Source organism: Danio rerio, chromosome 12, assembly GCF_049306965.1.
Source record: "Danio rerio strain Tuebingen ecotype United States chromosome 12, GRCz12tu, whole genome shotgun sequence".
Lineage (NCBI taxonomy): Eukaryota > Metazoa > Chordata > Actinopteri > Cypriniformes > Danionidae > Danio > Danio rerio.
In genome coordinates this window covers 47,516,214-47,588,302 of record NC_133187.1, presented here as the reverse complement: position 1 = coordinate 47,588,302, position 72,089 = coordinate 47,516,214, and the positions used below count along the sequence as shown (strand labels likewise).

The 72,089-nt window shown below is 37.0% G+C and overlaps 1 protein-coding gene across 2 annotated transcripts; it reads left to right on the top strand.

Annotated features, from left to right (window-relative positions):
* The first annotated feature begins 28,312 nt into the window (after positions 1–28,312).
* fdxr (ferredoxin reductase) lies at positions 28,313–70,400 on the top strand. 2 transcript variants are annotated; one of them, XM_005169494.6, is made up of 13 exons: positions 28,313–28,391; positions 28,748–28,978; positions 30,946–31,034; positions 33,370–33,465; positions 40,686–40,808; positions 41,476–41,589; positions 41,673–41,774; positions 46,035–46,142; positions 46,336–46,420; positions 54,878–55,056; positions 61,268–61,439; positions 64,433–64,606; positions 68,809–70,400. In XM_005169494.6, exons 2-13 carry the CDS (start codon positions 28,891–28,893, stop codon positions 68,937–68,939), a joined length of 1,461 nt encoding a protein of 486 aa, XP_005169551.1. In that variant the 5' UTR covers positions 28,313–28,391; positions 28,748–28,890; the 3' UTR covers positions 68,940–70,400. The 2 variants fall into 2 exon arrangements, with proteins under 2 accessions (XP_005169551.1, XP_003199702.2); XM_003199654.7 differs by having other exon boundaries at positions 28,370–28,978.
* The last annotated feature ends 1,689 nt before the right edge of the window (positions 70,401–72,089 follow it).

Genomic DNA, 72,089 nt, shown 5'->3' with positions numbered 1-72,089 from the left:
CTAAATTGATAATACACACTATAATAGGCTAAACATGTATAATGAAGTGTCCAAAAGAACAGCCCTAATATCGATTAAATCAGAATACAGATCATCTATAAGGAAATCTGATATATGGCCGTATACAAAATATACATCTGTTAATAAACATTCAGTCATTCATTTTCTTGTCGGCTTAGTCCCTTTATTAACCCAGAGTCGCCACAGAAGAATGAACCGCCCACTTATCCAGCAAGTTTTTACGCAGCGGATGCCTTTCAAGCCGCAACTGTTAATAAATAGTATTTCAATTATTTATGGATGTGAATCGCATTATGGGATGTGGATCTCTGCTCTGTTGACTTTCGATGTTGAGAATTCAACTCTACAGTTTAACAAAGTGACTCTCATTGACCTTTTAGAAATCATATCTGGAGAAATAAGTCTGTAAAATAACTAAATATACGCTGGCAGTTTATTACAAGGTTTTTGTAGCATAATATACAACACCAACCCAGACAGTATAGCACTTTAAACTATTGAAAATGTTCATAAAAGTCACTTTTTGAACTTATCAATGTTAAAAGTTGTTGGAAGAAAGATCAAGATCACATAATGCAATTCAAAAGCAGAAAAAAATGAGGAGAAATAAAAACACGAATCACAAAATATGGAAAGCTGTGAATTTTACTGTGTATAACCAAGCATATAATAGTATAGCACCGAGGCCAGATGTTCATATGGAATCAGATTAGTATCAAAAGAAATTCACGCAAAAGACACAATGTACACATGCGTAGCCAAATTCACGTGCATAAAACCAATGTGTACATGGTGTCTTTTGCGTGAATTATTATTGAGTCTATTCTGACTCCATATGTTCAGCATTATAGTGTGTTGTATATTACCTGTTATGAGGTGAGGTGTCAGGAAAAAGAGGAGGGGGAGAGATAAGTTATACTTCTGCATCAAGTGACAGTGCTAATCACTGAGCTACCGTGTCGACCGATGTGTAAACATGAGCAATATTGTAGCGTCGTGCACTTCCCCGATTGAACAAACAGGAGTGATCCGGTTAAACTCAGCCAACAGCTTAATTTCTTTCTTTCTTTACAAAACTAGTACAGTGCCAACTTATCCAGCATATGTTTTACACAGTGAATGCCCTTCCAGCTGCAACCCAGTACTGAGAAACACACACACTTATACACTACTGCCAATTTAACTTATTCAATTCCCCTATAGTGTATGTGTTTGGACTGTGGGGGAAACAGGAGCACCCGGAGGAAACCTACACAAACACTGGGAGAACATGCAAACTCCACACAGAAACGCCAACTGACACAGCCGGGACTTGAACCAGCGAGTTTCTTACTGTGAAGCAACAGTGCTAACCACTGATCCATTGTGTCACATGTCTAAACATATGTTTGTAATTCTAATGGTTGAAAGTATGTGTAAATGGCCATTTCTGCAATCTTTAGAAAGGCAGCCCCCCTATTCAGGATATTGCACTAAAGCGATGCTTGTCCCAGGCCAGGAATATTCTCTTCTGCTTTTCACCCCCACTAGGGACTGTTCCTCCCACTAGCTTCTGGGAAGAGGTGCCGCAGCATTAAATGCCACTGACCAACAGATTGTTAAACTCTTAAAGGGTCACAATGTATTTATTAATGGGGTTTTTTGCACTATGCACTACTGTGATTTGCCCTGTATATCCGCCTGACGATGAGGACTGTCAGTCAGCTGCTATACAGAGCTCAACATATATAAGCACACCCCTGACAAATCTAACTTTTAAATTCTTTTTTCTTTTTTTAATATTTCCCAATTGATGTTTAACAGAGCAAGGACATTTTCACTGTATGTCAGCTAATATTTTTTCTTCTGAAGAAAGTCTTATTTGTTTTATTTCGGCTAGAATAAAAGCAGTTTTTAATTTTTTTAAACAACATTTAAGGTAAAAAATTTTAGCCCCTTTAAGCTATATTTTTTTTCGATAATCTACAGAACAAACCATCATTATACAATAACTTGCCTAATTACCCTAACCTGCCTAGTTAACCTTATTAACCTAGTTAAGCCTTTAAATGTCACTTTAAGCTGTATAGAAGTGTCTTAAAAAATATCAGGTCAAATATTATTTACTGTCATCATGGCAAAGATAAAATAAATCAGTTATTAACATTGAGTTATTAAAACTATTATGTTTAGAAATGCTGAAAGTGCAGATTTTTTTTTTGTTTTTTTCCATTAAAACAATATTATTATTATTATTATTATTATTATTATTATTAATATTATGTTATTTATTATTATTAATAATATTAGTAGTAGTAGTAGTATTAATAGTATTATTATTATTATTATTATTATGTTATTATTATTATTATTATTATATTATAATTTTTTTATAATTTTTTGTATTTATTTTATTATATATATGCAGAAATATATATATATATATATATATATATATATATATATATATATATATATATATATATATATATATATATATATATATATATATATATATATATATATATAAATTCTCCACTTAAGGTCTGGTTTAATTTTTATTTTTTATTCCTTCTGACATGCAAGTCAAGCAAGATGGTAATAAAATTCACATTAGAAATGCATGATTGAAAGCCCATGAACCGTACACTGTAAAATAAATCTCGCTGCCCTGTTGTTTTTAGTTGAATCCAATTACAATATTAAGTTGAACTATTTATATCCTGACAATTTTAGTTGAAACCTGATTAACTTCTTGAAGTATAAAGTAACTGAAAACATTTGTTGTCGTGACTTATGTAATGTTTTACAGTAAAGCTTTTCATGTGGGCACAACATAAAAACTGCTGGTTTAAAGTTATATATATATATTACTTTGAGGGTGAAAAACAAATTGTTTTTCAAAAGGTAAATTGAATAAAACAGGTTAAAATCAGAAATCTTTTTCTTTTCTAAACCCATTTTAAAACGAAAGACATTGTAGTTCCACTTTTTTTCAGTGCACCCTGTTATGTGGACTGTTTTTGTTTCACCCACTCTCTGAATCTCTGAATCTCCCGTTTAATAGCGGACATCAAAATAAGAAAACCTCCTACAATCTCATTAATTTCATGGTCCCCACTTGGCCCTAATTGAGCTTTTCAAAAAAAGGGATGATCTTTATGGGAGTTCAGCACAATAAACCTTGAAGATAAATAAGCAAAGCAGGAGCTGAAATCATGTGGGGATGTAAGAATCTTATGTGAACTTGGCAGAAAAATTATTGTTGACAAAGATCTAACAAATAAGTCAAGCATGGTCAAGTGCTGAAGTTATTTAAAGCAACAGCCTCTGCATTTCCCATTCATTTTGACTGATGCAACCTTCAGAAACTTTTAGTGTCTTTCTTCATGCTACAATCTTTGCTGTTTGTCACGTAACAGAATCAATAGAGAGGTTTGTGCAGTTCAACTCAGTCTTTTACTAGAGAATTCAACAAAGGCAGTCTGTCAGTAATTCAGAGGAAATACACAAATCTGGATCTTCAAAACAAAACACAAAAGGAGGCTACCCACGGCCGGGAGCGAGAGAGAGGGAGAGCCGATAGGCCCACACGGAATCTGCGGGCGCAGAATTCTGCAGATTTTTAGCCCATCATTAATTCTGTTTATTTGCCTGAGGAGATGTGTAAATCTGAATTTACTTTTTATTTGATATATTAAGGTCTTAGTTATGATACTCCACTGGATACTCCCAAAATAATTCCGCAGAAATCCGCAGATTTTTACCAAAATTCTCCACAGAAATAGCAAAAAAACATCCGCAGATTCCGTCTGGCCTTGCCGATCGGTCCGTGCCCACCACAGCGATGCGGGAACCACTGACCTCCGGGTGCTGATGGTCAGAGCAGTCAACAGGTAAACAACAAGCTGCGGCAATCTCAACATGAAACGATGAACACAGGAGGGTGATCGACAACCAGACGAGATGAGATGAGACGAGACGAGACAGATGATGATGATGATGATGATGTGATCTGATATTGGTAAAAACCAGATACGGAGAGCAAACGCACAGAGTAACAATAATTTGACAACAGAGGGAGAAAATAGGGAGGTAGATATAGGAGTGTCTATAATGACAAAGCGAGAACAGGTGACTGCTGATCAGCGCTTGCGCTGATTGCAAGCGCTGACAGCTGGTAGGAGAACACAGAGGGAAAAGACTGACAATCAACAAACCAGATTCATGACACTGTTATTAAGAATTTATCAAATGAAGGAGTTTTTGGTTGCAGTTCTAGGACTGGTCTAGGTAGCATGATGAAAAAATTATATAATCTAGTTCTAAATTATATATATCTGAACAGTTATCTTCTTTGGTTTTTTGGAGTTGTCATTTCAGTCAAAAACTGAAAGAAAACAAAAGAGACATTTATCTTATTGTCTTTATGCAGTTCCTGATCATCAGGCAAAGTCTCAAATGGCTGATTGAATTAACACCTGTGCATCTTGGGTGCTTTCACACCTGGCTTATTTAGTTCGATTTGAATTGCACTAAAGTTGGTTTACCTTCTTGGTGCGGTTCGTTTGAGCAGGTGAGAATCGGGATTTTGGCCAGATCGGGAGACGAGTGATGGACATTAAATATCTGTGAAATTGGAAGTATCTTACTGTCTTTTTTTCGGCTCTCCTCTTACTCCTGCCAGACGGCCTCGGCTGGAAGTAAACAACTCCCTGGGATAAGCAAGATAAGTGGACGCTCTGAAATTCCTGCCCCTGTCAAGGACACCTGCGGGACTCTGGACTATGCAGGCTCACACACACACAAACATATCTACAGATAAACATTCACCACCGATCCCCATCCAAACGCCTTCGTGTGCTTTTACCCACGTGGGGCGTGGGCGGGGCTGTGACTTGCGCCGGAAATGGCTGCTGGACCAGTTGGCTGCCCGCACTCAACGGACTGTTTTGCATTACCCCTGTTCCCATCCCCTCTGTCTATGTTGTGTCTTGCCGGTGTGCTTATGCTAAGATAGGGCTGTTTTTCTCCCTTTTCTCACTTTGTCCTAATCAAGGGCAAGCTGAGGGGGTGTTTTTTAGCCTAACTGTCCAAATGTATCTTTCTTCGTTTCTAAATGCTACCTCCTAAGATCTGTCTCCCCTGAAAAGTTGTTTGTGATGTTTTGTGTATGGTCTGGGGGGTCCAATTTCGCTATACGAAAGTGTAGTGACAAATAAAGGCTTGATTGATTGATTGAGCAATCGTACTCGAGTGCTCACCAAAAGCAGACCAAATAAGCGTACTGAGACCTGCTTGAAGAGGTGGTGTACAGCTAAAGGAACAAAACTGAAAACATTTTAACGAGGAGTCAAGAGCTTTGACCAAACTTGGCTGAAAATCTCTTGGCAAAAAGGTTTTGGCTAGTGAGCCCATCGTGGTCATAAATAAAAGCCTCTGCATTTCCTGTTTTCTTTGACTGATGCAAACTTCAGAAACTGTCTTTGGTTTCTTTCTTCATGCTACAGTCTTTTCTGTGTTTTAGAATTGTTAGCAGTGCTTTTTGTTAGTATGTAAAACACTGACTGTTCTAGGTGGAGATACAACTAAAAGTTATTCAGGCCCTGCTGAAAAATCCAGCTTAAACCAGCCTAAGCTGGTTGGCTGGTCTTAGCTGGTCGACCAGGCTGGTTTTAGTGGGGGTTTGGCGACTTCCAGACTGGTTTCCAGCCATTTCCAGCCTGGTCTTAGCTGGTCAGGCTGGGAGATGACTAGCTAAAACCAGCTTGACCAGCCTAGCCAAGCTGGGAGTCCAGCCAAAACCAGCTATATCCAGCTTAAACCAGTCTGGTCAAGCTGGTTTTAGCTGGATTTGGTTGGTCATTTTACAGCCTGGTCCTAGCTGGAAACCAGCCTGGAAATGGCCAAAACCCCTCTAAAACCAGGCTGGTCGACCAGCTAAAACCAGCCAACCAGCCTAGGCTGGTTTAAGATGGATATTTCAGCAGGGGTTTTTTACATTATCACTTAAAATAATAAAATCAGCTGTTTGAGTTGTTCCCTAATTTTGATTTCCACTTGTATCATTTACATTATGTCCAAAGTGACTCATACATGAGCAAGCTATTAAGTGAATTTTATTTCTAAAGTAATTTCGAGAGGATCACATGCTCATGATTGACCACAGCTGGTCCTGCATTAGCTAAGACAATTCACTATGAGACTATTCCTAACACACTATAAATAACCAGAGTGTCTCACTTCAGTTATCTTCCTCTTGAAGAGCACCCCTACTCATCCTCCCTATTCCTAGATAGAGTGGCACAGTGGCCCAGTGGTTAGCACTGTTGCCTCACAGCAAGAATGTCACTGGTTCAAGTCTGTACTAGGCCAGTCGCCATTTCTGCAAGGAGTTTACATGAGCTGTTTCTCAATTACAAGAACGCTAAGAATGGACATGCATTCTTGTGGAGACTAGGGTTGGGTATCGTTTGGGTTTTTTTCGATACCGGTGCTAAATTAATACTTTTAAAACGGTACCAGTGCCAAAACGGTGCCTGAACTGATACTTTTTAGCCACAAAATTAATCGACAAAAAAATTAATAAAAAAAAAAAAAAAAAAATATATATATATATATATATATATATATATATATATATATATATATATATATATATATATATAATTTTATATTTATATTTTTATATATATATATCACTATCATTATAATTGAACCATATGAATATATATATTTATAATAAGTTTAAAGTAAACATCAAAATTTGCATTATGCTATTAACATTACATTAGCTTACTACTAACCTGTGCAAAGGCTGTCATCAAAATCAGTTTGGGGCTTGTGACTACTTTTACATGGACATTAGTGATCTAATGATGCCTTAATCTGAATAAGACAATAATTTGATTCAGGTGTTTACATGAGCTGATTTTTGAATGTTACATTCATGATTCCCAGCTACATGTTATAACACATAGATCAGTAACATCATTGTGTCACCAGCCTGTAAATGTTTCCTCCGCAGTTTGTGTCTGTGGTCCTTTAAGATGTAAAAAAAATCACTGTTTACATGGTAGACTCTTGATCAGAGTAGTGTCTTAATCATATTAAAATCCGAGTTTTGGTGTCCATGTAAACGTACTCAGATAATGTGTCAGATGATGTCACAAGCTGTCAGATGGTCCATTCCTCACTTTTAAGGTGATTCCATGAGCCCTCACATTTTATAAGTTTGACGTGTTTCTCTCTTACACGCAACTTTTGTAAAACATCTGCTGCATGTTGGTGTGTCAGAATCCTTGCTTGTAAAATATAGCCATACTGTAGAATGCTTAGATTAAGTAAATCTAAAACCTTAGTGGAGACCGGTCTAGCCACCCACATAGCAAAATTTCTCTGGCCCAGCTCTGGCCCACACAATCAGGTTTTGCTTGGCCCACATGCCGTAGTGAATTACGGTACATGACTGGACCAAATCTGGCTACCAGACAAGGGCCAAACACGGACTATATCTGGGCCAAGTCTCAGCCAAGTTAATAACTCATAATTGGGCCTGAACTGGGCCAGATAGGTTGGTGTGTCATGATTGCAATGAAATTGATAAACCCATGGAGTGATGCGCTTTAGGCACACTATGGGCACGCTTTTTCTTAAAGTGACCTGATTGGTAGAATTTTTTTTCTTTACTCAAAAATGATTTTAGTGTATTTTAAATGTGGGTCAAGACTGGCCAAACTCACATGGCCCACTTTCAAATTTTTAAATCTGGGCCAAATACTGTTTTTCATCTGGCCCAAATCTTGTGTGCCGCCTTAAAGACGGTGACACCTCTGCCAAACCCGGGCCATGTTTGGCCCACATGCTGTATGCCAGTGCCGGATGAATGCCTGCTGTGCCAGCTTTATGCCAAATCTGGGCCAGAATTCTTTGCTACTAGGGCAGGTGTCCTTGGAAGAACGAACTCCGGAGACCACGAAAACAAAGAACGCTTCCTGTGAGAAATGAGATGCTGCGTTCTTCCTGATGGTCATGTGACCTTCACGTATTTTTTATTGAAAATTATTTAAACGTTACAGCATTCATACAGCGATTTACTGTTTTTCACCTTTTACAAATATATACTGTGCATAGTAAACATTATAAATATACGTTGCACAATACAAATAAACATATTTTAATATAAATATTAATGTGTTTTTTTTCTTTTATTAAGATATTCACTGTTTCATTTAGGGAAGCTCCTGAGGTGAATAAGTGAAATCTCTGAAATTTTATAATAAATTCCACCTCCAGTCACAATGACTTCTGGGACTTTTATAGCGAATTCAGTGCTCAAGTCTGCACCGGTGCATCCTCGATACCAAGAACACATCCGGGAAGTTTCACGCCTCCTCTGTTCTTGCAGTCTTGAGTATTGGAACTGACATTTGGCAGCTGATGATGACGTACACAAGAACACGAGGACACAAGACAGCTGAAGAATGCATATTGAGAAACAGCCATGTTCTCCCCGTGCCCCATGGTTTTCCCCCAGTTTTCCTCTCACAGTTCAAAGACATGCGACATTAAACCATATTGGCACAATAGTTGAGCTCTTAGTCAGGATCCTATCTACACTTTCAGTCAGCAGTTTATCTTTCCAGAGCAATCCCTTTAATCTGTGATAAGCCATAACTAAACCAGGGGAGTTTATAGAGATCTACCTGAGCTCAAACTCTCATCTATCACTCTGCTAACAGAAGGGCTTTCTCCCAGGACAGCATGCCAAACGCGCTTTACAATAAATCATCAGCTATGGGTGAACTCTTGAAAGAGGCAATACACGCAACAAGTGTCACTTATACACACTTACATTTTTCAGATGTAAAACAAAATACATGAGGTATATATGTTCTGAATTACAGTGCAAACATCTTTAAATTGATTAAATTGATCACAACGGGGTATTTGCACACGTCTCTTTAATTTTCAGTCCATGCTTCTGGTGAACTGTCACTCCATCACAAATCTACCATTTTTAAGATCTTTTCTGTTTTCACTTCAACGTCATTGATCGTCCCTGCCTGATTGATATACAATATGAAGTGGGTCTCAGATGGGACAAGAAGCACTGCATTCTTACATTTATCCTTGCCGTGTCTTTAAAATATGAAAATCTATTTTACTCTAGTTTCTGTTTCTGTTGCTACTGATGCTGCTAGCGATTTAAGCCTGATTTATATTTCTGCGTAGAGTGATTGGTGTGACCCTCCTAGCATGCCTTATGGTAGACATGCATTTATACTTCTGCTTTCTGTATTTGGTTGCTCTGCAATAACAATCTTAATAATAACATCTTAATTGTTATCTGGCAGTTAGTTCATAATAATAATAATAATTCCTTACATTAACATAGAGCTTTTCTGGGCACTCAAAGCGCTTTACACATAGGGGGGAATCTCTTCATCCACTACTAGTGTGCAGCATCCACCTGGAAGACGCGACGGCAGCCATTCTGCACCAGAGCACACACCACACAGCAGCTGATTGGTGTAGAGGAGACAGAGTGATGAAGCCAATTATGATATGGGGAGGGTTAGGGGACCATGATGGACAGAGACCAGTGGGCAGATTTGGCCAGAATGCCAGGGTTAAACCCCTACTCTTTTTCGAAGGACATCCTGAGATTTTTAAGGACCACAGAGAGTCGGGACCTCTGTTTAACATCTCATCCGAAAGACGGTGCTCACAGAGCAGTATAGCGTCCCCGTCACTATACTGGGGCATTAGGACCCACAAAGACCGCAGGTTGGGCGCCCCTCTGCTGGCCTCACTAACACCACTTCCGGCAGCAACCTAGCTTTCCCATGTGGTCTCCCATCCAGGTACTGACCGGGCGCAGCCCTGCTTCGCTTCAGTGGGCAACCATGTGAGAGTGGCAGAGTGCTAGCTGCCGGCTATGTTATGTGATGTTCCTCTGTATCAAGTTTCTTCACCGAGGTTTAGATTTTTCCTGAACGCTAGCTTAATGTACAGCAGCACGCACCTCAAAAATCACGCACACGTTATTATCATCAGCCCAAGAAGTTCGTTATTTTAAATATAGACGTGCACACAAGTGATCGCAAGCTCCCTGGAGAAATTGAAATGCTCTCACTTTTAGACGGCCTCGTAAAAAAAAAAAAAAAAACAGGACGCAACTGGTCTTGTTCTTCTTGGCTTTGTGGTTGTTCATCAAGACAACTGCAAGGTTTGTTTGAGCTCGGGTCGACCATGGCTTGTTATTATATATTAATAACATATTATAATTAATTATAATTAATAATAGTATATGTAAATGTTATGTAAATATTATATGTAAATGCGTACTTTGGCACTAAAGGTCAAACGACAAAAAATAAGGTCAAGAATCTTGGTGTGACTCTAGAGTCAGATCTGAGTTTCAGTAGTCATGTCAAAGCAGTCAGTAAATCAGCATACTATCATCTCAAAAACATAGCAAGAATCAGATGCTTTGTTTCTAGTGAAGATTTAGAAAAACTTGTTCATGCTTTTATCAGCAGCAGGGTGGATTACTGTAATGGACTCCTCACTGGCCTTCCTAAAAAGACAGTCAGACAGTTGCAGCTCATCCAGAACGCTGCAGCCAGAATTCTAACCAGAACCAGGAAATCAGAGCACATCACACCTGTCCTCAGGTCTCTACACTGGCTGCCAGTTACATTCAGAATAGATTTTAAAGTATTATTACTGGTCTATAAATCACTAAATGGCCTAGGACCTAAATACATCACAGATATGCTCACTCAATACAAACCTAACAGATCACTCGGATCTTTAGGATCATATAAACTAGAAGTTCCAAGAGTTCAGTCAAAGCAGGGTGAATCAGCTTTCAGCCACTACGCCCCTCGCTGCTGGAATCAGCTTCCAGAAATGATCAGATGTGCTCCAACATTAGGCACATTCAAATCAAGACTGAAAACACATCTGTTTAGCTGTGCCTTTACTGAATGAGCCCTGTGCTGCGTCCGACAGATTGCACTATTATGTTTTTCTCTTCTTCTTCATTCTTTTATATCACATTTTACCTGTTTTTAAGTTTTGTTTTGTTTTTACGCATTTTTATTATTTATTTTTATTTTACTTGTTTCTTTTATTCTTGTTTATGTAAAGCACTTTGAATTGCCACTGTGTATGAAATGTGCTATATAAATAAACTTGCCTTGCCTTGCCTATGTATATATTATTACAGTATAATGTCTTGACTGTTGTTTTAAATGGCAGTTCTTTGTTTTCATTCTTCTGCTTGTATATACACGAGTGACGTTTCTCTGTAAACCAATAGCACTCAGCTTCATGTCTAGATTCGCCTTTTGGTACCCTTTTGCCTTTGCAAAGGGTTCCCAAAAAGGGGTACGGTTTGGTTCACTTTCAAGAACATTTTGTCAGTGGAAACGGCCATAAAAGCATACTGAACTGTATGGTACTGCAGTGTTTCCCAACATTTTTTTGCCTGAGACCCCCTTTTTCCCCAGAAAATATTGTGAGGCCCCCCTCCCCAGACATGCTCAATAATGTTTAAATCTGGGGACTGGGCTGGCCAATCCTGGAGCACCTCGACCGTCTTTGCTTTCATGTGGAGCTTTTATGTGGAGGCTGAAGCATGAGGAGCGCTATCCTGCTGGAGAATTTGCCCTCTCCTGTGGTTTGTAATGTAATGGGCAGCACAAATATCCTGATACCTCAGGCTGATGATGTTGAGGTCTCTCGCACACCCCCATGCTGAATCTAACCCCAAACCATGACATTTCCTTCAGCAAACTTGACTGATTTCTGTGAGAATCTTGCCTTCATTCGGGTCCCAGTAGGTCTTCTGCAGTATTTGTGATGATTGGGATGCAGTTCTGCCTTCTGCCACTTTTCCAAATGATCAACTAGAGGTCGAGTTTTTGTTTGTTGCTCTTACAACTGGTAACGATGACAAGACTTTTGTCAGGTAAAAGAAAAAACAAAACAAAAAAACACAATTAGAATTCTGATAAATACATATTGTGACGAGCATCTCCAGGAATTCTCAGCGTCGCCTGGCCTGAATACAGATTAGTAGGCTACCAACTGCACCCTGTTGTCCCAGTCAGACTGGCACCAGCTGCTTCTCATCAGCCAGGGACTTAATAAGCCACACAAGCCTGGGAAAGCGAGAGAGACTCACTGATGATGTTAGAGAGTGGACATTCTGAAAGCAGAAAAGATATACTGATCGAGATATTGCAAACACTGTATCGCATTCAGATGATGGGATTAGATGTTAAGTTCTGTTGGGTTCCAGCGCATAGTGGAATAACAGGGAATGAGTTGGCAGACTAGGGCGCTAAAGAAGCTACAAGAAAATCAATTATAGACATGGAAATAAAATATAGTAAAAGTGAGATAAGGGTTTTAATCAAGCAACTTTTAAAGAGCCTATATTATACATGAAATAGGGTCATATCTTGGTTGTAAGGGTCTCCAACAACAGTCTAATATGCATGCAAGGTCAAAAAACACTTTCATGGTCTTATAATCTGCATTTATTTTTACCTAATTATCCCAGCGACTCCCGTATGAATCGTCCAGTGGTTCATTTGTTCTCAAACCCCTCCTTAGCGCGAAGCTAATCTGCGCTGATTGGACCGATGACAGTCTGCTGTGATTGGTCGACTGCCTTCAGTGAAAGAGTGAAATGCCAAACAGCTAATCAGCAATATAAAAGTAATCACAGTTCATACACGCTCAATAGTGTACATGGATTTTAGCTGCCAGTGGGTCAATGTAAATACAGACGATGGACTTGAAAATACAGACGACTGACTATTTTATTGAGCAAAAACTCCAAAAACAGTTGAGGAGATCTCTTAGTTTGTCTCACTCTGCTCTTTTCACAGACACACACACAAACACACATATTGCCCTCGTCCTTGCGCACGCACACATACACACAAAAACACACATACACACCTCCGGACGACAACGCGCGCACACACACACTACCCTCGTCCACGGAGCTTCGTAAACAAAGCAGCTCGCGTCGCGTTTTTAACGTGGCTTTGCACGTGATAAGAGAATAAAGCGAGTTAACCTGATACAGTACACGCGGTTACAAGTAACAAATTACAACTAAATTCATTTGCAAGCTAGAGTCAACGAGGCAACTTTAATCGCACGTACTTACACTTGAGAAATGGAGGAAGAAACCCATCCTGACGTCCATCAGTAAGTTACTCTTTACTGATCCTTCCTTTAACAAACGCTGATGAAGTATTATTTGTAGCATGTAGTTTGCAGAAGTTTCCAGTAGTTTCCAACTGCTTGGTTATAATGCTGAGGTTTCATCTTTGGGTAGAGACTCAATAATATACATCTGCAGTGTGACTTCAATCGACCGGCATGTTTGTGTGTGTGTGTCTGGGTTTCTGCGTCAGAGGGCGGGGCTGCAGGTTTGAAATCTCCCGGGTTTGCGCGTGCACGTGAATAACTTGGTTTTGTTCGTACGTCATGGCGAAACACCTAATGACTCGGTATCAAGGCGACTCGTTTGAAGCACTATGAGTCGACTCTTTTATAGATGAATCAACCGTTTTAAACACTGTATTCTTACAGATTTAAGCCTTAGCTGGATACTTCACTTCACTTAGAGCTGTGTTACACACTACATGGAGGGGAATTTTCAAAAACTCATAATATGGGCTCTTTAAAAAATAGGTGGCAAAAACAATGGGAGGAAGGAAAAAATGGTCGGTGGTTGTTTAATATACAAAGAAATGTGGATAAAGGAAGAATAACAAGTAGAAGTAGGAGGGAAGAGAGTATAATTTCAAGAATTAGATTTGGACATACAGGACTTATCAGTACATTGTACAAACTGAATCAACATCAGACTGGAAAATGTGATTATTGTGGGCAAGAAGAAACTGTGGAGCATGTTATTATGAAGTGTCCAAAGTACAATAGGGAAAGGAAAGTATTTATTTTAAATTTGAAAAGAGTTAATATGAATTTTAATTTGTTTAAAATGCTAAACAACAAGTCAGATGAGGACAGTATATAATTTTTAATTCTTTTTTTAAAAATGTCTAAATTAGATAAAAGAATATAGATATAAGTGGTGTAGTTTTTTTGTTTTATTTTGTTTTTTTAAAGATGGATAGTGCAATCATGGCCCACACTCCTAACCAGCAAGTGGCGGTAATGCACCTAGAAGTTGTATGCCAACCGCCAATAAAACTCATGAGAAGAAGAAGAAGAAAAAGCAAGAGAGTGGCTGTTTCTCAATTCTAAGAACGCAGAGAACGGACTTGTGTTCTTGTGGAGAGCGGTCTTGCCAGGTGTCCTCGGAAGAACGAACTCCGGAGACCGCGAGGGCAGAGAACGCGTCCTTTGAGAAATGGGATGCTGCGTTTTTCCTGATGGTCACGTGACCTTCGCGTGTTTTAAATGGAAATTATTTAAACATTACAGCACTCATACAACGATTTATTGTTGTCCCCCTTTTCAAAATATATACTATGCATAAAAACATTATAAATATACTCTGCACAATATAAATAAAACACATTTTAATACGAAATTCAGCAAACAAACACCCTTAATGTGTTTATTCCTTTATTAAGATGTTCATGATAATGTTTATTTTCACCGTTTCATTTAGGGAAACTCCTGAGGTAAATAAGTCATATCTCTGAACTTTAGTAATAAATCTAAATAAAATGCTGCGCTTCCCACCTCCAGTCGCAATGACTTCTGGGACTTCCAGAGCGAGTTCGGTGCTCAAGTCTGCATTATTGTGTCCTCGATATCAAGAACACATCCAGGAAGTTTCACGCGTCCTTCGTACTTGCGGTCTTGAGTATTGGAACTGAACACGAGGACGCAAGACCGCTGAAGAACGCATATTGAGAAACAGCCAGACTTTTCCATGAGAAGAAGCTAACACGTGTTTCTTTAACAGATAGCAACTGGTGACCCAAAAAAAAAAAGGAATGAATGATGAAATGAGTGCTCTGGTGGATGGCGTGCTCTCTTCTTTGAGCTGTGAGTCCAGTGCTTCTCTGGGTTTCTTTTTTTATGGTCACCAGCTGCTGTCTGACGAGGTGTTGGCTCTCAAAGAGGTCTCTGTCCCTTTACCAAGCTTGTGTGACTTACAGCCCTTGTTTTCAAGGTCAAGTTACTTTATTTGCATGGCATTTTGTACAGTATTGTTGGTGCAGACTAAGTTGGTGCATGCTACCTTACTGAAAGTTTACAGTTTATTTATTTGTGGGGTCACAGATCGCAGACTGTCATGGTGTCCCCCAGGGTTTGATACTCGAGCCACTTCTGTTTAGCATCTATGTTACCTCTCAGACTATTTCTAAAAATTTGGTATTAATCATCTATGCTATGCCAACGATACACAGAAATCCATTAGAACAACTCCTCTGGGTGCTCCGGTTTCCTCCACAGTCTAAACACATGGTCTATAGGTTAATTGGATGAAGTAAATTCCCCATAGTGCATTAGTGTGTGTGAATGCAGGAGTATATGGGTGTTTCCCACTACTGGGTTGCAGCTGAAAGGGCATCCGCTGCGTAAAACATATGCTAGAATAGTCGGTGGTTCATTCCACTGTGGTGACCTCTGAAATAGAGAGTAAGGCAAAGGAAAATTAATAAATAAATGTACTGTAAACAATTTCTTGAAGTAAAGTAAGATGCGCACATGCATGTTTTATTAATTTTAGATGGACAGAACATGCTTCAAAAAGTTTATTCATTCATTCATTTTCTTTTCGGCTTAGTCCCTTTATTAATCTAGGGTCACCACAGTGGAATGAACCGCCAACTTATCCAGCACATGTTTTGGATAAGTTTTCCAGCTGCAACCTATCTCTGAGAAACATTCACACTCATTCACTGCGGACAATTTAGCTTACCCAATTCCCCTATAGCACGTCTTTGGGCTTCTGGGGGAAACCGGAGCACCCGGACGAAAATAAAACAAATCAGACTATCTCCAGAAGAAAAAATATTATAGGAAATACTGTGAAAAATTCCTGAATCTGTTAAACATAATTTGGGAAATATCTGAAAGAGAAAATAATAAATAAACAGAAGAAAAAAAAAGTTAATTGCTATTTTGTAGCCACATATATTAAATAACGTGTCACATATTGTCTTTGAATGTTAGGGGTGTCAAAATTAATTGTTTCTTTGGTGCACCGCGATGCAGACGCGGACAATTTGGTATTGGTTCAGTAATAATCATGACCGGTTATTATGTACTGACGTTATTTATCTCCTATGCTGTCTGTCGCGAGGGAGGTGAGCGCGAGTATTTACAACACTCAGCCAACTCAGGCCCGGTCCATGGCATAGGCACCATGGGCAAATGCTATGGGCGCTGTATATCCAGGAGGGCGCCAGAAAGAAGCGCGGTTCAGTTGGTTTTGTTTTCGATATTCTTGACACACATTCAGTTACAGACGGCAATAACTCAAAAACCTCTTACCCTAAAAAGATCTAAAGTGTGTCTCCTACAAAAAGACAAAGCTGGTTATGTTTCACAGCTGTCTTTCTTTTTTTTCGCTCCACACTACGAGCACTGCTCCGTTTAAGCCCTCGCAATATGTGTTTAGCCGGGAGAGCTCGCGCTGAGTGGAGCTCTCAGCAAGGGACCGTCGGAAAAGTGCTTATTTTTTTCGTTTTTGTTTTTTCGTTTTTCTGCTCCGCTCTTCGCGAGCTCTCCCTGTTGCGAGGGCTTAAGTGTGTGTGTGTGTGTGTGCGTGTGTGTGTGTTTGTTTCTTTGGTTGTATCTATGTTTGTGTTTGAATGAGAGACAGTGTGGTGCTGTGTCTCTGTGTGTTTATACAGACAGCTTGTTATAGCCTCTCCTCTAAAATATAACACTGTATATAAAGCATCGTCAATGCACCGTGATGCACCGAGATATCGAATTGAACCGATTCGAAGGCATGATAATCGTAACCGAACCGAACCGTGAGACCAGTATAGGTTCACACCTCTAGTGAATGTAGAATATAAATATTTGAAAAATGTTCAAATATTTAGCAGTAAAATATAGAGTGTGGATAATGTGCAGGTATTTTATTGCAAAACAAAATGTGGCGACTTAAAAGTGATGGCAAACTAAGCAAAACATCACTTAATTTTTTTCATCGTGTTGTACTAATGTAAATGTTTCCACAATGTTAGAAGCAGACGTTTTCGTCGGTTATGTTGTCGTCTATTAAAATTTAGTGACAAAACAGCACTGCCCTGATCGGGCCAGTAACAATCAGTCCTTATTGTTGAGCCCTGCTTATACTGTATACCCACATAACCCTCATGCTTTCACATTTTGCAATCTTGACATCTGTATCTGCCATCTGTCAGGTGAGAGAAGAATCTGTGTTTATCTGAGTTTCAGTCAGTGAAATAAAAATAAATAAATAAATACACGTAAAAAAGCAATTAATCAACCAAATAAAATAAGGTCTGGAATTGAGCAGCCACAATAAAGTCCTCTTCAAAAAGTGACAACAATGATGAGCAAATAATATTTATTAGGTCAAACATACAGAATTCAGTCTACTAGAACAAGCAAGCACGCATGCATGCACACACACACACACACACACACACACACACACTTGAAAAGATAAACACACTCATTTGGAAATTGAAAGTATTCTTTCTTGTACACCATTTGTAAATAGTGTACTTTCTCTGCAAACACAAAGAGCAAATACAGACTCACAGTATGAATATAGCATTCTTTGTTAATGCTCCTCTGTTGCTCATGATTCAGGGGTTGGCTCTTTTCATTATTTACTCATTTTAACTGCGCAGTGAAACTTCATCTTTCAATTTTTGGCATGGAAAATGCCTCTGTAGTGTATTTATTGGATGCAGTTAAATGCACATGCATCAAATATAAACAGTGCTTCATGTGATGAATGTTTGGTCTGATTGCAGAGGCTGTTATCACAACAGATCCAGTCCAGGAAGGCACTGTTTAATATCTTTAAACATGATTTTATAATTGTTTACTGTTCTGAATTACTTAAAGGTGCCATGAAATTAAATGCCATTTTTTTTTTTTTTGGATGTTAGTATCAGTATTTTTTTTTTTTTTGTTTAGAAGATATAAACCTGATATAAACATCCAAAGCTTGCTGTTAATCATTTCTGGCTAAATGAATAAAAGTACCTGTATAGTTGTTGTTTTTTTCATATCACCACATACCTCAGTTTCTCTTCAAATGTTCTGATTAGAAGCCCTCTAGTGTCTGACATGCCCTCTTCTCATTTGCTTTTCATTTGGTACATATGAGCTCAACCACTCTTTCTGGCACAACTGAGTAATTGTGTTATATATTTTTTATTTCACATTCTCCAGGAAATATATCCACAAACATTTCAGCTCAATGGCTAGATGAATGAATGAACCGTTAGATTGATGGGTGGACATTAGATGGATATATAGATAGATGGTTGGATAGAAAGATAGACGATTTGATGGATAGATGGACAGTAAGTTAGTTAGTTAGTTAGTTAGTTAGTTAGTTAGTTAGTTAGTTAGTTAGTTAGTTAGTTAGTTAGTTAGTTAGTTAGTTAGTTAGTTAGTTAGTTAGGCAGGCAGTCAGTCAGTCAGTCAGTCAGTCAGTCAGTCAGTCAGTCAGTCAGTCAGTTAGTTAGTTAGTTAGTTAGCTAGTTAGGCAGTCAGTTAGTGAGTCAGTCAGTCAGTCAGTCAGTCAGTCGGTTGGTTAGTTAGTTATTTAGTTAGTTAGTTAGTTAGTTAGTTAGTTAGTTAGTTAGTTAGTTAGTTAGTTAGTTAGTTAGTTAGTTAGTTAGTTAGTTAGTTAGTTAGTTAGTTAGTTAGTTAGTTAGGTGAATGAATGGATGGTTAGATAGATGGACAGAGAGATGGATGGATAGATGGACGATCAGTCAGTTATTTAGTTGATTAGTTAGTTGAATGAATGAATGAATGGTTTGATAGATAAACAGATAGATAGATGGACAGTTAGTTAGTTAGTTAGTTAGTTAGTTAGTTAGTTAGTTAGTTAGTTAGTTAGTTAGTTAGTTAGTTAGTTAGTCAGTCGGTCAGTCAGTCAGTCAGTCAGTCAGTCAGTTAGTTAGTTAGTTAGTTAGTTAGGTGAATGAATGAATGGTTGGATGAATGGACAGAGAGATGGATGGATAGATGGACGATCAGTCAGTTATTTAGTTGATTAGTTAGTTGAATGAATGAAGGAATGGTTTGATAGATAAACAGATAGATGGATGGATAGATGTACAGTTAGTTAGTTAGTTAGTTAGTTAGTTAGTTAGTTAGTTAGTTAGTTAGTTAGTTAGGTGAATGAATGAATGGTTTGATAGATAAACAGATAGATGGATGGATAGATGGACAGTTAGTTAGTTAGTTAGTTAGTTAGTTAGTTAGTTAGTTAGTTAGTTAGTTAGTTAGTTAGTTAGTTAGTTAGTTAGTTAGTTAGTTAGTTAGTTAGTTAGTTAGTTAGTTAGTTAGTTAGGCAGGCAGTCAGTCAGTCAGTCAGTCAGTCAGTCAGTCAGTCAGTCAGTCAGTCAGTCAGTTAGTTAGTTAGTTAGCTAGTTAGGCAGTCAGTTAGTGAGTCAGTCAGTCAGTCAGTCAGTCAGTCAGTCGGTTGGTTAGTTAGTTATTTAGTTAGTTAGTTAGTTAGTTAGTTAGTTAGTTAGTTAGTTAGTTAGTTAGTTAGTTAGTTAGTTAGTTAGTTAGTTAGTTAGTTAGTTAGTTAGTTAGTTAGTTAGTTAGTTAGGTGAATGAATGGATGGTTAGATAGATGGACAGAGAGATGGATGGATAGATGGACGATCAGTCAGTTATTTAGTTGATTAGTTAGTTGAATGAATGAATGAATGGTTTGATAGATAAACAGATAGATAGATGGACAGTTAGTTAGTTAGTTAGTTAGTTAGTTAGTTAGTTAGTTAGTTAGTTAGTTAGTTAGTTAGTTAGTTAGTTAGTTAGTTAGTTAGTTAGTCAGTCGGTCAGTCAGTCAGTCAGTCAGTCAGTCAGTTAGTTAGTTAGTTAGTTAGTTAGGTGAATGAATGAATGGTTGGATGAATGGACAGAGAGATGGATGGATAGATGGACGATCAGTCAGTTATTTAGTTGATTAGTTAGTTGAATGAATGAAGGAATGGTTTGATAGATAAACAGATAGATGGATGGATAGATGTACAGTTAGTTAGTTAGTTAGTTAGTTAGTTAGTTAGTTAGTTAGTTAGTTAGTTAGTTAGTTAGTTAGTTAGTTAGTTAGTTAGTTAGTTAGTTAGTTAGTTAGTTAGTTAGTTAGGTGAATGAATGAATGGTTTGATAGATAAACAGATAGATGGATGGATAGATGGACAGTTAGTTAGTTAGTTAGTTAGTTAGTTAGTTAGTTAGTTAGTTAGTTAGTTAGTTAGTTAGTTAGTTAGTTAGTTAGTTAGTTAGTTAGTTAGTTAGTTAGTTAGTTAGTTAGTTAGTTAGTTGGGTGAATGAATGAATGAATGAATGAATGAATGAATGAATGAATGAATGAATGAATGAATGAATGAATGAATGAATGAATGAATGAATGAATGGACAGAGAGATGGATGGATAGATGGACGATCAGTCAGTTATTTAGTTGATTAGTTAGTTGAATGAATGAATGGTTTGATAGATAAACAGATAGATGGATGGATAGATGGACAGTTAGTTAGTTAGTTAGTTAGTTAGTTAGTTAGTTAGTTAGTTAGTTAGTTAAATAGTTAGTTAGTTAGTTAGTTAGTTAGTTAGTTATTTAGTTAGTTAGTTAGTTAGTTAGTTAGTTAGTTAGTTAGTTAGTTAGTTAGTTAGTTAGTTAGTTAGTTAGTTAGTTAGTTAGTTAGTTAGTTAGTTAGTTAGTTAGTTGATGGATGGATGGATGGATGGATGGATGGATGGATGGATGGATGGATGGATGGATGGATGGATGGATGGATGGATGGATGGATGAATGGATGGATGGATGGACGGACGAATGGTTGGATAGATGGATGGATGGTTGGAGATAGATGGATGGTAGACGGACGGTTAGATAGATAATGGAAAATTAGATGGATGAATGGATAGATAGATAGACAGACAGACAGATGATCAGCTCTACCATTTGTTTAAACACATCTCATACTGTATTCAAGTCTATTCAACTGTTGTATAAAGCAGTACATGTGTGAATGGTTACCTGTCAGATTTAATACACTCAGCTTTTAATGAAGTCAATCCAAATGTGTTGCAACTCTCCCCACAGCCTCCTAAATAAAAGAATGAATGTAAACAATAAGTCAAGTTGCTGACGACTCAGATCTTCCCTGCCAGATTATAAAATTACTAAAAAAAATGTCCTTTTACTCTTTGCTTTATGTAACACAGCCGAAACTGTCCCCAGGGGCCTATTGAAGTCATAATTATTGCCTCCAGATGCTTAATATTTTTCATGAGACACAATGACCTGAAAAATGACCTGGAAATGCATGTTCTCTCATGCCTGATCTTCATGAATGATCTACTGACATTCCTTCAGGTGCTGAATCTAGAAAGTCCCGATAGTTTCACTCCAGTTTAAAACCTTCAATTATGCAGTTGTTCTTGGTACAGGAATTTTCCACACCATCACCTTTGGTTTCACCCGAGGTCAATTAATTTATTTATTGTGTGTGTTTGTATGTTCCTTTTCATTTTGTGTGGGCTTTTTATTTTGGTTCCCATGAGACAAACAGTCCATAAATCAAACAGGATGAAGTATTTTGACAAGAAAAAATAGATGCATAGCAATAATACAGCACGACACATTCATTTACTTTTATTTATGTTTAATAAACATGTGAAAATGTCAACAGATGGACGTGCATTTAAATTGCAGGGTTATTAGGGCTAACTAAATCTAAAGAAATACATCTATTCCTTGAAATCCTTTTTTGTTTTGTTTTTTGAAATACTAAAATAAAATGCATTAAAATAGATTAAAAATGTATATTAAAATGGTTTAATTTCAGCTTGTATTCATTTTCTTTTGGCTTAGTCCTCTATTTATCAGGGGTCGCCCCCAGTGGAATAAACCACCAACTATTCCAGCATATGTTTAACACAATGAATGCACTTTCAGCTGCAACCCAGTACTGGAAAACACCCACGCACTCTCACATTCACACACATTCATACACTACGGCCAAGTTTGTTCATCCGATTCCTCTTTAGTGCATGTGTCTGGATTGTGGGGGAAACCAGAGCACCCGGAGGAAACCCACGCCAACATGGGGAGAGCATGCAAACTCCACACAGAAATGCCAACTGACCCGGCCGGGACTTGAACCAGCATCCTTCTTGCTGTGAAGCGACAGTGCTTACCACTGAGCCACCGTGTCACCCTGTGTGTGTTCATTTCCATTCGTTAATTCATTCATTCAATTTCTTTTTGGCTTGGTCCCTTTGTTAATCAGGGGTCATCAAAGGGGAATGAACCGCCTGTTCATTTCCAAACAAAACAAATATTTATTATTTGATAACATCTACATTCAGAACAAAGAAAACTTTCTTCCTTCATGTCTGCGGAGGGTTTCTGCATGTCTTATCAGATGATGCTTATCTTGTTTGTTGTTGTTTCTACATGAAACAAAAACAAGGCCAAATGTGGAGATGTTCAGGGCTGCCAAACAATTCAGGGTTAAGTGTCTTTTTCAAGGATGAAAATGTTTTGAGCAACAACAACAACAAAAAAATAAATAATATATGTGTGTGTGTGTGTGTGTGTGTGTGTGTGTGTGTGTGTGTGTGTGTGTGTGTGTGTGTGTGTGTGCGTGTGTGTGTGCGCATGTATATGTATTCCTGAGCAGCTCTACTTTTACAATGAGATTAAAATGTTGTACCTGTCAGTACCTTTTTTTTATGGGACAGAATTGTACCTTAAGACAAAAAAAAAGCTAATTTGTACCATTGCAGTTTGTATCTTTTGATTTTGTCATGATTTGTATCATGGGAAACCAAAATGTCCGTTTGGTTTTTAATACCTGCAAATACAATATTGTACCTTCATCAAAATCATAAATAAGGAAATAAGTAAGGAAATGGGGAAATAAGTAAGGAAGTAAGGAAATAAGTAAAGAAATAAAGAAATAAGTAAGTAAATAAATAAGGAAATAAGTATATATATATATATATATATATATATATATATATATATATATATATATATATATATATATATATATATATATATATATATATAAGAAAATAAGTAAATAAATAAGCAAGTAAATAAGCAAGAAAATAAGGAAATATATAAGTAAATAAGGAAATAAAAAAGGAAAAAATGAAATAAGAAAAAAATAAGTAAATAAGCAAGTAAATAATTAAATAAGTAAGCAAGTAAATTACTAAATAAGTAAGCAAGTAAATAAATAAATAAATAAATAAATAAATAAGGGGAAAAGGAAATAAGTAAGGAAATAAGTAAAGAAATAAGTAAATAAGTAAGGAAATAAGTAAATATATAAGAAAATAAGTAAATAAATAAGCAAGGAAAAAAAGAAATAAATAAGGAAATAAATAAAGAAATAAGCAAATAAGTTAGGAAATAAGAAAAGAAATAAGGAAATAAGTTAGGAAAAAAGTAAATAAGGAAAAGAGAAAGGAAATAAATAAGGAAATAAGAAAAAAGTAAGTAAATAAGCAAGAAAATAAGGAAATATATAAGTAAATAAGGAAATAAAAAAGGAAAAAATGAAATAAGAAAAAAATAAGTAAATAAGCAAGTAAATAAGTAAATAATTAAATAAGTAAGCAAGTAAATTACTAAATAAGTAAGCAAGTAAATAAATAAATAAGGGAAAAGGAAATAAGTAAGGAAATAAGTAAAGAAATGAGGAAATAAGTAAGGAAATAAGTAAATAAGTAAGGAAATAAGTAAATATATAAGAAAATAAGTAAATAAATAAGCAAGGAAAAAAATAAGGAAATAAATAAAGAAATAAGCAAATAAGTTAGGAAATAAGTAAAGAAATAAGGAAATAAGTTAGGAAATAAGTAAAGAAATAAGGAAATAAGTTAGGAAAAAAGTAAATAAGGAAAAGAGAAAGGAAATAAATAAGGAAATAAGAAAAAAGTAAGTAAATAAGCAAGGAAATAAGGAAATAACTAAATAAGTAAGCAAGTAAATTACTAAATAAGGAAAAAAGTAAATTAGTAAATAAGTAAATAATAGTAAATAAGTAAGGAAATAATAATTAAGTAAATAATAGAAAGGAAATAAGTAAATAAATAAGAAAGGAGATAAGTAAGGAAATAAGTAAATAAATAAGGAAATAAGCAAATAAGTTAGGAAATAAGGAAATAAATAAGGAAATAAGCAAATAAGTTAGGAAATAAATAAGGAAATAAGCAAATAAGTTAGGAAATAAATAAGGAAATAAGCAAATAAGTTAGGAAATAAGGAAATAAATATGCAAGGAAATAAGCAAGTAAATAGGTAAGTGAATAAGTAAGCAAGCAAGTAAGTAAGCATATAAATGTAATAATGAAAAAGTCAAGCAGGTGTGAAGGACAGTGACAGGAGGGAAATTAAAGCTATGTTGTCAGTGTTGAAGCTACCAGTTTTACTTTAAATAGTAAGCATATTATTTCAATATCAATTTACTGTCCTCACATCTCTGATAAATATATTAATTTTATAGAAGCATAAATGTGTTTATTATGCACTATGTAAGCTCACTGCATATTACAGCTGGGAATAAAACCAAACTATACATCTCCAAGCCAGGAGCAGGAACTCTGGCATCAGTTACACTGAAATATTCAAGCACACACATAAATCACAGAAGAATGAAACACTGAACATATAGGCTCCAGACTATACACTCAAAAATGTTAAAGACACTCGCACATTCAAACTTTAGATGTCCTCGTCCTTTGCTTTATATAAACTGTAATTCATAGAAGCCACATATGCTGAAGCATGTGGAATTGAATCCTATAGTAATGTATGGTCGCAGTGGGATCTGGGGAGTGACAAAGTCAATTAGTGGTTAACCACATTAAACTCTGCTTGAAATCCTTTGTTAGGGTTTTAAACTGACTTTTAAAAAGACCAGAGAGATTTACTTATTTTGATTTGTGTGATTAAAAGGAAATCTGATCAACTGTTTAAAACTAAATAGTGAATGGAGACATTAACTGACAGGCAGCATCACTTTAGCATTGAGATACGTGCATTTTCCTTGTTCTTTTCGGCTTAGTCCCTTTATTAATCCGGGGTCGCCACAGTGGAATGACCCGCCAACTTGTCCAGCATATGCTTTATGCAGAAGATGCCCTTCCAGCTGCAACTCATCACTGGGAAATATCCAAACACATTCATTCACACACACACACACTTCAGACAATTTAGTCAACCCAATTTCCCTGTACCACAAGTTTTTGGACGGTGGGGGAAACCCGTTGGGAAACCTACGCCAACACAGGGAGAACATGCAAACTCCACACAGAAATGCCAACTAACCCAGCTGAGGCTCGAACCAGAAATCTTCTTGCTGTGAGGCGATCGTGCTACCCACTGAACCCCACTGATGCCCTTACTTGCATTTTATTTTTTATTACTGTATAGAGTGAATGAGCTGAGATATAAGCTTAATAATTTATTTTATATTAGAAGTTTTGGTAATTTTGTTGTGCTTTCATAATTTAAGTGCACGTGTGTTTATGTATTTGTATGTGAAAGTATTTAATTTAATAACAGTTAGCTGAAACAAAACATTTTTACTGAAATTATATATTCACTCACCGGCCACTTTATTAGGTACACCTGTACAACTGCTCATAAATGCAAATTTATAATCAGCCAACCACATGGCAGCAGCTCAATGCATGTAGACATGGTCAAGAAACGTTGCCTGGTCTGATGAGTCTCCATATCTGCGGCAACATTCGGATGGTCGGGTCAGAATTTGGCATCAACAACATGAAAGCATGGATCCATCCTGCCTTGTATCAACGGTTCAGGCTGCTGGTGGTGGTGTAATGATGTGGGGGATCTTTTCTTGGGACACTTTGGGTCCATTAGTACCAACCAAGTATAGTGTCAAAGCCACAACCTACCTGAGTATTGTTGCTGACCATGTCCATCCCTTTATGACCAAAGTATCCCCATAATCTGATGGCTACTTCCAGCAGGATAACACGCCATGTCATAAAGTGTGAATCATCTCAGACTGGTTTCTTGAACATGACAATGAGTTCACTGTACTCAAATGGCCTCTACAGTCTCCAGAGCTCAATCCAATAGAGCACCTTTGGGATGTGGTGGAACGGGAGATTCACATCATGAATGTGCAGCCGACAAATCTGCAGCAACTGCGTGATGCTGTCATGTCAATATGGAGCAAAATCCCTGAGGAATATTTCCAGTAGCTTGTTAAATCTATGCCACGCAGGATTAAAGCAGTTAGGGGGTCCAACCCAGAACTAGTAAGGTGTACCTAATAAAGTGGCCCGTGAGAATATTCTTCAGTAAAACCATGTTTTTAGTTTCAGTTTAACTTTACTAATCATTCAGACTTCAGTGCCTCATCAACTGTATAGTAACCACTCAGAAAACCCTCGCAAGCAACTAACAATAGCTTAGCATCTGCCTAGTGACCACTCCGAAAATGTTAGATTTTTTTTACATCATGTAAAACTGACAAATTTATAAATCTATTTAAAACTTAAAACGATTTTAATATGTTCACTACCCCTATTGACTCTTTTTGTATTTTAATTGAAACCGTTTAAATGCCCTAATTGTTTTTTAATAAGAACTTAATTTTCTTATTTTATTTTAATCTATTTTTCTTTATTTTAATTATTATTACCATTATTTTCTTTGTATTATCATGCTTATTCCTTGTATTTTTTATTATTTTTGTGTTGTTTGGTAATTATTGAAAACTGTAAAACTAATAATAAAAACACTTGTTAAAAAAAAACTTGAAACGATTTTAATCTTAAAACTTTCGAACTTTAAGCTACATAAAACTTAAATCAACCTTTTAAACTTTAATCTACTTGAAACTTAGAACTATTTAAAACTAATATTTTCAGGCTACTGTGAGCTTTCTCAAGCCAAAGTTAGAGTTAAAACACATCTGAATAATTTAATAATATTAATTTCTCAGTTCTAAAGTCTCATGTGATTTATGAAGGATTTGGAAAACCTGTGATTGTACTATGTGATTGGTGAGGAATATTTTAAGTTCAACATGTTATTTTATATCTACATAGTCGATTTTATTTGAATAATTATTAAATAATTGAGGATATATAGACTTATGTATCAAACGTTTACCTGTGTAAAAAACTGTAATGAAATAAAGAGTGTGGCTGAGTAAATGTACTAAAATAACTATTAAAATAAACAAAGTAAAAACAACCCTGCTGAAAAATCCAGCTTAAACTAGCCTAAGCTGGTTGGCTGGTTTTAGCTGGTCGACCAACCTGGCTTTAGAGGGGTTTTGGCCATTTCCAGCCTGGTTTAAGCTGGACATAGCTGGTTTGGCTGGGCTTCCAAGGCTGGTCAAGCTGGTTTTACCTGGTCATCTCCCAGCCTGACCAGCTAAGACCAGGCTGAAAATGTCCGGAAACCAGCCTGAAAATGGCCAAAACCCCACTAAACCCAGCCTGGTCGACCAGCTAAAACCAGCCAGCCTAGGCTGGTTTAAGCAGTTTTTTTTTTTTTTTTTCAGTAGGGAAAGTAAAGTTTCCCTACAATAACATTTATGCATAGGCTACTACTCAAATACTTTACATATGTAGTGTATTATAGTAAATAAGTAACAGTAAAGCAATGAGGCAGAAGAAAATTGCAATACAGCAGCAAAATCTACCATAAATAATAAATGCCGTCGAATCAAAAGTGAACATTGATCCATATTTGAGCAATAGCTGTTGTGCAATAATCAACCTACTTTCTTATTTACCTTCAAAGCAAACAAAAACACACATGCTAACTGTTCTGACCTCCAAATTTATGGAAACAAAAAATGTACAGAGTAGAAAATCTGTAAAAAGAAAATAGGCTACATTTTACTTTAATAACATACTAGCAAAGTGGATGAGTGATACTGAGTCCATGCTATGACCTTGATGTGTGCTCGTGTAATAAATCTACATGCAGTCTGAGACCTTCAGTCAAGGTTGAACTGATAAAAACTCTCAAATAAGCACTGCACCCTCAAACTACGAGAAAAGCAGCGCAGTTGTACGTGATTTAAACAACAAAACACTGAGGAAAGCGGCACGTTTATGCTGGAGGAACGTTTAATCGGAGCATTTGTTCATCACGGAAAACTTAAAGTGGTGCACACTAACAGAAGTAAGAGCAGTTCATTTTTAGCTTAAATTTGACTTTTTACTAAGGTCATATTATGTTTGTTTAATGCCTCGCTTGTTTTAAAATCCAGTATTATTTAGTACACGCGACGTTTGATTGAAATGCCTCATTTAAAGCGGTTTAATTTGCGATGTGCACATAGCTGTCACACCACTTAAAGATAACAGTTTCTTAAGTCTCATATATGTTTGCACTTAACAACTTTAAACTGGAGCTGTTTGTGGTCTAAATGAACACAATGCTGTGGAAATTCGTGCGTTCTGAAGCAGGCGGAGGAAAATAAAATGCGCACACACTTAATACAGAGGTGTTATTGTTATTTTTTTTTAATCATGAAGTTTCAGAAATGAACAAATGAATTCAGCCCCACGGGTGTGACCCAAGAGCACGCGCCGAGGGATCAGAGTTGCTTCATAAGCTGCTTTTGGGTTCATAACGAGGCATTGTTGGAATTGGGACTATATTTACTTCATTTCATCGGATGAAGATGATGATGAACATTATGAAAGGGTCTCTGATGAAGATCCACACGCTGTCGCGCGCATCCCGGTGTCTGCTTGCTGATGGCGGTGAGTTTGTGACGCTTTTTTGTTTGTTTGTTGTATTTTTATGACGTCATGAGGGAATGGACTTTTACATGTGTCCACAACATAGGCTGTATTACAAGCTCCACACTTCATCCAGCAAGTGCATCTGTCACATATACTTTGCTGTAATGCACATCAAAGCTTTAAGCTTGATAATGTTTGTCAAAATAAACTATGTGTGAAAGTCAGAAAAGGTAATGCTGTTATGTGTTACAGGCTTCTAATCTTACAGTTGATGGGGCTTTTATGTAGTTCTGTGAGTTTTCATAGCTGATTTTTTATGGTGCTAAATACTTGATTGGTCATATCTATCTATCCATCCATCCATCCATCCATCCATCAATCCATCACACAAACACAATTCAGTTCACAACAACTGACAAGATCAAATATGATGATTGAAAAATCAGTTTATAACCATAAAGCTTTTTATCCAACTATAGTCAGTGTACACATTGATCTGTCTGACAAACTGACTGTCTATTTTATGAGAAAGTTGATCATTAGCAGATAGATAGATGCATTGATTGACTGATTGATAGATAGATAGATAGATAGATAGATAGATAGATAGATAGATAGATAGATAGATAGATAGATAGATAGATAAACAAATAGATGGATTAATGGGTGAATGCATAGATAAATGTATCTGTCTGTTTATCTGTCTGTCTGTGTGTCCATCTGTCTATATGGATCGCTACGTCCATTCATCTACCTTTAATCAATCAATTAATCAATCAGTGTGTCTATTTGTCTGCTAATAATAAATGTTTCAAAAGATAGATAGATAGACAGACAGACAGATAGATCAGTGGGTATGTGGATAAAGCTTTATTGTTATGAACTGATTTCTCAATCATCAGGTTTGATCTTGTCAGTTGTTGCGAGTTTAAGTGTATTTTTGTGATGGATGGATGGATGGATGGATGGATGGATGGATGGATGGATGGATGGATGGATGGATGGATGGATGGATAGATAGATAGATAGATTATTTAATGGGTGGATTGATAGATCTATCTATCTATCCATCTATTTATCTATCTATCTGTCTGTCTGCTATTGATATCAACTATCTAAAGAAACAGACGGACAGACAGACAGATCAAAATGTGTGGGTGGATAAAAAGCTTTAGTGTTATAAACTGATTTCTCAACCATCATCATGCTTGATATTTGATGAGATAGATAGATAGACAGACAGATAGACAGATAGATAGATAGATAGATAGATAGACAGACAGACAGACAGACAGACAGACAGACAGATAGACAGATAGATAGATAGACAGACAGACAGACAGACAGACAGATAGATAGACAGACAGATAGACAGAAAGAAATGGACAGAAAGATGGATGTATAGATAGACAGAAAAATAGATAGACAGACAGACAGACAGGGAGAGAGAAAGATAGACAGAAAGAAATGGACAGGCAGAAAGATGGATGGATAGAAAGATAGACAGAAAATAGATAGATAGACAGACGGACAGACAAATAGACAGACAGACAGACTGATAGATAGACAGACAGACAGACAGACAGACAGACTGATAGACAGACAGACAGACAGACAGACAGACAGACAGATAGATAGATAGATAGATAGATAGATAGATAGATCGATCTGTCCGTTTGTTTATTTATCTATCTGTCTGTCCGTCTGTCAGTCCGTCTGTTTGTCCATCGATCCATATTTCTATCTATTTGTCTGTCTATCTATCTATGGGTCAGTCTATCTACCCATTGATAATTAGACAATCAATCAAAAAAAAAAAGACAGACAGATTGTTGTTTAGGTAGATCAAGAGCTTTATTGTTATAAAGTTGAGAAATCAGTTTATAATATAAACTGATTTCTCAATCATCATCATCATCATCATCGTCATGTTTGAACTTGCCAGTTGTTGTGAGCTGAAGTTTGTGTGTGTGTTGCTGCTGCAGGTGTGCGTGGGCTGTCTTCAGTGTCTGCGAGAGTGTGTGTGGTGGGTGGAGGACCTGCAGGTTTTTACACGGCACAGCAGCTACTGAAGGTTGGTTATCAGTTCTGTCATAAAAAAACACTGGCACAGGAAAACAGAGAGATCCCGCAGAATCTCTTTTGTTTGAGTTTTCTGGCTGACTTCATATTATAACCAGGGCCCGGTTTTTCAAAAGTAATCCACTAGGATTTTGGATAAGGGATTGGATCAAATCTTGAAAATGGGTTTTTCAAAAGAAAAAACGGATTACCTAATCGGATTAGATCACGTAATCTAATCTTGGTTTTGATCCGGATCAAACCTTTACTTTGGGTTTTTCAGACCTTCTTTGTAGGATTTGGATCACTTTGATCAAATCTTTAGGGCCCTATCATACACCCGGCGCAGTGTGGCGCTAGGCGCGGCGCAGTAGTCGCAAGAGTTGTTTTGAGGCGTTGCGCTACGCTGTTTAAATAGCAAATGCATTAGTGCTCATATGTGCGCCCATAGGCGTTCTGGTCTAAAAAGGAAGTCGTTCTGAGGCGGACCGCTGGCGTGCCGCTATTTTGAGAAACTATAATAGATTTTTCATTAGACCAAAACTAACCCGGTCTAAAGTCGAGCGCAGAGTTGCGCCTCGCTTACACACTGCTTAATACACACAAGAGAGAAATAGGCAAAAATCTTTACATATGAAAAAATGTAAATATTAAGGATATATATAGGATATAATAAGAATAGATATAGGATATAAATATGAAGGATTAAAATATTACAAAACATATTATTTTCTAGCCTACATAAATATGAAAAATCACTGCTTTTATGTCTTCTTCATCACGGGAAGCTTTTTCAGTTCATTCATAACAATTTGCCTTTGTATAATGTTATTATTATTAGCAGTATTATTTATTATATCCATATTTATATTTGTTTTATTAAAAACAAGCTTAGATTTGCCCACCTGTCAGGTTTTAGACCATATGGGGCACAGCATGTGTTTTAGGATATAACTCAGGTTTTTGAGCACATTTAGTTATTATTGTTCATTTATTCGTTTGCTGGAAATAAGAACTGAATTTAGAAATAGTTTTGAAACGAATATTTGCGCTTAACAAACAAAAATTAATTTTTTATAGGCTAATTGATGTCTGTGCGTAAAGGTTTCCCTATCCAGGAGCGAATGTGAAAGTAGATCCATTATCTCTCATTCTCATGCAGTAGATGCTCTGTTTAACAGTTTTCTGTTAAAAAAAACTGTTAACTGTTTGCTTGTGAAATGTTCAGTTTTTCCACTTAGACTCACTTTACGTCCTGTAAATAGTGAATGCGCTCTTGGCGCGACGCAGCTGGCTCTTAAAGGTAATGGGAGATGAGACTCTAATTGGTTTATTCTTAAAACACACCTATAACTCATTAAGAAAATAAACTCAACCCTTTTAGACCATGCGCCTTGGCGCAAAGCAGATTTCCCGTCCTCAAATTAGCAAAAACGCGTCCTGACACTCCCTGAAAGCGTTTGCGCCCTGCGTTTTGCGCTCTGCGCATGGACCGTCAAAATAGAGCCCTTAGTGTTTGTGAGTCTTGTCTATAAACTATGATCTTTAGTTCTTAATTTCTGATGGATTCAGCTCAGGTGATTGGCTGGGCCATTCTACAGCTTGATTTTCTTTCTCTGAAAGCATTTGGGAGTTCCCTTGGCTTTGTTTTGGATCATTGTCTTACTAAAAATGTCCACCCTGGCTTCCTCTTCATCCTCCTGCTTATGTAGATGTTAGACTGAAGCAGCTGATATTCATTTACACTGAGGTAGGGCAGAGAGTTGCTGAAGAACTACTGACAGATTTCAGCTGCTGTCTGGGCTTTTCTTGCCTTTTTAAACCTTCCTTTTTTCATGTGTTCAATACTTTTTCCCATTTCATCTCTATCACACATAGCTCAATATCTGAACTAATTAGTTTTGTTTTCTTTGTATGGATTACTAAAGTCGTTACCAACATCCAGTGAGCATTTCAAGTAAACAGCACCTTTTAGAAGCATGATTTCTGAGAAAAAAACTTGTTCAAAACTTAGTTTACCTGCTGTACTTGATTCCCATGGTTCATGCAATGACAATATTGCAACATCACAAGTTTTGAAAAGAAGAGAGCACATTTCTAAGAATCACACAGTGTTCTGGCTCCAGCAATCAGACCGCAGAGGAGCAAATGAGTAAGAGGAACTGCATGTTTAGCCACAAGGGATTTGCAAAAAAAACAAACCCTTTGAGGATTTACAAGCTGATGTTTAGTTCTGGTTCTGTTTAAAAGAAGCAAACTGATCACTTTTAGTCTCTCACGTGTTGTTTATTAAATTTTATGCAAAGAACTCATGTGTTTTTGATTGTGAACCTCATTATTTTTTTCAGGCTCGACAGGATGCAGTTGTAGACATTTACGAGCGCCTGCCGGTGCCGTTTGGATTGGTGCGCTTTGGGGTTGCACCTGATCACCCTGAGGTTAAGGTCAGGATGTTGTGTGTTTATTTCGCATGGAACAAAATGCATTTACTTTAATAATGATTTCATTGTGATTATTAATAAATCAGGTTAAAGGTTGGCTGTAAAACTATACAAAGACACATGATTTTGTACTCTCTGCTTGGTCTGTGTCCGAGTCATACATGTACGGCTGAATGCTGATCCAAGCTTAGCTTCTCTCTGTCTGCCTGTCGGTCGCAAACACAGAGCGTGGGAGCTCTTGGCTCCGCCCCCTTGTTACGTTGGACGGGAAGCCGAAAGTAATTTTCATGTGAAGCAACACACCCCTAAAACAGCGAGCTGTGTACACGCCCCCTACATGACACTTTTAAACACATAATAAAAATATCTTAACTGTGTTGAACTGAACCTAAACTGGCACACCCAGAAGAGCCATAATATTAATATTAAATCATAAAAAAAGTGTAAACTAAGTGCCCTTTAAAACATGAACTTTTATTTTACTCCAGTATTTTAAGTAGAGTTTCTGCGCTCACCTGCTGCTCCTGAAGGCGCTAGCGCTACATAGTCTTTAATTTCTATTTATGCTTGAACATCTAAATGAATGCTTGAGTCTATTTAACTATTCGATGCTGAAAAAGCAGCCTTATGAATTTGAAAGTAGTTATATTACCCTTTAACCAGAAGTTTGACGTTGGCTGAAAACTCTAGCTGTGCATTGATGGAGAATGGAAATAAAAACACGCTGGGAGAAAGTCTGGGTTTGGCAATAGACAAAGTGCTAATTTATGGGCTTTAGCACAATGAGAATCTTTCTTGGTAGAGATTCAGGCTCCAGATGGTCCTGTGTGGGTTGTGCTAGAAGCAGACAGGATACATGAGCTTTTCATTCGGTCTCGCCGTTATTTCCAGCACAAGCATAGATGCCATTCTTCTTGCAGTGTTGTTTTTGGATAAGTGTTCCTGCTTGACCTTAACCAGTCCATGGATTTCAGCAAACTCTGCTTTCAAAAATCAAAGCAAAATCTTGCATTTTAATTTCAACTTGTTTTTGATTCAATTTCAGTTCATTGATGATTAAAGGTCCTGTGAAATTAAAATAAATTTAGTTTCTGTCTGTTAGTTTTAAGGATACCTATAAGCTTGTGTGCTCAATTCATTCATTCATTTTCATCCCCTTTTTCCGGGGCCGGGTCACGGGGGCAGCACTCTTAAGAGAGAACCCCAGACTTCTCTCTCCGCAGACACTTCCACCAGCTCCTCCGGGGGGGATCCCGAGGCGTTCCCAGGCCAGCTGAGAGACATACTGTAGTCCCTCCAGCGTGTCCCCGAGGCCTCCTCCCGCAGAAAATGCCTGAAACATCACCCTAGGTAGGCGTCTAGGAGGCATCTGAAACAAAAACCTGAGGCACCTCGGCTGACTTTTCTTAATGTGGAGGAGCAGCGACTCTACTACGAGCTCCTCCCGGGTGACAAAGCTCCTCACCCTGTCTATAAGTGTGCGCCCTGCCACCCTGTAAAGGAAACTAATTTCAACCGATTGTATCTGAGATCTTGTCCTCTCGGTCTTAACCCAAAACTTATGACTATAGGTGAGGGTAGGAACATAGATTGACCTTTGCCTTTGGCTCAGCTTCTTCTTTACCACAATGGACTGACATATCGACCGCATTACTGCTGCCGCTGCACCAATCTGCCTGTCAATGTCACGTTCCATCCTTCCCTCACTCATAAACAAAACCCCAAGATACTTAGGGTGCTTTCACACCTACACTTTTGTTTCGGAACGTATCTCGTTTGCCCAGTTAGCGCGGTTCGTTTGGCATATGTGAACAGGGCAATCGCGCTCTGTTCCGCGCCAAAGTAATCGCTCCGAGATCGCTTGAATGAGGTGGTCTCGGCTCGATTGAAACGAACCCTGGAGCGGTTCGATTGCAGTGAGAAAGCGATCCGATCCGAGCGCGGTTATATCACAGTGTTTTATGGATATGTAATAGGCATACGGCTATATGAAGAGAGAATTATGAGTAGGGCGGGAAGTTTCGCGAGTCTCCGGATGCCCGCAAACGAGTGATGATCTCCCGGTAATCTCGCGTCTCTCTCCCAGTCCTCAAATAGGCATCGTCGCGCACCCTTCTCACCCCTCCCCACCGTGTCTCTCCTCAGACACGTCACGCGCGCGCACCCTGTCAATCACCACCAAACCACCACCTCTCCTGACAGCTGAGTGGGACGCTGCAAAATAAACCCTGACACTCTGACCAATAAGAGGAGAGTTTACTCGCACGTGACTTGTTTTAGCTCTTTTAGTCCAATTAGAAACTTTGCCGTGTGAAAGCGAACCACTCCAAGAGCAAAGAGCAACAATGTAACAATTTTTTATCTCTGTTTCGGAACAACTGAATCGATTCACAGGTGTGAAAGCACCCTCAAACTCTTCTATGTGGGGTTAGAACTTTCCTTCCATCTTCCAACTGATCTGGTTGAACTGAACAGAAACCAGCAAATTAAAGTAAAATTAATTAAATAATCATAACCATTTTTATAATAATCACCAGTTATTTGCTCTTCTGCTTTTGTGTGGGCTTTCTTGGCCTTTGCTACACCGTGAGCACAGTAAGATGTGCAGAGTGCCTGAACTTGTTTTAAACATGAATATGTTCGGCACTTTTGTGATGCCCTCAGCTATTGGAGTCGTCTTTGAAAATAGTCCACAGGTTTGTCCTTACAACTGGGATGTTTGGTTTCTGAATGTCGTTTTAATTTAGAAGGTTTCATGCTCTCTTGTGAGAGTACCTCACTACATATGACACACTGAGGTTTTAAGTGTGGTTTATTCATAAACTAATTTCGAGAGGATCACGTGCTTATAATCAACACGGCTGGCTCCTTGTTAGCTCCGTAATCAGCACTATTAGATGATTACGGAAGCATTATTAATAACCTGAGTTTTTCACTCTAGTTATCTTCGTCTTGAAGCTTTCCCCCCTTTCCACCCCTACATCCTCCCACTTTTTCTGATCGGGCGACACGGTGGCCCAGTGGCTAGCACTGTTGCCTCACAGCAAGAACACTGCCGGTCCAACCCATCGGGCCGGTTGGTTTTTCTGTTTGGAGTTTACATGTTCTCCCCGTGTTCGCATGGGTTTTCCCCGGGTTCCCCGGTTTCCTCCCACCATCCAAAAACATAAACCATAGCCAATCGACTAAAACAAATTATCACCCAATACAACCTGAGTTTACACTTCTCACGGTGACAAGCAGGGGAGTTCTCGAGACCTACCTGACCTCGAATTCCCCTCTCGCCCTTCTAACGGAGGGAGCCCCGGGCTCGAGGATATTACGAGCTCAGGGCTCTCTCCCGGGACAGCACGCTAAATACGCTTTATTGATTATCAGCTAAGTGTGAACTCTTGAAGCCTTTTTTGTCATCAATATATATGTAAACCCACACTTATACAGGGTCGTACTTGCGTTAAAATTTCAGATGTTAAACGGTACGATTGTCGCACACGCATTTTAAAATTAAAGTCCGATATTAGCAAAATAAGTTAAAAACTAAACTTTTGTTGTTGTTTTTTTATCACACACTCCGCGACCCACTGAAAATGTTCCCGCGACCCACTTTTAGGTCGCGACCCAACAGTTAAGAAACACTGGTTTACAGTACAGGAGGTGGGAAAAAAAACAAACTGATTACGTTAAGATAGGCTTGATATTTGTCAACACTGCACAGATGTTGCTTTATAGTCTTATTTATCTTATGTTATGTTTATCTGTACATAAAAAAATGTAAATAATCTGCAATCTTGCATTTGTGTGTCCTTGATACGCATCTTAAGCATCGCAGACAACCTGAGATTTATATTTCCTAACCCAAACACACTTTTGCTTGGTTATATCATGTCATTTCATCACAATGTGCCCTGGTTAGCTCTAGACAGCACATACAGAAAGTAAATCAATGTTGCTGTACTTTCCTAATTACAAGTCATGTCTTTTCATGAGTCACTTTAATGATCACGCTACAGGTTCTTTAGTGCTATAACACCTCCTAAAGCTTGCACTGTCTGGGATTTAACAGTAAATCAGGTATAAATGACACTGTTAACACTGTTTCTTTTGTCCCACTGCTAATAGCCATATCTTACTTTTCATTTCCACATATGAGTTTGCAGTGTGTTTATTTAGATGTTTTATAAAATGAACGCATATTGTCAATAATATACATTCTAAAGGTTTCAATTCTGTATTGTTGGGTTACTTTTGAAACTGAAGTCATGAATCAAAATCATTTAATATTTTTTGCAGAGATTAAAAACAGAAATTATGTTTGCAGTTAACATTTTAACAAGGTCATAGTCAGGGACCGTTAAAGGTGTGGTTTGTAAGTTTGACACCCAGTGGTTAAGCTAGGTATTGCATTCATGGATCAAAACAAACGCAAGCGCATGTTGCCAGATTAAGGAGCAAGTCTGATGCTGTGTTCATACCAGACACGAAACGAGTGGATAAATCGCTCTGTTCGTGCGTAAATAGCACGAATAGATAGGCAGGGCTTCTGTCTGCCTGGTGACTCCAGCTTCGTTGCTAAATGGCTAACATGGATTTTATTAAGAAAATAACAGTGTTTATGTGCTTTATGAAGACTGAAAAACAGCGTCGAAACGTTTAGGGCCGTGTCTGAGTCCACTTCAAAGGTGCATCCAGCTCTGTGAGCTCATAAAGTCTTTCAGAAACTTAACCTGGATGATGGAGGCTTTCAGCGGTGCTTCTCGCTGAGCCGAGCCCAGTTTGATGAACTGTCGTCGTTGTCGGCTGGAGGATTGCCCCCGGGACACCAACAACAGGCGATACGTCACAATCACGCCCCCACAAGAGCAAACTCCTGATTGGTTAACACGCCGCAAATGTCCGCTTAAGTTCAGATTTTTGAACTCAAGCAATTCGCGCCAAACGCGTATTAAGCACGTCAAATGCGCATATTGCTCCATTCGCGCCGCTTCATTCACGCAATTTGCGTCATTCACGCGTATCACACCACAGGATGTCTATTTCAGCATTTGCATTGACTTAACATGTAAATCACTTTCGCTTGACGCTCCTCCCACATCTGGTTTGAAAACAGCGTAGCGATCGAGCCTAAAGGCTGATTTAAACCGTGTTTTATATAAAAGAAACTGCACGCCATAGAAGGAATATCCTCCATATAACCTAACCAACACCTCGAATTCATGTTTTAGAAACAGCCTTGTTTCCTCATGTGCTTTTTCCTAGTTAAGTGCTAATAATGTGTGTTTGGATGCCATTTTACATGACATTTTTTGCCAAACTACTGAAAGCAGTAGCAGATAGTTCACCTCAGATCTGGAAAATAAAATAAAGCATCTGAAATTTAACTTTTTTTTTTGAACTGTGACTCAAAATAAAACATATCAGTGATTCACCATGCGCTTTTAATAAAGTTAAAGAGGTTTAATAAGTATTAATTAGGTTGTAAACCCTATTATTTCATGTGAGTGCATATTCTGTGTTTCTGAATGGCTGTATTTGAATTTCTGTCATTTTTCATTTGGTGCAAGCCAAATTGCTTATCACTGCAAATGTCACGTAGCACATTGTTAGGACACAGGGTTACAATGTTTCCTTCTCACTTAATGTTTACATTTGTATTATTTATATTATTTGCTAATTAATAACCTCATGTGGAACTCTGAATCTGCGTCTCATTTCGGAGTCTGAAGGCAACCCAGAGTGCTGAAATATAATTAGCTAAACTGGCATTGGGCAGGTTAAAGAGACCAAACCAGAGACAGCCTTCTGTCACTTTTCAAAGCAGATTATCTGACTTCAACATTGTTTCTTACAGTTGAAAGCAGAAGTTTACATACACTGTATAAAAAGGCACATGACCATTTAAAAAAAGTCAGATGTTAATGTGACTAAACTTTTTCTCGTTTAGGTAAGTTAGGATTATCACATTTGTTTCTGTTCTGCTTAATAGCAGAATATTAAGAGAGAGATTTTTTTTGAGAATTTTTTAACTTTTCTTGAAAGTCAAGTTTACATACAATAAGATTATTCTGCCCCTGAAAAAGCTCAGATGATTTTGTGAAGTTTCTGATTGGCTAATTGACAACATTTGAGTAAATTGGACGCACAACTGTAGAACAGTATTTAAGGAAAATCTCAAACACACTGCTTCCTTGTGTGACAACATGGGAAAATCAACAAGCCAGAATCAACAAAAAAAGCCAGATTACAATTTGCTAAATGACACTGGGAAAAAGACTGATGTTTGGAGACATGTCCTGTGGTCTGATGGAACTAAGAAGCCAAGGAACACCATCCCAACTGTGAAGTATGGGGGCGGCAGCATCATGTTGTGGGGCTGTTTTGCTGCAGGAGGGACTGGTCCACTTCACAGCATAGATGAAATCATGAAGAAAGAACATTATGAAGAAATACTGAAGCAACATCTCAAGACATCAGCCAGGACATTAAAACTTGGCCACAAATGGGTCTTCCAAACAGACCATGACCCTCAGCATACTGCCAAATTAGTGAAAATGTGCTTTAAGGACAACAGAGTGAATGTTTTGGAGTGGCCATCACAAAGCCCTGATCTCAATCCTATAGAAAATTTGTGGGTTAAAAAAGTTTGTGAGCAAGACAGCCTACAAATCTGACTCAGTTACACCAATTTTGTCTGTGTGAATGGGCCAAACTACTGTGAGAAGCTTGTGGAAGGGTACCCAGAACATTTGCTCAAAGTTATACAGTTTAAAAGCAAAGCTAAAAACACCAAGGAAATGTGTGTAAACTTTTGACTGTCTAGAAATTAATTAAAAATTCTCTCATTATTCTGGCATTTAGCAAATGTAAATCATTTAGGTAATCCTAACGGACCTAAAATAGTAAACGTTTAGTATGTTTTACCATCAGACATTTAAAAAAAAAATGGCTTCGTGCCTTTTTTAGAGTGTATGTAAACTTCTGGTTTCAACTGTAGATAAACAAGAATATTCACTAAGCATATTTTAAAAAAATCTGCTAAACTATTATGTTATTTTTATACTTTAAAAGAGTCAAAAACTTTGAGACAAGCACCTTTAATACAAATAGAATTAAGTATAAGTTAGAATAAGTTAGAATAAGTCGGCCCTCCAGGAATTGGATTTGACACCTGTGTACATAAAACATGTATGCGCAAATTAATTCTATTTCTCATTTTAATTTTACAGAATGTCATTAACACTTTCACCCAGACGGCCCAGCATGAAAGATGCAGCTTTCATGGTAACGTGAATGTGGGGAAAGATGTGACCATTGAGGAGTTAAGACAAGCGTATCATGCTGTAGTACTGGTGAGGATGCATGATTCATTCATCATTTTTTTTTCAGCATAGTCCCTTTATTAATCAGGGGTCACCACAACGGAATGAACTGCCAACTTATCCAGGACATGTTTTACTAAGCGGATGTCCTTCCAGCTGCAACCCATCACTGGGAAACACCCATCCACACATACACTATGGACAATTTAGCTTACCCAATTACCACATGTTTTTGGACGTGTGGGTCAAACCAGAGCATCCGAAGGAAACACAGGGAGAACATGCAAACTCCACACAGAAATGCCAACTGACCCAGCCAAGGCTCGAACCAGTGACCTTCTTGCTGTGAGACGATTGTGTTACCCCGCTGCGCCACCGTGCTGCACTTATAATAAATTACTATAGTATTTTTTTTTCATTAGGGCAAATGTGACTGATGCAACTTTATCCACCTATGCAAATTAACTGATCATAAGTCGATGATTTGTATAAAGTAGTACATCACATTTAAAACTTTATATGTGTAATAATTTACAAAAGAACAATAATCAAACTTTGTATCTGCATTGCTTTGAATTGTGGATGTATTGTGTTAAAACTATTGCGTGCATTAAAACAATCCATCTGTTCAAAATCATTTAATAGCACTGCATTAAATAATTACAACTCATTACTCCTCACACTTTTATTCACTCAGAGTTACGGAGCTGAGGGAAACCGGTCTATGGGAATTCCAGGAGAAGATCTTTGCAATGTGTTTTCAGCTAAAGACTTTGTTGGATGGTACAACGGGGTTCCCAGCAATACGGAGGTTCTGGTTGTTTTAAATCACACCACATGCTTTTGTGTTTAAAGTTTAAAACCCCCAAATAACTGATTTCTGATTATCTGCAGCTGTGTCCTGATCTCAGCTGTGAGACGGCTGTGGTTCTCGGACAGGGAAATGTGGCTCTGGATGTGGCCCGAATACTCCTCTCGCCTGTGGACATGCTGAAGGTCTGTGTTTACTTTTCAGGTCGTTCACCTCTTTTTTTTTTACAATTTCAAATGTGGTATGTAACTTTAAATGTGTTAGATGTAAACACAGCCAAATTGTAGCTCTGACCGAGACATGATGGTTTTAATTGATGGAAATCAGTCCCTCCAGGATTTTGCAATTGCTGAATTTATCGCAAAATCAAGCAACCTCGGTTAAAAATTTTTGGATCTCGCATTTTTTGATTGGAATGTCACAGATTTTCTGTAAATGCAGGGTCTAGATCAGGGGTCACCAATCTCGATCCCGAGAGGGCCGGTGTCCCTGCAGGTTTTAGCTCCAACTTGCCTCAACACACCTGCCTGAATGTTTCAAGTATACCTAGTAAGACCTTGATTAGCTTGTTCAGGTGGGTTTGATTAGGGTTGGAGCTAAAATCTGCGGGACAGCGGCCCTACAAGAACAAGTTTGGTGACCTTTGGTCTAGATGCTTTCTATGACCCAAAGAAAAAGCCACATGGAAGCAAACAACTTTCACTAAGCCATGATTTTACACACATCAATATAGTTAGTGGTAGTAGCTATATGCCTTTAAGCTGGTCTGGAACTCGTCAATTAACTAGAAGAAGAAGACATTGCAAGTTAAAATGATTTAAATTATAAATTATAATGATAAATTATAAATTTACAAAGTTGCATTTACCTACAAATGTTACTCCAAAGATTGTGAAAAACTTGATGCGTTTTTGAGGCATCCTCTAAAGTTTTCTATGCAAAAGAAAGATTCTTGTAAAAGAAATGTTTGGGCACTTTAACTTTATTTATTTATTCATTTATTTTTATTATTAATATGTGAATGAGTTTAATAGTTTTTTTGGTTGCATTTGAAATATTAAAATTGAGTGTTATTTTATAAGTTACAAAACCCAATGTCTGGATCTGAGAGTAATAAGAAAATGTGTAATAAAGACTTTATGTGGTATACAGTTGAAACCAGAAGTTTACAATAAAGGAACAACCATTTTTTTTAAATGTCTGATGGTAAATCATACTAAACGTTTACTATTTTAGGTCTGTTAGGATTACCTAAATGATTTACATTTGCTAAAAGCCAGAGTAATGAGAGAAAATTTTTTTTATATTTTTTAGCTTTGCTTTTAAACTGTATAACCTTGGTCAAATGCTTTAAGTATCCTTCCACAAGCTTCTTACACTCGTTTAAAGGAATTTTGGCCCATTCCTCCTGACAGAATTGGTGTAACTGAGTCAGATTTGTAGGCTGTCTTGCTCACACAAGCTTTTTCAACTCTGCCCACAAATTTTCTATGGGATTGAGATCAGGGCTTTGTGATGGCCACTCCAAAACATTTACTCTGTTGTCCTTAAAGCACATTTTCACTAATTTGGCAGTATGCTTAGGGTCATGGTCTGTTTGGAAGACCCATTTGTGGTCAAGTTTTAATTTCCTGGTTGATGTCTTGAGATGTTGCTTCAGTATTTCTTCATAATGTTCTTTCTTCATGATGCCATCTATGCCGTGAAGTGGACCAGTCCCTCTTGCAGCAAAACAGGCCCGCATCATGATGCTGCCGCCCCCATACTTCACAGTTGGGATGGTCTTTGTAGGCTTGTAAGCTTTCCCCTTTGTCCTCCAAATGTAACACTGCTCATTATGGCCAAACAGTTCAATCTTGGTTCCATCAGACCACAGGACATGTCTCCAACACTGTTTCTTTTCCCAGTGTCATTTAGCGAATTGTAATCTGGCCTTTTTTTGTTGATTCTGGCTTGTTGATTTTCCCATGTTGTCACACAAGGAAGCAGTGTGTTTGAGGTTTTCATTAAATACTGTTCTACAGTTGTGCCTCCAATTAACTCAAATGTTGTCAATTAGCCAATCAGAAACTTCCAAAACCTTCCAAAACACCATCATCTGAGCTTTGTAAGAGGCATAATAATCTTATTGTATGTAAACTTGACTATTAAGAAAAGTTTTAACAATTTCTCAAAACATATCTCATTATTCTGCTATTAAGCAGAACAAAAACAAATGTGATCATCCTAACTTGCCTAAAAGAGAAAAAGTTTAGTCACATAAACATCTTTTTTGTTTAATAGTTATGTGTATGTAAACTTCTGGTATCAACTGTATTTCTTTACAGCAAATCAACACAAAATAATGCTGCACATGTTTCTGTCAAGTTTAAGAAAAGCTGCAGCAAGTAATTTCAGGCCACAACAGTTAGAGAAAAAGTCATGCAAAATTCTGCAGGGACTGCAATATGAATTGCAAGTGGCCACAATTTACAGTTTGTGATCCTATTTCTGTTTTGTTCTGTTGATATGTGATCCATTTTTTGTAGCTTGAAACAGAAGGAAATAGGACTCGATTGTGCTGCATTTCTATAGAGATCCTAGTGTTGCTGCAATTACGGCTCATTGTTTTTTTTTGCAAGCCAGGTTTATTCACAGGTCACCAGACTGAAAACTATTAATTATGTTCCCTCAGCTACAATTTTTGTAGCTTGAAACAGAAGGAAATAGGACTCGATTGTGCTGCATTTCTACAGAGATCTTAGTGTTGCTGCCATTACGCCTCATTGGTTTTTTTTGCAAGCCAGGTTTATTCACAGGTCACCAGACTGAAAACTATTAATTATGTTCCCTCAGCTCAGCGGGAATCTTTTATGTCCACTGAGATTGTAAAAGTGTCACACCAATCATAAAAGTGTAAAATACACAACCTATCACTATGTTAATGGTAAAACAACTGTTTAGAAAATTGACATGCAGTGTTTGAACTAGGTATTGCAATCTGAAATGTAATGCTGAATTATAAATATATTGCTGAAACATTATTGGTTAAACTGGCAGTGGGCTGGTTATAGAGACGAAAGGAGAATAGACATTCAGGCGCACAATGCACATTTTCAAAGCAGAATGACTGAATTAGCATCGCTGCAAGGCTTTTAACCAGCACCAGAACATTTGACCACATCACACCAGTACTGCGCTCTCTGCACTGGTTGCCCGTGCACTATCGTGTCACTTTTAAAATTCTTCTCCTGGTTTTTAAATCTCTAAATCTCTACCTGTCAGACCTGCTGACTGAACATCAGCCTGGTCGGTCTCTTCGGTCATCAAACCAGAGACTTTTATACATTCCAAAGTCGAGGCTGAAATGCAGGGGTGACCGGGCTTTCACAGTAGCTGGTCCTACTTTGTGGAATGCTCTGCCCCTCCCTCTGTATTAGGTCTATATCATCGCTGTCTGTTTTTAAATCTAGCTTGAAAACTTACCTATTTGATTTGGCATTTTATTAGTGAGAATTGTTTGTTTTTAGCTATAATAACTATTAGTGAGATTTGGTTGTTTTCACCTAAATTAACTATTTGTGAGAATTGTTTGTTTTAGCTATATTTTTATACCTGTTCTTTTTGATTTATTGTTCAGCACATTGATCAACCTTTGATTGTGTTTAATAGTGCTATATAAATAAAATTGACATTGTTTTTTAGATAAAAAAAATATATTTTAGCATGTTTCTTAAATTTCTACAAATATATTACAGTATGTTTATGCTTTAGAAGAGTCAAAAACTCACAAACAGCACCTTTATCTCTAAGCGGAGTTGTAAAATGAGCCTATTTCAAATAAATGAATAAATTCAGTCACCTACACTTTCCTGCTGATTCCCATCAAATGTGTGTCATTGTGTCAACAGATAGTACCCAGGATGCTCTGGAAGTATAGACAGGGAGTAGTTATGGGACTTTCGTCATTTGAGTATACAATCTAACACTATGTAAAGGGTATTAATGGCAGAACTGAAATGTTTAAAGGTGCACTATGTAAATTGAGGCACATTGGTTGAGCTAGGTATTGCAGTCTGAAATATATCGCTAAATAAAAAAAAAATATTGCTGAAGTATAATTGGGTAAACTGGCAGTGGGCTGGTTATAGAGACAAAAACAAGGCAGACATTTTAGCAGGGAACAGACATTTTTAAAGCAGAGTATCTAACTTTAGCATTGTTTTTCAGATGAAAAAAATAAGTTCACTTAGCATGTTTCATAAATAACTGCATAAACTAATATGTAATTATGTGTATGCTTTAGAAGAGACAAAAACTCACAATCAGCTCCTTTATCTCTAAGTGGAGTTGTAAAATGAGCCTATTTAAAATAAATAAATTCAGTCATCTACGCTTTCCTTGCTAATCTGCTGCAGTCTGATTTCCATCAAATGTGTTAATTGTTTATTTTGTTATACTTTCAGGAAACGGATATTACCCAGAATGCTCTGGAAGCATTGACGGGCAGTAATGTGCGCAGGGTTTTGATCGTAGGTCGCCGAGGTCCTCTTCAGATTGCGTGCACTATCAAGGTAAGAATCTACCTGACAGACAGGTGTAAATCTGTAAGATCAAGCAGAGGAACCAGTTCTTCTTCAAAGTGCAGAGAATAGAAAACACATTAAGTCTAACAATTGCAATGTTTATTAAAACAAACTTTTTTCAACCTCTTACGCTGTCATTTCAATCCCCTTTCAAGTTTGTTTATGTTCTTAATCTCATCAGGAACTCAGAGAGATGGTGAATCTGCCAAACACAAGAGCCGACATGCTGCCCGCAGACTTTGAGGGCATCGCAGAAGCTTTGAAAGGTAACATAACAATATTGACCTTAATCTGCGATGCGGATGTTTGATTGTTTTTGCGATTGTTTTAGAACTTCTGATTAAGTTTCCTACTGGAGAAATGACTAGAAATAATAAACAGCAGAAAACAGTCCAACTTACTTGCTCTACAAACAACTGTGTTTTTTTGCTCAATTTTTTTCTTATGTTAAAGCTCTCCAGCTGGATCTAGACCAGGGGTGCCCTAACTTTTTCCTTATGAAGGGCCAAAAATCTTGATTGAGGGTGAAATATACCAAACTTTATTCCATTAAAGTTGCAATAGGTGATATGCTAATTTATTTAATGTTTAAAAATAATGTTAAAACATTGCATTAACTAGTCCAGTATACATATTTAGATTTTATAATGATCTTACTACAATTAAAAGAAAAATTACAACAGAAGCTAGTCAAGCTGCACCTGCCTTTGCCTTGATTTGCTTGTCAATAGCCACATTTCCACTGTTGGGCCAGTGTGAGTCAGGGCTTTTATCGGGCCGGGCCAATCCCCCGGGAGGTTGAGCAGCGAGGCCAAAATCCAACAAGACTCTACAACATAACTTTTCTATCCAGATGGATAGGGCAACCATTACTGCATCCAAAACGGTGAAAAGCCTTGAAGTAACAATTGATGACCAACTAAACTTTTCTGACCACCTCTCTAGATCTGCTCGATCGTGCAGATTCGAACTCTTTAACATCAGAAAGTTCTGACCCTTCCTATGTGAACATGCAGCTCAACTCCTTGTTCAAGCTCTTGTTCTCTCCAGACTTGACTATTGCAACTCTCTACTAGCCGGGCTTTCAGCTAACTCTATCAAACCTCTTCAGCTGCTTCAGAACGCAGCAGGACGAATTGTCTTTAATGAACCTAAAAGAGCACATGTCACTCTGCTGCTCATCCGTTTGCACTGGCTGCCAGTTGCTGCTCGCATCAATTTCAAAGCTCTGCTTACAAAGCGACTTCTGGCTTTGCTCCTTCTTATCTGCTCTCAGTTCTGCAGATGTATGTGCCCTCCAGAAACTTGCGTTCTGTGAATGAACGTCGCCTTGTGGTTCCATCCCAAAGAGGGAAGAAATCTCGAACTCTCGCGCTCAATCTGCCCAGTTGGTGGAATGAACTCCCTAACTGCATCAGAACGGCAAAGTCACTCGCTGTATTCAAGAAAGGACTAAAAACTCAACTATTTAGTCTCAAGTTCACATACCTGAAACTTGCCTACAGCACTTATTCATTGTTGCTCTTATAGTTGTGTAAATTGCTTCCTTGTCCTCATTTGTAAGTCGCTTTGGATGAAAGCATCTGCTAAATGACTAAATGTAAATGTAATGTCGCGTTTCCACTCTAGTTGCTCGCAGCGTGTCATGCAAACCCCTCCCCCAGAACGTCTCAGAATAAAACCTCACACAACCCGCCCAGTTCAGCGCAGATAAAGCACACCATCGCATCATCAAGAAACTATTAAAATGAAGACAACCAAAACAAACAAAGGACATGTTACTGTACAGCAGTACATTAAATGTCGATACGCACAGGCCTATGTATTTTCATTCATTATATTAGTTTACTTACCGACCGACTGTTGTCATCGTGCATCGAGTGGTCTCACCACTAACAGAGGTACCCAGCGCACGATCCATAATATAAAACCACAGAAATTCTCCAGTAATATTCATTCATCATTTTCTTTTTGGCTTAATCCCTTCATTAATCTGGGGTCGCCACAGTGGAATGAACCATCAACTTATCCAGCATATGTTTTTACGCAGCGGATGTCCTTCCAGCTGCAACCCATCGTTGGGGAAATAATATAATATATTAAACATTTATCAATAAGTATATTTTAAATAAAATAACACTTGAATCTTTTTTTCTATCTTTTAGAGCAGTGGTTCCCAACCTGGGGCCAGTTCACAAGGGGGGCGCGGGAGAGGATAAGTATTGAGGTAGAAAAAGGCATAAAAATGCTCCACTATTATAAAGGGCTTTGCAATTAATCGAAAATCCGATTTCGGTTTCAAACGATTATAAAAAACCATTAATCGAGATAAATGATTATTGCATCATATTTTGCCACGTTCCAGTTGTACACGTGTTGCTCTTAAAAGCGCGAAAGAGCTTATGTGTGTGTGTGCAGTCAGAAGCATACGGCCGGCCAGCATTCACTCTCATTCACACACTGAGACGAGCAGAGGAGCGCAGACATCTGAAGTCATCTTAACGTGAGCGCTTTAATGGTCAAATAGGTGTCAAAACGCGGTGTTTATTGATTATTTACATTAACCCTCATTTGTGTAATAAACAAACGAGTTGAGGATCAAAAGACGTGAAAGAGAAACCATTAAAGAGACAGCGCGCTATAATCCTTCTGCCGCCTGTTTTTATCATTATTAAACAAACATAACGAGAAAACCCTCGCTGCTCTTGACTGAAGGATTTTTGTAGCTAAAGTGTTTTTCTTACAGTGAAGATGCTTAAAACACAGTTTGTTTCATATTTTTATTCTATTGTATTTATTTCTCTTTCCTTTGCAGGGTGGAAAATAACTGTATGTATACACTTGAAGTCAGAATTATTAGCCCTCTTGAATATTAGCAAACCTTTTCCTGCCCAATTTCTGTTTCATGGAAATATTTTTTTTACTTATTTCTGAACATAATAGTTTTGATATCTCATTTCTAATTACTGATTTCTTTTTGTCTTTGCTATAATGACAGCACATAATATTTTACTAGATATTTTTCAAAATACAAGCATTCATATTAAAGTGCAATTCAAAGGCTTAATTAGGGTAATCAGGCAAGGCATTGTATAACAGTAGTTTCTTCTGCAGACAATCAAAAATATATATTGCTTAAGGGGGCTAATAATATTGACCTTAAATTGGTTTCAAAATATTTAAACCTGTCTTTATTCTAGCTAAAATAAAACAAATAGAAGAAAAAATATTATAGGAAATACTGTTAAAATTCCTTCGTCTTAAACATAATTTGGAAATATTTATAAAAAAAAAAAATTCTCAGGAGCGCTAATAATTTTGACTTTAACTGGCAATCGTTTAGAATAATCGTGATTACAATTATGACCAAAATAATCGTGATTATGATTTTTCCCAAAATCGAGCAGCCCTATTATTATATATGTATTTTTAAACACATGATTAAAATTCCAACATAACAGTGAAAATAATTAAAATAAATAACTTTAAATAATTATTTAAATTTTGCTCACTCGCGCAATGTGCTTGACAACGTGTCGTAAAGGCAAAATCAAAACAAAAATGGCAGACAAACGTAAATGCAGTGATTCTTCAGAGGCGAAGAAAAAGATTAGACAGTATGACAAAGCCTACCTAAATTTTGGTTTTATTGAAGGCCAAGACAAGTTAAAACTGATTAATTCATATTTTCTATACATATTACTATATATTAATATTACACAAACACACACACACACACACACACATATATATATATATACACACAGTACATATGTGTGTGTGTGCGTGTGTATTTATATGGTGGGGGGGCTCCAATGTTTGTATATGTTCATGGGGGGGGCTCCAAAGAAAAAGGTTGGGAACCACTGTTTTAGAGGATTTAACGTTAAATAGCTTTTCATTCTGATGTGGCAGTGAATCCATAATGTTTTTTTAGGCCTTTTCATCGTCCCAACTGGTCTGCTTTATTGTTTTGTTCTTTACTCTGTCATTAACTTTTCCTTTTCAGGCCCACGCTTGACAAACCCACATCTAGACATAGAATAAATGTGATATTTATAAGCAGGAACCAGTCCTGTCCTGATGGACCTACTGGAAACATTTGTTTCTCTTTTTTTGGCAGCGCTCCGAAACCACTAGTGGAAGTGTAGGAAGAGCAGTTTGTAAAGAATTTTGAGAACAAAAACTGTGTTTTTTTTTTCAGATGTGGTTTTGTGTATTTGTTTTAATGATTTACATGAAATGTTGCCCTGATGAAATAAATGCTTTATGGAGTACAACTTCATAAAGGCAAAAGAAAAGTTTCTAAAACTTTAATTAGAAGTTAATTAGAAGAATTAAATCTCATTCAGTCATTCATTTTCTTTTCGGCTTAGTCCCTATATTAATCTTGGGTTGCAACAGCGGAATAAACCACCATCTTATCTAGCATATGTTTAATGCAGCGGATGTCCTTCCAGCTGTAACCAATGACTGGAAAACACCCAGATACATTCATTCACACTCATACACTACGGAAAATTGAGCTTACTCAATTCACACATGTTTTGGACTTGTGGGGAAAACCGGAGCACCCGAAGAAAACCCACACAAACACAGGGAGAACATGCAAACTCCACACAGCAATGCAAACTGAGGCTCGAACCAGCGATCTTCTTGCTGTGAGGCAATTGTGCTACCCAATGCACCACCATGATGCCTAAATTAAATCTACTTAGCCTTATTGCCTAATGGCTTCAGCCTCATTGACACCGCCATGATGGACAGTGGGCAGATTTGGCCTGGATACCAGGGTTAAACCCCTACTCTTTTTGAAGGACATCCTAGGATTTTTAACGACCACAGAGAGTCGGGACCTCTGTTTAACATCTCATCCGAAAGATGTCGCTCACTGAGCAGTATAGAGTCCTCATCACTATACTGGGGCATTAGGACCCAATCAGAGCGCAGGTTGGGCGCCCCCTGCTGGCCTCACTAACACCACTTCCAGCAGCAACCTAGCTTTCCCATGTGGTCTCCCATCCAGGTACTGACCCGGCGCAGCCCTGCTTAGCTTCAGTGAGCGACCATGTGAGAGTTGCAGAGTATAGAGAATACAAACCTAACAGGTCACTCAGATCATTAAGATCAAGTAAATCAGTGAAAGCGGGGTGAATCGGCCTTCAGCTTTTAACCGTGGCCCTCGCTGCTGGAATTCTAGAAATGATCAGATGTGCTCCAACATTAGGCACGTTCAAATCAAGACTTAGAACCCATCTGTTTAGCTGTGCCTTTACTGAATGAGATTGTGCTACGTCCCACAGATTGCGCTATTTTGTCTTTTCTTTTTCATTCTTTTATAATAATAATACATTTTATTTAAAGGCGCCTTTCTAGCAACTCAAGGACACCGTGCAATCAACAAGGCAATAAAACAACTAGAGAAATAATAAAATATACACAACAATAGTGCAGATAAAATTAAGTATTAAAAGCCATCTTAAATAAGTGGGTTTTGAGTCTTGATTTTGAACAGTGTGAGGGAGTCAATGTTTCTGATGGCAGGTGGTAATGAGTTCCAAAGCCGCAGAGCAGAGTGGCTAAATGCAGTGTCCTGTAGCATTTCATTTGTGGCAAACTATTTCAATACTGTACATATACAGAGTCCATAATAATAGATGGCAATTAAAGTGCCATAGAGCAGTTAGGGGAAGATGATGAGTAAGGAGTCCTCAGGCCATGCATGATGATGATGATGGTCATTCAGACAGCTGTGATGAGGAAGATTATCAAGAAAAAAGCTTAGTCCAGACAAGTAGATGAGGTCCCAACAATACAAACACAGGACACAGTCGGAAAGCATTCGGTATGAGTCTTCAGCAGATGCAATGAACTCAACAAATGTACCATGATATTGTATGTTTCTTCATCTGTATTCTTTCCTTTTTGCATTGTCGCTTTCTGACTGTGTTCTGTGTTTGTGTTGTTGGGACCTTTACTTCTGTGCTTGTCGAGACTAAACTTTCTTCTTGATATTCTTCCTCATCACTGCTGTCTGAATGACCATCATCATGCATGGCCATGCATCCTCATCTTCCCCTTCCCCTCCCAACTTCTCTCTGTCACTTTAATTGCCATAGACTATTATGCTGATGACATTTTCAAGACACTTTAATTTTTCTATCATCTTCCTCTATTCTTTTAAAATCTAAAAAATACACATAAATTGATAAATATAGTTTATCGATTATAAATTATTGTAAAAATACCCACAATGTATTTTAAAATGGTATTTTAGTCACTATTTATATTAATTTAATAATCCAAAAACAGTGTTTTTGCATTGTAGTAGGCATTATGTTGATTACATTACAAAAATGTGACACCGTTGTTCGGAAATAAAGCTCCTTTTATACCTGTTGTATCAAATTTGATACATGATTTTCAACTAAAATCAACTTGAAATTCGCAAGTAGTTTTTAGCCAAAGAGTGTCGAGCTCTTCCACAGCCTGCAGTGTCATGAAAATCCACAAGGGGGAGAATACAAGTATCACATCATATACAACAGGTTTTTAAACAAAGAATTGATCACGTTGAGGTTATATAGGTCTTAGAAACTCGTGTATCAAATATGATGAAAAGGAAAAAAAAAAGGTGCTTAGGTGAGGTTCGAACACGGATCGACGGCGCTGAAATGCAACACGCTGACCGCTGGACTACAATGGGGCTGTTATGCTTGTCAGGCCGGAACGATACTTAATCCTCATCATCACCCTGCAGGCTACATTTTGCTCATGGGGCTGAGAGACAATAAATAAGAAGAGCGGAGCTGCGGCAAAATAATGAATAAAAAGAGTGAGGCTATCGTCAAATAAATAAATAAATAAATGAAAAACAGTGCGACTGCGACTGCTGCTTTCTCCGTTCGCCATGCTGGAGAGGAACAGTCTGTGCAAATGGAACGCAGAGTTGGTGTCATTAGCCCTTTTCACACATACATACAGGTCTGTATGTGTGAACAGGTCCTTTTTGAAAATACCGGTAAATTTGTTCTGGCTATTTTCCGGAAAGAGAAGTTGTAACATTACCAGCAGTTTGCCGGAATGCTGCGCTGTGTGAATGCAGAAGGAAGATTGCCGTAATAAGCGCGTGCACGTCTAGAACGTGCTGACGTGAGACGTCTGCTTTAGCCAATCACAACAGTCAGACGCATTTACGTCCGCGCGGTTTATGAGAATAAAAGCCTTTGAATATTTTTCCAGACACATTTAGCTGCTGAAGTTAGTCAGATCACGTTTATATGTTCTTCTTAATGCCAACTGTGTAAATAATCATCGATGAGATGCTTATGATAAGCCGTTGTTTGTTTACCTTCAAGCTTTGCGTGTGCCTGTGAAACAGACTGTGAGCGCCTGCACACGCACATATTATGAACATCTCGACATGCGAAAGTGATCCAGCGAAAGTTGTTCACAATATTGATCATCCACAGAGTTTGTAATTTAGTCAAATGTTTACAAATACAAGCGCAGCCGTTTAAAGCTCATTTGTGGTGAATGATGTCAGAATTTACCGGTATTTTGGAATGGATGTGTGAATGCTCTTTTCCGGAAAATTTCCGTAACGTCCTCGCCTGTGTGAACAGAGCTTTTTAGAAAATACCGGTAAAGTCGTTCCGGAAATTTTCCGGATATTTACCGGTATCACTGTGTGAAAGGGGCTATTGACTACAGCTCTCATCTGATTGGCTGAAAGGTACGAGTTGCCCTGCTTCTGGCAGGACAGTCTTAAAAATACACACGCACGTATCCAGGGGGAGTCGTACGTGAAAGAGGATTTGCACATTCTCATTCAGGATGAACTCGCAAGTTTTAAACATTCAAAACTTTTTGTACACTCTTATACATTTGCAAATGTTGTTTTGCATTTGTGAAACGTATTTTATGAAAATGTATTTTTATTTTGTGCACGCGAAATTGTTTTGTGAATATAAATAAATATTTTACGCACATGAATTTGGCTACGCATGTGTACATCGTGTCTCTTGCGTGAATTACTTTTGAGACTTTTCTGACTCCATACTCACATCCTTATAAATCCTTGAAAAGATGAATTTCTCCTCTGGGCCACTCTGCGGCTGTCTGTTGGCCTCATAAATCTACTTTTGAACCGTGTGATTACATTCCATGTTAAATGTAGCATGTAAACCAGCTTGGACATCTTAAATGGGGCCTATTATGCTTCTTTTTACAAGATGTAAAAAGTCTCTGATGTCCCTGGAGTGTGTATCTGAAAAAACCACATAAATAATGTTTTATAACTCTTTGAAACTGACCCTTTTAGGCTTTAAATAAAGTTATGCCATTTTGGTGACTGTCGCTTTAAATTTAAATGAGATTGTGCTCTTTTCAGAATAGGGTGGAGCTACAAATGCCTGTGTGTCAGCATAGTAGCAAATTCAAAAACAAGACTAACATCCTATGCAAATGAGGGAGAGATGATCACTAGTGGGCGGGGCTTTCCCCATCTCTTATGACATACAAAGGGAGAATGTCAATCAAAAGTGTTTCTGCAGACTGTTTTAATCAAGTCTGATAATGGAAAATACAATTAATACTTTTTTATTATTAAATGCTGGTTATATTCACACACAGCTGACACACAACTGTGTTTAAACCTCTTATAAAAGTGACTTTTGCATAATAGATCCTCTTGAAAGTGCTTCTGTATGTGTGTTTATTAGAGCTCCCGAGACCTAGAAAGAGACTGACGGATTTAATGATGAAGGCCGTGAAGGAGGGAGGAGATGAAAAACTTGAGAAGTCCTGGGGTTTTCGCTTCTTTCGCAGTCCTGTGGAGGTTCTCGCAGGGGTTGATGGGAAAAAAGCTGCAGGAGTCCGACTAGCCCTTAATAAACTGGAGGTAAACATGCATGACATTTAAAGGGATAGTTCACCCAAAACTGATAATTCTGTCATTATTTACTCACTTGTTTTAAAGCTTTATGAGTTTCTGTCTTTTGTTAAAGACAAAAGAAGATATTGTGAAGAATGCTGGAGTCTGTAACCATTGACTTCCATTTGTGTTTGTTTTGAATCAATGGTTACAGGTTTTCAACTTCAAATTTTTTCATTTTTGTTCAATGGACAAAAGACACTAAATATTCTGTTATATATATATATATATATATATATATATATATATATATATATATATATATATATATATATATATATATATATATATTTATATGTGTTCACTTTAATAAGACTTCAGTTTATTAGCAGGAGCTACTGATTGATATTAATTATAGTTTGCCTTTGCCTTATGTTGAAACTCTCGAACAAATGGAATGGGATGAATGTAATAACTAACATATGTAATAATAAATAACAGATTATATGAAGTGAATCCATTTGTAAATGAAAAAAATAATTCATTCATTTTCCTTTGGCTTAGTCCCTTTATTTATCAGGGGTCTCCACAGTGGAATGAACTGCCAACTTATCCAGCATATGTTTTACACAGCAGATGCCCTTCCAGATGCAACCCAGTATTGGGTAACACCCAAACACACACTCATTATTCGTGACTTGTGTAAGAATATTTTGACGATAAAACATATTTTTTAATAGAATCTATATTTTTTACATTTTTATTCAGGAGATGTTTTAAGGGAAATGTGTATTATGAATAGGAATTTTAGAATATCATTGATCAAACTAATAGATTGTATATGACTCTTTTCAGTGTTGTTATTTGTATATTTTTTGTGCAATCAACCTTTATTTAGAACTGATATGATTGCATTGTATATTTCGTATAGGCTTTGCCATGAATATAGCCAATACTGCTGATATGGCATTAAAAACATCAATCAATCAATCAATTAATCAATCAATTAATATATCAATCAATCAATTAATCAATCAATCAATATGTCAATAAATTTATAAATCAATCAATAAATTAATAAATAAACCAATAAATTAATAAATCAATAAAATAAATCTGTAAATTAATAAATCATTAAATTAATTAAATAATAAATCAATGTCAATCAATAAATTAATTAAATAATAAATAAAAAAATAAATCAATAAATGAATGAATAAATAAATAAATAAACCAAGAAATTAAATCCATAAATAAATCAATAAATTGATCAATAATCAAATCAATAAATAAAATAGTAAATAAATGAATTAGTCAATGAATAAATCTATAAATAAATCAATAAATAAAACAGTAAATAAATTAACAGCTCGGTAAATAAATCAATAAATTAATCAATAATTAAATCAATATATCAATAAATTAATAAGTCAATAAATAAATCAATAAATTAAAAACAAATCAACAAATAAATCAATCAATAAATCAATAATTAAATGAACAAATTAATTAATAAATCAATAAATTAATCAATAAATTAGTAAATGGATAGATCAACAAATAAATACATTAATAAATCAATCAATGAATAAATCAATAAGTCAATAAGTAAATCAATAAATTAATAATTCCATTAATCAATAGATAAATCAATAAATGAATCAATCAATAAGTCAATAAATCAATCAGTAAATTAATCAATAAGTAAATAAATAAATCAATGAATAAATAAATTAATAAATAATAAATCAATCAATCAATAAATCAACCGATCAATTAATTAATAAATCAATCAATAAATAAACTGATTAATAAATAAAAAAATTGTAAATCAATCAGTAAATCAATAAATCAATAAATAATCAAACAATAAATCATTCAATAAATAAATAAATAAATATATCAATAAAAAATCAATAAATTATTCAATAAAATTAATAAATCAATCATTAAATGAGCAAATAAATGAATAAATAAATAGAAACTCTCAAACCGCCTGCAAACATATGAATGTAAATGAATCTGAGTCTGCTTTGGCTGCCGCACACAGTCTTTTTATTTATTTGATCTTAATCATTTATTATGTTTTTCTGGGCTGATATAGAAAGTGTTGCGCAACACGAGACTATTTCTAATCTGTCTACATCCAGATAGTCCTGCTTGAGAGAGAAGAAAAATAATGTTATCACATGCTCACACTCCTACAGCCTCAGTCACGCTTGAGAATAGATGACAGCTGTGCAGACATTATTATTGTAGGGTTCAGTGGATATCTATGGCTATTTTTACATGAGGTTAAACTGCGGTTTCCGTGTGTTTTTACACGTTGCCTTTTGTCTGGTTGACATCAAATCTTGTTGACCTAATTAAGCATGAAGAATTGACATTGGTCGTCAGCTAAATAGAGAACTCTGATTGGTTATTTCAGCAACAAATCAGAGTACGAGTGTGACATAGTGAAGTGACATAGCAAGTAAACAATTCAAGCCAATAGATACATACACTAGATATCGCATAGGGACCCTGAGCATGCGGCAATAGCGCCGCCATATTTGTACAGTGCTCCCAGAACAAGTGTCATTCAACCGCACAAGTCAAAGACAGTGTTACTACATGAAGATGCTGGACTTTAGCGCTGTCTACGGGTGTAGTAACGAGCAAACAAAGAAAACAAAGCACAAAGGCACAACATTTCATAGGTAACATTTTAGTATTTTACGTTTTTGTATGTTATAGACTTTTGTGCTAAGCAGGTAATGTTTTTGATGATAATACAGTCACTTACTGCTTTTTTGTAGGTATTGGCATGTTTGATATGTGTGACAGTTTTTGTATGTGTGCGCAAAACGTAGCTCCGGGGCCACTCTGTCAAAAGTGCATAGGTAGCATTGTTGCATTTTGCTTCACCCACTTCTGAAACCCATAACAAACGTAACATTTTCGCCACTTCAGAGGCGTGCGCAAAGTTTTGTGAGTTATCAAGCATGTTTAGACCCTGATGATGAAAATGGGGCAATTCCAATAGGGCCTATGCACCATTGGTACTCAGTCCCTAATTAGAGAACACTTTAATGCAACAGTTGGTAAGTTAGTTGTTAACTTTTAGCTGCATCTGCAGGTTGTCAGAATAAAAACAAGCTTTTCAGCCATTACGAAGAGCTGCTCAAACCAGATTTGTTATTTCTGTAATACTGGACGTTTTCACGAACAGGCTGGCTGTCATAAATAAACGTAGCAGAGGACAGGAGAATGTGGACAATGTCAATTTAAAACATCAGCTGAAACTGATCTGCAATTCGGCTCTGAACAGGGTCAAGATCTCTGTCTTTATCCAACAGCGTCTAGACTGAAAGCCACTGTAAGAAAAAAGGAAAGAAAACATCAAAGACCAGACTAACATTTACTGAGGAGTGTGTTGTGTCTACACAGAACTGGTCCAAACATTCACTTCAGTGATGAAAGTCTAATTGAGATTTACTGATTTACAGTTACTCCTTTAGCAGATGCTTTCATTCAAAGCGACTTACAAAACATCCGTTTTGCACACTCATCTGATTTTTTTTTTGCTTATTAGATTGAGGTTAAAGAACATCCGTGAAACAAGTGAACATCTGATGGCAATTTACTTCTCTCTTCACACAGATTCAGACCGATGAGAAACTGTAACTGAAGATGCTGGCAATGAAGTTGAGAATGCAACAGCAGTCTTATTTAGAAATAATCGGCCAGGCGGGCAAGGGTCAACAAGAGGTACAACGAGTATATGCAGGAAATCCAGAAGACGTAGTTGAGAAACAAGCAGCATAAACACAGAACAAGGTGAGGAATAGGAAACACTAAACAAGGCTAGGATCAGGAATCATAGCAAAGGAAGCGCTTCATAAAACTAGAGGTTAATAAACAAACAGCAAGACTCAGCAAAGTGTGATCATTGGTGATCCGGAAACAGGTGTGTGTGGTGCATGATGGGATTTGTAGTTTATAAAGTGAAAGAATTGTAGTACCTGTAATGGTGCATGTTTACCAGCGATCTGCAAGCATAGCTGATGCTTGTAACAGCAACGGCCTTGTGTTGCTCAATACTCTCTCAAAGGGACTGGGATTGCAGCCAGGCTCACCGCTGCCCAGTGACTTCAGAATGACAGAGGACAATAATAATTTAAGCTGATAAAAAAAAAAACTTGAGAAAAATCACAGATTTATGCCAAACTTTCTTCTGTCAGCAGGTGGCGCTATGACTGGCAGGTAGAGAAACAGGCGAATGATCAATACAGGTAGCAGCACAAACACAAAACAAGGCAAGGAACAGGATACACTAAACAAGGCTTGGATCATGGCAAAGAAAAGCTTAGTAAAGTGACAAGTTAATAAACAAACAACAAGACTCAGCAAAGTGTGTGGGAATGTAAGCTGCATGAATAGTCCATGCAATCAGTCTTAGATCAGCTACCAGCTGTGTGTGTAATCATCAGTGATTTGGAAACAGGTGTGTGTGTGTGTGTGTGTGTGTGTGTGTGTGTGTGTGCTGCATGATGGGATTTGTAGTTTGAAAAGTGACAAAACTGTAGTCGGTATGATGGTGCATGTTTACCAGTGATCTGCAAGCCTCGCTGATGTTCGTGATAGAAATGTCTTGTGTTGCGCAATACTCTCCATCAATTAGGCCCATATTGGCTAATCGGGAGCACTGGGAGAATTCTGGGAGTTTTTTTTCACCGCATGCGCTTTTGACAGTGTTGTTATTCCACCGGGATGAAATATGAATCCTGTTCTTTGCTGGCTGTATTTCAAATCGTCAGATTAGTAGTAGGGTTGGGCGATGTTGACCAATTTGGCATCGTACTATGTGTTACGATTTTAAAGATGGTAATTCAAGGGAAAGAGGAGTACCATTATTTTTTGGGTGAAACACATAAGGAAACACACAATATCAACAAGTGAGGGACAAAATTCCTAGACCAGCTAAAGGCAATAAAGTGAGTTTATTTACAAAAATATAATAAATATAATAATATAATATCATAATATTATAAATGCCAAAAAAAATGTATATAGAAAGATCATTAAATATTTACAAAGACACATTGAATTTCACAGATAACAAATGATAATCTAATGTGAAACATCGCAATGGACGATGTCATCGTAGGCGGGGGGTGGGGGTGGTTGTTGTTAAATATCAATTAATAAATAACAAATGAATTAATTGTAGCCTACCGTTTCCACTACCTGACCCACATGGTCTGCTTTACCCATAATCAAACCATAAATTAATAAAGTTACACACAAATTATCACCTGTCAATCACTTTTTTTTCTGCGGGACTCTGTGTCGTTATCCGCTTGTTAAGTGTGACGTCATGCGAAGCGGCTTCCGGGTCCAATCGTTCTATTCAACTGTATGGGGAGAGTAATGAAATGGTAATAATAAACGTTTACAAAGCGATTTAATACTTTTGAAAATCACGATCACAATATATATGTCCATGCCTAATATCCGATGGCCAGAAAGTAATAAATTTTTTATAAATTGTTAAAACTTTGGTATTTGTTATTCAGCAAGCCCAGAGATTTTTGATAATAAACAAATAATTTCTCAACTCAAATGAGTGGCAGCTTGGACCCAGAAACAGTATTACATACGTCACCAACACATCACCACTTAACAAGCGGATAAGCAGCTTTTTCCCACAGCTGGTGGAGGAGACAAGAGTTAGTTTGGAGTTCACTGTAATTTGTTTTGTGATTGATGATAACTTTCTTATTTTATTAATATTATGAGGAAATAATAACAAGTAAAGATTCTAGGGCTCGACTGTTTTGGTCGCATATGCGCCCGAAATTGTATCTATGCGACCAAAAAATATATTTGGAAGCATTAGTGTTGGTGCATTTACATTTTCACTGTTTTCACTGCAAAATCCTCACTGTGTGCACAGATTTAGGAGACATTTACGCAGAATGCATCTTTGCACCTAAAAATGCCAAACGCAGCGCTCAGGAGCAGATAAGCAGTTGTTATATGAATTTGCTGAAGTAAAAAAAGCCTGCAATGCTTGCCCCGCCTTTGTGCTCTTCTTATTGGCCCACTGCTCTAACTGAATGCGAATGATTGGTTAATATCAGCTGTCAATCACTCAGTCAGTGCCTTCTGCCTTCAGGAGCTACAACCGCAGAAATGTGAAGCGCTGAAGATGACAGAATGAAAATAACACTGACATATCTGTGTTGTTTACCAGGGTGAGGGTGAAGGCGCGCGGTCAGTGCCCACCGGTCAGCTCGAGGATGTGGACTGTGGTCTGATCATCAGCAGTATTGGTTATAAAAGCCTCCCTATCGAACCCACTGTGCCCTTTGACCCCAGAAAAGCCATCGTGCCCAATGACATGGGAAGAGTGCAGGACGCTGAAGGTGAGAGGAGCATGAACATACAATCAAAATGATTATCCCCCTAGCTGCGTCCCGAATGGCACACTATACACTCATGCACTATGTACTTATGCACTTACACACTCAACAGGATAGTATATTTGTGTAGTTTCGTCCCAAATGGCACACTAATGTTTTTTTACTTAAGCGGAAATTCAAACCGTTTCCCTGATGGTGTTTGACGATCGTCAAATCAGTGAAATAAACGACCGAATTATCAAATAATACCTGCCGTGAGTATAACCGCATTCACCATCGGGAGGCGCTATAATCACTCTCGTAGGAGAATTTTGCTTTCACCATCCAAAATAAATAAAGATATTCAACATGTGCGTCCGATAGCTCCGCCCCTTCCGCTACGTAAGCAAACCTACGGTCGTTGAGTGCATGAAGTGTCCATCATTACACACTTCATTTTTGCGGCTGAATGAGTGCATCATCCGGGTAATTAAAGTGCACTTATTATTTTTAGAGTTTTCAGTGTGAACACACTACTTACACTATTTATACTACAAAATGGCGTAGAATAGTGCATAAGTAAGCGATTTGGGACGCAGCTCCTGTGAATTTGTCAAATATTTCCCAAAGTAATAATTTGCAGTAGTGTATTCACAAGTAAACATTTGTTGTTTTTTTTAGTTTTTGTAGTTAGAGTAACCTTCCTATTAAAATACTTATAATCAGACTACAGCTACTGTTATGGAATATATATTGTTTACACAAAGGAAAGTTATTTACTATTCACAGATATATATATATATATATATATATATATATATATATATATATATATATATATTTCATAATAAACAGCAAGAATGTCGTTGGTTCGAGTCCCAGTTAGCATTTCTGTGTGGAGTTTGCATGTTCTCCCCTGTGTTGGCGGGTGCTATAGGTGAATTGAATAAGCTAAAATAAGCTAAATTGGCCGTAGTGTATGAGTGTTTCCCAATATTGGGTTGCGGCTGGAAGTGCAACATCTGCATGAAACACATGCTAGAATAATTGGCGGTTCATTCTGCTGTGGTGACCACTGATAAGTAAGGCACTAACCCAAAGGAAAATAATGAATATTTTAAGCAAAATATCCAAAGATAAGAAGAAGTAGAAGAGAATATGTGGCTCTTTTTGGATTCTCGGAAGTTGTAGAAATTAAAAATGTAAAACAGGAAATACGTTAAGATCATTGTTTTTGCTTACATCCCTCAAAATTGTCTATATACCCCAATGACTGTAAAAAATATGGACGACGCGACAGCCCTTTTTCCCATTGAACGCCTTGAGGGCAAAACGCCTGCTTGACAGGCACAAACTGTCGCAAAAGACTGCTGAAATTGGAGCCTTGACATGCGCAGAAGGACTGTCTGATGGAGCCAGAGGAGGAGCGGCGGAAATGAGCAGAGTCGAGCTTCCAACCAAACGCTTTATGTAAAATCAACCACGCCCCCCGAACTTCTCAGCATGCGTTTGCTGTCATATCAACACAAATGGATGTAATAACGTTGACAAATATGAGGGTTTTATATATTCAATCGCGCCAGCTCCAGGCCGCAACACATAACCTACTCGCGGCGTCGCGGGCTGATTCCGGCTCGCATGCGGCAGCGCCGGCTCGCTCGGCCGCCGCATCTGGCTCGATTGACTCGGGCTGGAATCGGGCAGTGAGTCCAGGCATCTGGAGTAGGTCCAGCAGAGGTAACATTAGTCAGTCTGAGCTCTAAGAGATAAGTCTCCGGCAGGCGAGAATCTAGCCGAAACTGTGTTTTGCTATCGGGGTGGCTAGGCGTGTATCAGCAAACTAATAAAGCCCGAAAAAAGCCCTGAACTTAGCGAATAAACAGTGTTCCACCAGGATCATGTATGTCAGAAACTATAGTTTACTGCTGAACTCATTTTGTCATGGTAAAATAACACAGAAATCGAATAATAACATTTCAGTCTACTTCAGTCTCCTGCCGAAGCTCAGACGCCGCGCTTTGAGAAACTGTCAATCACAGCTGTCAATCACGATGACACGCCCAGCATTAAATTACTACTAAAAACAAACTGTTTAGAAAAATGAAGATCTGCACCTATTTCAGCACAATAACCAGTGCCTTAATCGACCAGAACTATCTTTCTGGACATTTTATTGCAAGTGTAATATTTTTTTTATTTGGGCTCAAGTCTCCTTCATTAACACGGAGGAGGCGGGCTTTATGACTTGTACTGCAGCCAGCCCCCAGGGGGCGATCTAACGGCCGAAACCTTCACTCAAACGTAGGCTTGCGGCACACTTGATATACCCATATATTTATCCATACAGTTGAAGTCAGAGTTATTAGCCCCTCTTTGATTTTTATTTCTTTTTTAAATATTTCCCAAATGATGCTTAACAGTGCAAGGATATTTTCACAGTATGTCTGGTAATATTATTTCTTCTGGAGAAAGTCTGATTTGTTTTATTTCGGCTAGAATAAAAGCAGTTTTTAAATTTTTAAACACCATTTTAAGGTTAAAATTATTAGCCCCTCTTTGATTTGTATTTCTTTTTTAGCCCCTTTAGGCTAATTTTTTTTTTTTGATAGTCTACAGAACAAACCATCATTATACAATAACTTGCCTAATTACCCTAACCTGCCTATTTAACCCAATTAACCTAGTTAAGCCTTTAAATGTCACTTTAAGCTGTATAGAAGTGTCTTGAAAAATGTCTGGTCAAATATTATTTACTGTCATCATGGCAAATATAAAATAAATCAGTTATTAGAGATGAGTTATTAAAACTATTAAGTTTAAAAATGTGTTGAAAACATCTTTTCTCCATTAAACAAAAATTGGGGAAAAATAAACAAGGGGGCTAATAATTCAGAGGGACTTCAACTGTATATATCCACATATTTTGCATAATAACTAAAGAATATTCCATTTATTCAACAGTTGCACGTGCCTTAAAAACAATGAATCAAGAAATGTGTTTGTGTATTATTCTTCAGGTCTGTACTGCAGTGGCTGGGTGAAGCGAGGGCCCACCGGTGTGATCGCCACCACCATGAATGACAGTTTTGATACGGCGCGTGTTATAATTCAGGACATGGAGACTGGAAAGCTGGATGTTTCAGTCAACAAACCAGGAGCAGAGGCCATAACTGGACTTCTGCAGACACGAGGTCCGTTTCACTTACAAGCAAAACACACCAAAACCTGTAGTAAGCTGCAGCGTCCTGAAACTCTCAGAAATTATTATTTTAATTAGAAAATTAAATATCAAATATTAGATTAGTTATTATTCTTTATGCATACTGATGAATTGCATATCTACATTACAATCATACTCTATTGGCAGCACATTGTTTATATATATATATATATATTTATATTTATATATAGTTGAAGGCAAAATTATTAGCCCTCTTGTGCATTGTTTGTCAAATATTTCCCAAATGATGTTTAACAGATTCAGGCATTTTTCACAGTATTTCCTATAATATTTTTTCTTCTGAAGAAAGTCTTATTTGTTTTATTTTGTCTAGAATAAAATCAGTTATTAATTTTTTAAATAATATTAAGGTCAATATTATTAGCCCCCTTAAGCAATATTTGTTTACAATATTGCAATATTGTCTGCAGAAGAAAACACTATATTCTTTAGATATTTTTATGTTGTGCGTTGACTTGTATAACTCCAAAAAAGAGATAAAACATGATTAATGGAAATAATTAAAAATAAAATTATAAAAGTTTATTTTTAATACTTATTTCATTGAAAGCTGTGATTACAGATTTTGTACCTTTATTTCTGAGAGTGTAACATGAACTCTAATATCTAATATGCTACTGAATATAAACACTTAAACAATGTGCTGCCAGTAAAGTCTGCTTCTATAGAAGACATGCAAAGCTTTAGTATGCATAAAGAATAATTAATAATATGCATATAAATATATATTCAAAAACATTATTGGGCAAAATAGTGCATTTTTAATAAAAATAACATGCTATGCTAGGTGGTAAATATCAATAAGTAAGTCTATTTGAGCAGTATTTCATAAGTATGATGGTATTTCAGTACCATATTACATAATAATGGGCAGCACAGTGGTGCAGTGGGTAGCACAATTGCCTCACAGCAAGAAGGTCACTGGTTTGAACCCCAGCTGTGTCAGGTGGCATTTCTGTGTGGAGTTTGCATGTTCTCCCCACATTCGCGTGGGTTTCCTCCAAAGACATATGGTATAGATGAATTGGGTAAGCTAAATTGTCCGTGGTGTATGTGTGTGAATGAGTGTGTAGTGAAGTTTCCTAGAGATGGGTTGCAGCTGGAAGGGCATCCGCTGTGTAAAACATATGCTGGATAAGTTGGCGGTTCATTCCGTTGTGGCAACCCCAGATTTATAAAGGGACTAAGCTGAAAAGAAAATGAGTGAATGAATAAATTACATAATAATAATAATCAGATAAATAGGACATACATATGTCATACAATAATGGGATTAATCTAACACATTTTCATTTTAATATTATGTTATAACAGTGTATAGATCATGCTTTTTTAATGTTCTGAAAATTGGAGATTAAGCATAATATTGCATAGACAAAGTCTGAGTAATGTCACAATAATGACAGCAACGGCAGGTATAATTTTTCATAATTATTCTAATCCATCCTTATTATTTAAGTGCATTTATGATCTAAAGAGATCAGGAGTGTTCATGAAAGTGCATTAGTCACTCTTGACAATAAATGTCAAGAGTCCACAGTAAAAGCATCTTCCCAACATTATGTTAAAGGGATTCAAATGATTGTTCACTCAAAAATGAAGAGGTGTGGCTTTATTGTGAATGTGGTGAACTTTTTTAATTGACATATTTTACCCAAGTAGGCACTTAGTCCACTTTTTCCACCACTGACTTATCAAAAACAAAATGTAACCTACTTTATTACAATTCTCTATAGCGTGATCAGTTGTTTAGTCACAAATTGTAGCTATATTATAAAGATATTAAGATGACACGCATAAATAATTATTTCTGGAGAATTGCTTTAAAGCGATGTGTGTTTTGAAAATAACCATGTAAATAATTTTGTAATCAATTCTTTAACACTAGATCATGGAGTTTATACCTTATATTTTTAGATTACTTATAGATTACTTGGGTAGATTACTTTAAAGTTGTAATCAGTTGGTAATGATTTTTTTTTTTTGTAAAATTGGTAGTCGCTATTATAGTCGATGTTATAGTAGTTATTATACACTCACCGGCCACTTTATTAGGTACACCTGTCCAGCTACTTGTTAACACAAATTTCTAATCAGCCAATCACTTGGCAGCAACTCAATGCATTTAGGCATGTGGACATGGTCAAGACCATCGGCTGCAGTTCAAAGCGAGCATCAGAGTGGAGAAGAAAGGGGATTTAAATTACTTTGAAGTGGCATGGTTGTTGGTGCCAGATGGGCTGGTCTAAATATTTCAGAAACTGCTGATCTACTGGGATTTTCATGCACAACCATCTCTAGGGTTTACAGAGAATGATCTGAAGAAGAGAAAATATCCAGTGAGGGGCAGCTCTGTGGGCGCAAACGCCTTGTTGATGCCAGAGGTCAGAGGAGAATGGCCAGACTGGTTCCAGCTGATAGAAAGGCAACAGTAACTCAAATAAGCACTCGATACAACCGAGGTCTGCAGAAGAGCATCTCTGAACACACAACACGTCCAACCTTGAGGCAGATGGGCTACAGCGGAACAGGAAACTGATGCTACAATTCACACAGGCTCACCAAAACTGGACAATAGAAGATTGGAGAAACGTTGCCTGGTCTGATGAGTCTCCATTTCTAGTGTGACAGTCGGATGGTCGGGTCAGAATTTGACATCAACAGCATGAAAGCATGGATCCATCCTGCCTTGTATAAACTGTTCAGGCTGGTGGTGGTGATGTAATGGTGTGGGGGAGATTTTCTTGGCACACTTTAGGCTTATTAGTACCAATTGAGCATTGTGTCAACACCACAGCCTACCTGAGTATTGTTGCTGACCATGTCCATCCCTTTATGACCACAGTGTACTCATCTTCTGATGGCTACTTCCAGCAGAATAACATGAAATGTCATAACGCGAGAATGATCTCTGACTGGTTTCTTGAACATGACAATGAGTTCACTGTACTCAAATGGCCTCCACAGTCGCCAGAGCTCAATCCAATAGAGCTATTTTGGATGTGGTGGAACAGGAGATTCGCATCATGGATGTGCATCCGACAAATCTGCAGCAACTGTGTGATGCTGTCATGTCAATATGGAGCAAAATCTCTGAGGAATATTTCCAGTACCTTGTTGAATCTTTGCCATGAAGGATTAAGGCAGTTCTGAAAGCAAAAGAGGGTCCAACCCGGTACTACTCAGGTGTACCTAATAAAGGGACAAGTTAGTGTATTTTTCACTTTCATTGTTATGTACACATTTTGAACTTTATATATTATTGTTTTATTACTATTATTATTATTATTTATTTATATTAGCATATTTCAATATACTTTATGGCTCCGTCGGGATAGGGTGGGTGTTCTTTGGTTGGTTTGCATTACTAATACAGTAAATATATATATATATATATATATATATATATATATATATATATATATATATATATATATATATATATATATATATATATATATATATATATATATACCCCTCTGATGACATGTACAGAGGGTGAATGTCAATCAAAGTGTTTCTGCAGACTGTTTTAATCAAGTCTAATTATAAATAATAGAGTTAATTAATATTTACCATTAAAAGCTGGTTGTATTCACACACTCTTCCCACTCAACTGTGTTTAAACCTCTTATAAAAGTGATTTTTGTATAATAGGTTCTCTTTAAATGTTACATTGCCATTAAAAAAGACATTTAGGCAACCTCAATTAAAGAAAAAATGCCTTTAATTTTAATGTTAAACACTGGGATTTGAGTATGATTAGGCTTAATTGTGTGTGTGTGTGTGTTATGATACTGTTGAAGGTAATTATGTGATGAAGCCAAAGGACTACTTTCCCACTTGTTGGTAATCAGGCAAAGTCAAGTCAAATAGTATGTGACCAACACAATTAAAGTATAATTTATTTATTTTAGCAGGAAAGCACTTCATTGTTTGCACATTTTAATCTCCTGTTGCATCATTTTATTGCTGTGTGTGTCGTGGGTTTGAACTGCAGCTGCAGGGTGTTTAGGACCAAACGGATGCTGAACTCTTCCAAGTTTTATCATGGAAACTTGTTTAGGGTCCAAGCGAATTCAAGTTGAAAGACACGACTGATAGAACAAAGGAGACCACCAAAGTTCATCTCTGTGTCTTGTCTGCCAGCAGGAGTGAGAATGGTGCTTTTTTCAGAGTGGGAGAAGATTAATGCAGAGGAGGAGAGGAGAGGAAAAGCGCTGGGAAAACCCAGAGAAAAACTCCTGGATGTTGAGAAAATGCTGAAGATCGCCTGGTCCTGAGATTCTCCCGTCTGAAACACTCCCAGAGTAAAACAATCTACGATCTGCTGACATCATGACAAAAAAACTGGGTTAGCTTTGAACCGTTTTCTGGATTTTCTCTCTCACGTGTTGTTTATATAGCCTGTTTGACGCATTTGTTTGACCCCGAAGAAATTAGATGACATCCTACAGGGTGTGTGTGAATGTTGTTAAACAAATGCATATGGATAATCATGATCGACCAAATATTTTAGTGAAAAGGGAAAGTTCACCCAAAAATGAAAAATTCCTTACTCTTTACTCACTTTACACTTAATCAGTTTCTTTTCTTCAGTTGAACACAAAAGAAGACATTTGGAAATAGTGCTGGAAAATAAAACATAGGAGGAACTAAAATACTGGGGATGCTTTGCAACATTCTTCAAAATATCTTCTTTTGTGTTCAACAGAAGAAACTAAATAGTTTTAGAACAAGTGGAGAATTAGGAAATGTTTTTGGGTGAACTATAGCCCTTTATCACTGGGAAAGCAACACCTAAATGACAAACTACACTGCAAAAAAAAAAGTATATATATATTAGGGCTGTCTCGATACTGGAATTTGGTACTAGTCGATACTAAAATTTAAAAAACGTCTATTGCTCGCTGTAAATCCTTATACTTGAGCGTTCTTAAACAGTGCTGATTGGATTGTGTTCATGTGCTCAACAGAAATGACTGTGATTGGCCGTGAAGGTCATCAGTTTACCAAACTGAGTGTAACCACAGATACAGGGACACTGGAGTATTTTAAAGCCGTTATTCATCAGCGGATCACTCGTATGTCAGCTTATAGACAAATAGACGTGACTTTGAAGCTTTTTAGTATGCCTGTATCTGTGTTTGCATTCAGTAAATAGCAGTGAGTTTGGTGAACTGATGACCTTCAGAGCCAATCACAGTCATTTCTGTTGAGCACGTGAACACAATGACCAATCAGCATTGTTTAAGAACGCGCTCAACAGCGATTAAATGTTCACGTTTTTAACATTTCAGTACCGATTGGTATTGAATTCCAATATTGAGACAACCCTAATATATATACACGTGTGTGTGTGTGTGTGTGTGTGTGTGTGTGTGTGTGTGTGTGTGTGTGTGTGTGTGTGTGTGTTTGTGTGTTTGTGTGTGTGTTTGTGTGTGTGTGTGTGTGTGTGTGTGTGTGTGTGTGTGTGTGTGTGTGTGTGTGTGTGTGTGTGTGTGTGTGTGTGTGTGTGTGTGTGTGTGTTTGTGTGTGTTTGTTTGTTTTTGTGTTTGTGTGTTTGTCATTAGGGTGTTGCTTTCCCAGTGATAAAGGGCTATAGTTCATCCAAAAACATTTCCTAATCCTCCATTTAGGTTTCTTCTGTTGAACACTCCTGTTTCTAGTCCAAATATGTAAAAATTATTAAATCAAGAATAAAAAAAATGTATCAAAATAATGCCCTGTTTTCAGACGAAAAATTATTTTGGCTATGAAGACATTTTAAAATGTTTGTCAAATGACAAACACTGCATCAAATAATAATAACAATAGTTTAAAAATATACATGTTTTAGTGAAGGGTCTGTCATTTGACAAAAATAATGTCTTCACAGCAAAAAAATTAATTAATAAAAAAATAATAATAATAAATTAATAATAATAAAAAAATATATAATAATAATAATAGTTTAAAATATACATGTTTTAATGAAGGGTCTGTTATTTGACAAAAATAATTTATTCACAGCAAAAAAATAAATTAATAAAAAAATAATAATAAATTAATAATAATAAAATATTTATAATAATAATAATAGTTTAAAATATACATGTTTTAATGAAAGGTCTGTTATTTGACAAAAAATAATCTTCACAGCAAAAAAAAATATTTAAAAAATTATTATTATTATTATTATTAATAGTAGCAGTTTTAGTTTTTAAGTTTTTTTAACAAAAAGGATTTTCTACACAAGTAAAAATATGTCTTGTTTTCTGAAAAAAAAAAATTAGTAACACTTTATTTTGATGGTCCATTTGAGTATTAGTAGGCTGTCTGCTTAATATCTGCTCCTTCAACAGAAATTTGACTGACTATAAGAAACTTTACAAGTACATGTCAACTTACACTAACCCTAACCCCAACCTAACAGTCTACTTACAATCTAATGAGAATTAGTTAACATGTAGATGCAATGTAAGAAACAGAGCATCAAAATAAAGTGTGTAATTTAATCATTTTTACTTATGTTGAAATTTTTCTTGATTTAAGAATTTTTACAAATTTGGACTAGAAACAGGTCTATATATGTATATTGTAGTGAAGAGACATTTTTATAGATTTACAGTGCTAGCTTTCACTTTGATTTTATAGATAAGAGAAACTGCATTTCATGGAAACATCTCTTACATTCCTCAAAGGAAACGGTTGTGAATATTATTTTAAGCAGAAAGTGTCAGCTTTAATAGATTATGCTGTCAGCGAGTTTAACCGGTTTGTGGAGTTCACTCCAAGAAGGAAGCACATGGACATCTTATAAACACTACTGTTTCCTTTAAAATGTAGAAATAGTTTTACCCCAAAATAATAATAAATCTGTCATCAATTAGTCATCCTTGATTTGTCACAAACCTGTTTGAGTTTCAAAATAGCTGCTATTGTGTTCAACAGAATAAAAGAAACGCTTAAAGGTTCGGGAACACGTGAGGGAGTAAAAGTGCAATCTTTAAGTACTACTGAGAATGAAGATGGACCAGTTGCTGTAAAAGCAGTTTATTAAAGCCACTTCCTCTTCATTTCATTCAGTCTATTCTCAGCTAAACAAACAGCGGTTGTGAAAGCTTGAATGAAAGCACTTGTAAAAACATTTTTGATGCATTAAATAGTATGCTTTGACACTCTTGTTTGCATACCGGATGTTATATGTTATGACTGTGTAATTTTGTTGTTTATAATATTGGATTACAGTCAGTTTACACAAATATGAATAGTCTTGATTCATTTTGTGAACATGTTTGGGGTTATTTCCACCAGGGTTTTGTTTACTTCATCATATTTTTTCTCACCAAAAAGACTTTTGATAATTTTCCTATGTAAAGTTTGACTTTTTTGTAGTTACACACTGATAGAAAATTAAAAGTTGGTGTTGTTACACGATGTAACGACAGAGA

Excerpts from the sequence above, each read along its gene's own strand:
- fdxr (XM_005169494.6), top strand. The coding sequence starts at position 28,891 with ATGAAGATGATGATGAACATTATGAAAGGGTCTCTGATGAAGATCCAC. Across the intron at positions 41,590-41,672 it reads GGGTTCCCAGCAATACGGAG|CTGTGTCCTGATCTCAGCTG; the intron begins GTTCTGGTTGTT and ends GATTATCTGCAG. Across the intron at positions 41,775-46,034 it reads CGCCTGTGGACATGCTGAAG|GAAACGGATATTACCCAGAA; the intron begins GTCTGTGTTTAC and ends TTATACTTTCAG.